Source organism: Dendrobium catenatum, unplaced genomic scaffold, assembly GCF_001605985.2.
Source record: "Dendrobium catenatum unplaced genomic scaffold, ASM160598v2 fragScaff_scaffold_370, whole genome shotgun sequence".
Classification (NCBI taxonomy): domain Eukaryota; kingdom Viridiplantae; phylum Streptophyta; class Magnoliopsida; order Asparagales; family Orchidaceae; genus Dendrobium; species Dendrobium catenatum.
Genome location: NW_021318832.1, coordinates 1,684,797 through 1,751,832, shown reverse-complemented (window position 1 = coordinate 1,751,832; position 67,036 = coordinate 1,684,797). Strand labels below are relative to the sequence as shown.

Genomic DNA, 67,036 nt, shown 5'->3' with positions numbered 1-67,036 from the left:
AAATCGATTAGGTGGTTAGCTGGCTCCCCAATCAAGGCCGGGGTAAGTCCAGGCATTGCACTACATTAGTTAGGATTGGACGACTGTGGTCCAGTGTCCAAATTAGACTTAGAATTCGGGGCAGATTTTTGATTATAAGACCCCCAATTTTGGGAATATAATCCTAATTTTTTAATAAAATGCTCAACTCTAATTAAAGCTTCATTTTAATCCTAAAACATAAAGCCCAAAACTTCCAACACTTAGATTAAGTTGGGACACTTCCGGATGGTTCTGGAATCTCAAAATGTCCCCTACCTTTCTTCCCTTGATTCTGTTAATAAATGTTCAATTTTGATCCATTCCCTCTTGATTTTCCAAAAATCCCATTCATTTTTGATATCACTCCTACAAAATTTAACAAAATTTCATCACTATTTTAATCGAGAGTTTTCGTAGGGGACTCTATCTCCCTACGATGTAATTAACTACGAGGGCTTGCGCTCGTAGGATATTTGGAACTACACGCACCTGATTTCAAAATTAATCTTTTTAAAATCTTCTTAGATTTCTTTGGGGAAAGATTAAAGAATGACCGTCGTTATTACATTAGAAGAATTATCATTGAAAAGTGTTATCTCCCTTTGGGGAGATACATCTTTCTTTGATAAGGCTTTGGATGTGAATTCGACGATCATACTTCTTGAATATCGTAACTGGATATTTAGTTGAACTTTACCTTGTTCCCTCGGGGCCATGCAAAGTTCTCCTTAGAATCTGGTCATGATATTCAAGATGAGTTTCATAATTTTAAGTATGAACACTGTTATGAAATTTTATTTTCGTCCTTCGGGATGATATACTATTTCTACCGAGTTGATTCGACCTCAAAATTAGAATTCAATCTAAATTTTAAAATTCCCAAAGACAACTAATATTTTTCAAAACCTGTTTTCAAAATTCCACCAATACCTTCATAAGTATTATCAGTAGGTATTGATAGTACTATTTATCTTGTGTTATATTCCCATAAGTTATTAAGTTATCATTATGTGTATCCTTCAAAGTATTATTATGCTAACCTTTCATACATCCCTTGTGTGTTGATTTTGGTCAACTCTTTTAGCCCCCGTATCCCTAAGTTATACTAGGGAATTATTATACTGTCTTATATGATACATTAATGTGATATTCAATTTGTTATGATATTATCTTGTCTTATAAAAGATAAACCCCCCAGATAATTTAATCTCTTTATCCATGATTCAAGAAATATACAATATATATTATATCTCAATTATCGGATGATTAATCCTAGGGTAATTTGATATGACCTCTTATATACATGTTAAAAATCATTAAGCAAATGCTTTGATTAACAATATTGGATAGGTCAAGATATCCAAAAAGAATGTCTCTCATATTCACTCATCAAAAGAGACCACCAAAATATTTCTCATTGAACTAAAACTAAGTAAATTTCATATACATATGAGAAAATAAAAAAAAGAAGAACACCAATAATTTCTTAATATATCATCGAACATAGTGTACATTATATAAAAACATCAACACCAAACACATATACTAATCACTAGAAAGAAAATAAAATGGTATAACCAACAACAAAGCAATCCTATGGGACTCAATATCATCATCCTCCTCCTCAAGGGAAAAGGCCTTCTATAACTCACTCTCTATCTCTTCACCACCAAAATCGAAGAAGGGTTACTAGAAGCCTAACTAAGTGTCAACCCCTCGATCTCTTCTCCAATCTTATGCTGCATTAGATGCACGCCCTTCAAAAAACCTCTGATGAAGCCATCCTCCATACACTCCGCTTCCAAAGCCTTCACCTTCACATCATAGATATGGTTACATGCTTGCTGAATATGATCATCAATAATTATCTTGAAGGCAACATATTTTTTAAATTCTTCTATGACTATAGACAACAATTGCTAGGCTTTCTTCTATGACAATATACTATGGAGCCTCCTGTTCTTAGTTTCAGGGACCTGCTGATCTTTCATCTGCAGATTGATTGTCATCAGTGCATCCACCAACTTAATATGTAGACAATCCATTTATTAATTCTGTGAGGAGGCTAAAGTTATCATATTAGCTAACTTTGCTCTACACTCTACTAGATGCTCCTCCACCGTCTTAATCTCCTTAATTTTATCATCATATTTTTTCTTGTATTCTCCCTGAAGATATTTGACATTTACAAATTTATTATTTAAATCATTCAATGTCTTGGTCATGTCAAGATTGAAATTCATGTGTTACACTAACTGAAGTAAAAAAAACAAATTTTGTAAGGGACATATCCTTTGAAAAGTACAAAAAGAAGAAAATGTGAACTCATTAACTCCTCAGCTTATCGACAACCAACGCATTGATGTTTCAAAACATCTTCTGGAATATGTGACATGGATGGAGAGATACGTGGACCTTTACTAGTAACTGCCAAAAGTTCCTTCACCTTTTTTCTTCTTTGATGCCTACAGATCACCCTCACTCCCTGGTCGTTTATGAGGAACTTTCTAAGGTTGGATAATTGCTTCTGGAACTTTGACCGTCTTCTTTAGTATTTGTGCATGTGATCTTCCTACTAGTGTAAATAGTCTCATCTTGAACAAATATTGTTTGTCTATATATATGCTCAAATAGAAACCTCATAATGATGGGTGTGATATCAAAAAATTTGAGTATCTTTAATAAATCATCTTCTTTAATATGAAAGGGAATGGGCAATGCCTTCAACTTTCCCCACTTTTTAGGAGATTCCAGTCATTTTTCACAAAAATAGAAGTCACTAATTCAACTTTTTGATGGATCTCGAGTACAAATATCTAGCCATTTGGATCTAAAAGAGATACGACCCTGCGTATCACTAATAATATGACCCATTTGAGAAAGGAATTTTGGAGATAACACCGCTCCATGATCTCTAAAAAATATAATCAGTCCCATTATGATTGACATAGCTTTATAAAAAAGTTGGGATAAACTCACTCCATAGATCATCAAAATATAAATCAACTCCAAAGATGGTGGAAACTGTAGCCCTACTTGTAAACTGAATTCATACACTGTCATAAATCCTAGAGGAGGAGAATGAGCACGATCAGACATTATCGGCACCTTCATCAAAATATCATTAAGAAAATAGAATTTTTTTCCTAAAATCAATCAAGGAATTGCTAGTTATGGTGTAGATAACATCATCAGCCTTAGCCGCCTTATGAGTCTTTTTTAAACCCTTGGATCGGGCAATAGGGTGATCTTCTTTGGTTGGGGGAAATTTTATGGATGTTTGATCACACTTTTAAATTTTTATACTGAAGAGGAGCATTGAGTTTCAATGGAAAAAGTCACCTACAAAAAATAGCGGAAGGCCTCTAAAGCAAGAAGAAAAGAGAGGGAGAAGGAAGAGGAAAATATAAAGAAAATTCAAACTTTTGTATAAGAGGAGGGGCGCTGAGTTAAAAAGGGAAAGTCACCTAGATAAAATAATGGAATGCCTTGATTGTGAGAAAGTCAGAGGGAGAAGAGAAGAATGAGCAAGTTCTCTCTTGGCTCCAAGGGGTATTTATAGTGCTTTTTTTTGAAAGGATAAGCTTATGAAATATTCTAGATTTTTCTAAAAAATTTTTAAATTTTTTGGATTTTTCTGGAATTTTTTTTAATTTTTTAAGAATTTTTTTAATTAAAAAATATAATATAAAATAGGTTGGCGGTTCCCTTAATTGCCAGCTGTGGCCCTAACTGGTGCCCGGCCGCCAACTGGCACGTAGAACTACATGACCTAGGTGGGCCAAGGGCAGGCTGATAGTAAGGCCAGGCAGGCCGAGTGCGAGCCGCGGGCGAGGCCAGCAGTGTGGGCCAGGCGGGCGAGCCAGGTTGGCGGGCCAGGTGGGCGAGCCGCGACGGCTAGTCGGTTCGGTTGCCTATGAAACTTCGGTCCCAATTTTTTGCTCAAACAGGCCAAATCAAACTTTCTTGGAATCCCCGAGATCATTTTTTCAACGTTTCGAACTCAATTTCAGCACGTTTAAAGTCATTTGTGACCTTTACACACAAGATCAGATTATTTTCGAGTTTAAAATCACATATAAAATTCTTCAAAAATTGTGATGTGTATTTTTGAACTTCTAGGGCTTCGACGTCTAAAAATAGGGGGGAAATTGATATATCCTCAATCCAATCCTGTGTGAAATCAAACGGACGGCTCAGATCGAGCCGGACCGTGGCCTGAACGACGAATCCACCTGCGCGGTTAACCCATGACCGCGGGATGGCGTGATCCAGACCGCCGATCTCAAGATCAACGGCCCAGAAATCAGGCCGTTCATGCACACGCCGATCCTGAGCCTTGATGGGGTTTTTGGTTTCGTTCTCTCAAACAGATCGACGAAACGCCATGAAATTTTAGACACATCTCCTACTAGTGAAGAGCATCCTTGGGGAAGTTCTTTTACAGAATATAATGCATTGTATAAAAAGCTATTTAATCCTAAGTGACCTAGCCTAGGGTTTAGGTTTTACCTCAATCCACACGGTGGATTCGGTAGATCTTGGGCTCGTTGGACTCGTGGGATCCACAGGCATGATATTCCTCTTGGACTCGAGCTCCGAAAAGGCCTCAATCGGACGGAAGAAGCTCTGGACGTCTCTTGGCCTCGGTTCGCCGGAATCTCACCGCCGGCGAGCTTTGACCGTCGGGATTCAATGGGGGAAGGTGGAGGAAGGACGTGGGAGCTCTCACAGAAAACCTCAAGGCCTCAGGAGGTTTGGAGCAAGAGAAATTGCGAAAAGATCCCTAATCCAACCCTAAAAATTCTTATTTATACTCATATACGTTTGATCGACGGCTAAGATTGGATGGGGAGTTAAAATAGGAGGGAAATAGGATGAAACCCACGGGATTTTGAATTCCAAAACGTTTAGGAGGAGTTAAAGGCATTAATTAGGCCTTAAATGGGCCTTAATAGGTCATAATTGACCTATTATGACTTGGGTTGACCAAGTCAATGATTGGCTTGGTCAACCTAGTCCATTAGGTCCAATGGGACGTGGATTTGAGCCTTGGATACCATAAGATGGGTTTAGAATTGGTTTTAGGTTTAAAGGGTCCAAATGGGTCAACCCTGGTTGACTTGGTCAACTGGGTTGACCCAGGGTCCAAGTCAGGGTTCAACAGACTCGATACGACTCACTGAACCCATCGGAGAGGGTCATGGGGTCTGGCTTCTTTATAATTTTCATATATTTATTTTTTTATAAGAGAATCAATCTTCATAGCATCTAATTAACAATCTATAATATTATGTGACCATGTTTTTATAATTAAGTTTAAGATATTTTATAAATTTAAATATTCTTCCTACTTATTTAGCAAATGAAAGAAATTTATTATTACATAAGTTCATTTCATATCTATTTAATTTGTAACATTAATTATTAAAAAAACTTTTTTAAATAAATAGTATTATAATGTTATTTTCATTATAAGCACTACTGTTGTCATATTCTAAGCCCTGTATGAGAAAAGTGGATGGATGATAGGTATCTAACAACCAGCGTAAAATTTATCAAACAATCATATAGCATCAATCATTTAAAATATTATGTTAATGCTACAATGTTTCCTACAATTGACATACTATTGTCACTGCATGTCCAGAATACTACGAAAAGTGTGTAATTGCCACTACATTAGCTCCTGGGTGCAATGTTAAATTAGACAAGGTTTCCACATCATGGATGGATGTGGGAATAGAAGCTAGTCCATGAATATAAAATTATAATAAAAACTTGTAATATTTCTACTCTTACAAGTAAATTAATGGAATTAATATATATTATGATTCATATAAAGATAAATATTCTATGTACCATAAAATTCGATGGTTGTGGAAAAGGATAAAGTGATTAATAATTTAGTATTTAAACTTTGGTATGCAGGTAGGAGTCGTTTGATATATGTGTCATTATAAATAAAATTATGAATGATAATGTTAGAGTAATAATTAAAATTGAAGATAAAATTATAGCTTTAAAAATTATTGTTGATTCTAAGATTATTAATATTATAAGAGCCTAAACTTCACAATTTGATTTGGATATATGTATTCAAAAATAAAATTTTAGAATGACTTAAAAGAATTAATACAAATGATATCTCCTAAATTATAATTCCACGATATAGAAATTTAAAATAAAAATAATAATACACATATCTTAAGTTATCATTAAACTTTTCATTTATGACAATTTAAATATTTTTACTTGATTGATAAATGCAATATCATTTTACATAATATAATATTTTATATTATATTTGTCAATAGATATCATTTAATATAACACTCATCTCAAAAACTTCGTCTAAATTTTGCATCAATTAAGGCACAATTGTTTACATTTCTATTTTCTTTTCCAACTTTTTTCATTTAACAAGCACACGTATATTGAGAATGTGAACTCTTTGTTTAACATGCAAATATATTTCCTTTCATATTCCTTTCATTTGTACTTTATATTTACATTTTAATTGCACATGTATAATTTTCAATTGAAAATTTTCAAATTAATTTTTATTTCAAATAGTATAATTATGTAAATGAAAGAAAAAAAATCACTTGCTTGTTCTTTAGCATTACTATCATTATCAAATATGTACATAAAAGGTCATATTAGTCAATGTTTTAAATCATAGAAAGAAATATAATTATTATAAGATAGCCATGCAATCACCAACCTCAATATCAAACAACTATTTTACTTCCTTAATCCCTAAACTTCTCCACCTAGATACTTATAATCATAAATATACATAAAATAAAATTTTATTAATTTGATTTGTTAAAAAAATTAAACTTCAAAATTACTTGCTCTATTCCTCTCCAATTTGCATAAACACTATACCTTACTTTACAAATTTCATATAGTCCAAAGTTTTGACATAATTGCTTCCTGATTAGCACATCAATTTGGAGCTTATTCATGTTGAAAGATTTTTAATTAAAATTTTGATGTAATAAATTAAAATAAAATTACATTAATATATTATTAGTTGTTTAATAAATGTTTATGAAATTGTTACCTAGGCCTTCACTTAAATTTTGTGTCAGCTCAAACATCTAGGACTTATAGCATCTGTTTCAAAATTGATATCGAAGACATTGAATGCATTGTCGAATGGTGTTAAAGACAATGTCAGAAATGTCTAACATCATCAAAAACATGGTCAGAGGTGAACCATGCACTTCTTCACTTCTCTCATTCACACTCTCTTCTCTTTTTTGTTTCTGCTCTCTCCTTATGTGATACATGCAGCTACAAGATATGATAAAACCCCATTTTCGCACCTCTATGCATTTTAAATTATAATTAGAGAGTTTCAAATATAGTAGAAAAAGATTGAAAGATTATAAATAGAACTTTTCTAGAACCAGCATTGAGCCCTATAACGCTATGACACTTCCCTATTTTTTGTGGGAGGAAGTGTGCTGGAGAGAGTGTTATGGTGCTAAGCTCCCTATTTGGAGAGAGAAAAATGGGAAGTTTGGTAGTGCGATGATGTTGAGCAATGTCAAGAAATATATGGGAAGATCTATATGTTGCAACATGACCTCCCGAGTTTATAATTTTGATGATAATAAATATTATTGATTACCTTTTTATTTTTCGTAGTATTTGTAGTGCATATTTGTTTGTATGTTAACTAATATTTTAGGTACAACATGCACCATTATTTGAAGATTCAAAGCTCAAGATGAGGTAGAATAAGTTATGCTAAAAAAGTTTATAATTTTTATTTATTTATTTCAAATTTCTTGGGTCAAGTCTTATAAGGGTGTATGCTATCCTGATGATAATGCACACACACACAATGGGAGAAAAAATAATTTTAAGTATTTTAATTTTTTTATACATCATATTGTACGATATTAATCGTACTATATGATCTAGTGTTATAGAAATTAATTAAAATATTTTATTTTTATTCATATAATACGAATACAACATTATATTGGATGATATGTTATAATTAGAAACTCCATCACTCATTAAAATAGGCAAAATTTTAAATTTAAAATATTGTTCTATTCATACTATACAAAACTAATCGTACTGCACAATGTTTAAAATATTGTATAATTTAATCATGTGATTAATCAATCAAATCTGCTTAATTGTGATATTTTAATTATACTGTATAAACTGGATTATACTGTACTAACTGGATTGTACTGTACAATCAATAAAGACGATATTTAGTTATCCCATCATTCATCCTAGACAAACAACATTTTGGTTGAATTAATCGTTCTATATGAATGATCATTCGTACTGGTGATCATACAGCACTAACAGGCAAAATTAAATTGATTATACTATGTGACTAATCATTCATACTAATGATTATACAACACCAATAAGTAAAATTCTGCACATCGTACTTGATAACCTTGCGATCATATTGTTTGATCTTTAACAACTTAATTAATTTTTTTTTAAGATTTTTTAAGCCATCTATTTAAGCTTTCTCATAAGACTTTATAAGGATCTTTTTAGCAATTATTGAGTTGATTTCTTCTGAAGAAAGCTTGAAGAGAGAGCCTTAAGTTAGAGAGAGAAAGGGTAAGGTTTGTGAGAAAGGGAGAAGATCCTTGTGGATTTCAAGGGAGTGTGAGAGAGAGTTTCACATAGTTTTACCAGTGAACTTGCACCTGAGTTCCTCTATGTATCAAGATTTGTCGTAAGGGAAGTTTTGGGAAAAAGATCTATTTGATGTCAAAGGACCTGACTACTCCATTGTACTAGGAAAGGTGAAAGGGATTCGAGGTTCTCTACCTAAGAAAGGATTCCAGTTCTTTGCCATCTCCAGTAGGGAGAAAAAGGATCAAAGGTTCTCTGCATGTGAAAGGTTTATGGTCCTCTCTCGCACCGGGTTGGTGGAAGAGATTTTGTTAGGACTTCTCCGTCTAGCTGTGGGGGCTAAAGGAGAGATACTATAATAATAGTGCAATACCCGGCGAGGAGGACTCCAAGGAGTATATGTAGGTCATTGTTTGACCAAATTACTATAAATTTGGTGTGCTCATTCTAATTTTTACTTTCTACACTATATTTTTAAGTATTTTATTTTTTATTATAACTGTTTGGTTGAAAATTTGTAATTGATATTATGTTATATTGATTTGACTATCATCACTATCTTTGTAACTTTTGATAAGTGTACTAACTTCCACATCAAGTGATAGTATTGCTTTCATCTTAGTGTGCCTTTGGGACAGTTCATTGAGGCTTATAATCTCCTTGAACTTTCACTATAATATTCTATTGTAGCACTACATGTTCAACCGTTGTGGTGTGGCCTATAAACTATATTTTTAATATCTAAATTTATTTCCATCACCCTCAACCCTTAGACTTAACAAAGAAGAAAGAAGAGCATAATAGGAGAAGAAATGGAATGAGAAAGAAGAGTTGAATTCATCTATCGGACCTTTTAAGAAATGTGTTTTACTCGAGCTAGGATTCCAATACCCTATTTCTAATTTCAATTATGATATTTTTTTTTTTAAGTTGTAGGGTAAAATACATTTTTAATGAGTATAACAAACTTTCCACTACATAATTTATAGTATATTAAAGAATGTTCTAATTTGGTCTTTTTAGCTGTTAAAAGTCAAATTTTCATCGGAGTAGTAAACATTCCTGCATGAATAATTGAATATAATTTTTTTTATTCTATTATGGTTCAATTTACTTTTAAAACTATGTTTCAATGTCCCTTCTGAATAATTTTTTGAAAAGTGTATGTTAATTATGGATGTGATTTGGACATGTGTCAATTCCTAAAAATGTTGTACATGTGTCAGTGTATCAATGCTCATATTAATTTTCAATACTTTGTATACATGTTAATTCTAGTCTTTTCTTCATGTGCATATCATGTCCACTCGAAGAAAGTTTTGAGAATGTGAGTCATGTCCAGTCGAAGAAAGTTTTGAGAATGGGAGATATGTAAGTACAACATAAATTCTGTTGTATGGGCTTGGATCTCTATTATGTTATGTTTGTGGCCCCATTTGTTATGAACAAATGTTGGAGGGTGGTATTCTTTTTTGCCCCATTTGCTGAGTGCAAATATGGGAGGTTATTTCTATTTGTGGCCTCATTTATTGTATACACGTGTGGGAAGTTCAAGGGAGGCATAGGTGGAAGTGGTAAGCATATATCGGGACTTGTACATTTTATATTGCATGCACTGTATAAACAAGTAATGTATACTATATTTTATATTTAAAACCTCTATTTTGATAATGATAAACAAGTTCAAGTAACATCTGCATTTACGTAAAAAGTTTATGTTTCTAACCTTGTTATTAGTTTTGAATTTGTAAATGCCCATCCTTCTAATATAGTATATATAATGTTAATGCCCTCAAATGTTTAAATTAATTTAAATTATAATTATAACTGTTATATGAGCATTATATTATTTTTTATTTAAATATTACAATTATTTATTTGATTTTTTGAAATAGGATTTGGGAATATATGAAATGCTTATTCCTTTGTTTTATGAATATTTTTAAGAAAAGAAAAATGTCTAGTTGAGCAAAGGTCAATCAAGATAGGACCGTTAGAGTTCTTTTCAATTGAGGTATTTTATTGTTCGGTGGTTATATTTTGATGTATAGAACCAAATTTCACATAATTATTTGTATGTGATTCATTTTGGGAGTAAAATTTTATATTATTTTATTTTACATTGTAATTCTGTGCAACAATGCTCCTATTTAGAAATTATATTTATTTCAAATAAATTTATTTTAAGAAATTTGAGTTATTATATTTTCTTTGTTTGTACAAAAGTCATACTTCCTCATAAAACAATCCTCAATTACCATTTTTTTTAATCATAAAAATTTACATCTTAAATTAAAAGAGATATGACTATGAAGTTGAAACCCATCTCTCTTATTATAACCTTGAAGCTTGCTTTGTTGATAATTCTCCTTTTGTTAAGATATGATGCCGGTCCTTTTATTAAATTGTAAAAGTGTATAGGTAAATATTTTTTTTTTCCTGAAGGTATAAAGATAGACTTGCATTATCATATTTTTATTTAGTATTAAAAAATTGTTTCATATATTTATATAATTTAAAAATTAGTAAATTTCTTTTCATAGTAATATTCCATATACAAATTTTATATTACGTAAATGTCAAAAAGATCCATAATTTTTTAGTTTATTAGATGATGTTCATACTTTTATTTCCATTTATCATTCCTTTTTAAAATGAATCACATAATTATGCGGGGCTCTCGCACGAACGAGTGCACGCAGCCACGCACGCACGGCAAAGAGCACATAAAAACGATTCAAAACCCCCGAAGTGTCTCCTTTCTGCCTGTAATTCTTCGGACAGCCCTACCCTACGCTCCTGCACTGATCTCCGTCGGCTTCCCTCTCTGCGCGAAGATGAGCGCCGTTTCTAGGGTTTCAATCCCCAGCAGCGTGCGGAAGACGATCCAAAACATTAAGGAGATCGCAGGCAACCACAGTGATGAAGAAATATACTCAATGCTCAAGGAGTGCTCCATGGATCCCAATGAAACCGCTCAGAAGCTACTCTTTCAAGGTCGCAGCAACCTCTTCTCTCGAGGGTTCTCTCTGGATACTTTTCTTCTGTATCAAAGTATTCTGCTTTTGTCGGCGCTTCGTCCTTTTAATCTCGCTAGGAATTGTTGGCTTGTTTGCTATGTTTTGGATATGGGTTTTTGTTGTGTCAACGAGATTTCTTGATTTGATTGCAAAGTTAGTTTTTTGTAACAAGCTTTGGATCTACGTTTTTTTAATTCTCCCTACTGGACTTTATTTCTTCCTGTTTTTCGTGGAACATGTGGATCTGGGGTTTAAATACGCGCTCGCAATTATTGGGCTATGTTTTTACTACCCTGTTTTTAAATTTTGTTAACGAATAAGATATTTTGGATTTCTTGCTCTGCTTTATTAAAGTTAAGCCTATGAGATTTGTCCATGGCTCTTGTTGATGCTATTTTTGTGCTCCACTTTACTGCAATCATTATTTCTGGTTAGCCTCAATGTTTTGTGGATGAATCTGACGATTCCACCCATTGTGTTAGTAAAGATTATGTGGCTTTGCGGGTTTTCATCGGTTGGAATATGCTAACCGGTTGAGGAAGTCGGGTTGTGGACTGGTCGGAAACAAATAAAAAGTCAATTATCTCACCACATGATAACCTAATTTTCATTTACTTGAATAGTTCTAGTTTATGTTAATGATGATAAATTGAACTTGAATTTTGATATGTAATTGTTTTATCTCATGATGCATAATCCTCTTTGATTGAGGCTTTTTCATTATTATAGGACTTTCGTCATGAATATTTATGCTGTGTTCATTACTGACACCATTTATTTGTCTATTTTTTGTTTTTATGAGTTGAGTTTGATAATTACTTTCAACATTTTTTTCTTTTGATTCAGTTATCCTAAAACTAGAAGCACCTTTGCTTATTTTTATTCAAATTTTTTAATTGTTTTTTAATGTGCAAATTGTGTATGACAAAACACATTGTAAGTTGGGTGGCTATTGCAGGTAAATATTTTGGAAGAATGAACATAGTTATTCTATTAACTTAGTTATTGATTTTGATGATGAGAGCTACTTTTTGATATTTCAGATACCTTTCATGAGGTCAGGAGAAAGTGTGATAAGCGAAAAGAGGTAACACTTACCCCTCATTATTGTCTTCCATTCAATTCTATACATGCTTGTTAGGTTCTTCCTTACTGATTGACATGCTAAGGTTCCATTACTTATTATTATCCACCACTTCTTCCATTTTCCTACTTTTTTGTATCTTGGAATTCAATTGCAATAGTAAAACATTTGGCATGACATTTTGCGTAAGCATCATCCTTTGCACTGTTATTTTTTTCCCATAAATACTAAGTATTTGGGATTAAATTATGTTTTTCCTTATGCCCATGCTCTAACCTGCAAGCTTATCTGACTCTTTATTCCTTCACTTGAAATTCCTGAAAAAGTTCTCGTTGGATTCTCATACACATGTATTATTAGATGTTATTGGTTGGTTACTTAGAATATATCCTTTATTTTGTTAGATTTAGTTTTTATTAGCACTTATCTTTCTTAGAGTAGGATGATTGGGAAGTTGATATTTACTATATATATGAATTTCACATTTCAAGTTGAGGGCTATGCAAGAAGTTACACCTTCATTTATTTTTCTTGTTCTGACTTTTGATCCTTCCATGGATTTTGGATTGCAAAGAGAGATATGAATGTTCATCTGAGTTAGCATGGTTTAGAAGCAATGAATGTGAATTTAAATTCTGCTTCTTCATTCCTTTGTTTGTTTTTCCAATTTCAATTATTTATAAATTTAATTCATGTTATAACTTTCCCCTTTGTTCTATTCAAAGAAACATTTTCCTGTGCCAGCTAATCTCCTGAATTGTCAACTAGTGTTGCCCCAAAACGAGTAATATTATGTGATGCATCAACTCATAATTTTCTTTTTGTAATTGTAGGACCATTTTAAATCATTTGAACCTCTATTAAAGCCTGGAAATCAGTGAAGATTTATGGATTCTAAATTTTTATAACTAAAACTGAAAAGAAGAGGAAGTTGATATGAAGAATAAGTATTAATTTTACTCATATGTTTCATGAAGTATTTACTAATAGACATTGGGTTATCTGATTATCATTCCACATAGCTGGGATTAGGCTAATGATGATGATGTTGATGACACTAGGGGTGTACATGAGTTGAGTCGATTATCTGCCTAATCGAGCAAGCTTGTTTAGCTGTTACTAAGCTCGGCTCGAGCTCGTTTACTAAGCTCGAGCCCGACTCGTTAAAAAAATTCATAGGCTTGAGCTCGACTCGATTACTCGAGCTCGTTTAGAAAGCTCGAGCTCGACTCGATTGTTAAGCTCGGTTTTTTAATTTTAAATAAAAAAATCATTTTTTTGAATTTTTATATTTTAATATAGTATTAATTTAAAATTATTGAATATATATTATATAATGCTAATTTAAATTAATTATTAAATACATTTTAATTTAATCGAGTGGCTCAACGGGCTTTCGAGCCAAACCAAGCTTATGCTGGAGCTTGAGCTCGAGCTCGAGCTTGTTTAATATACGAGCTCGAATATAAGCTCGAGCATAAACTTGTTGCTTGATAAGCTAGACTCATGAGCTCATTAACTAGCCGGCTCGGCTCACTTATGCCCCTAGATGACACTCTATATAAAGCTAAACTCTTTTGTTCACATTGATTTCATAAGTTAATTATATTGAATGGATCATATCTTTATCAGATAGAGTAATTGTTTTTGGTCACCATACGCAAAGTTAGCTAATGCCTTACTAAACATAATTATTGACATTATGAATATAATTTTGAAAAATTAATCAATTTATTTTTATTAAAGAGGATTAACTAAATAAAAATTATACATTACATACTTTCCTTCAGGCTTTGTTTTTTAGCAGGCCTATTCATAATGTCCAGGAAATTATTGAAGACCCCCTCTAGGCATGGAGGATATAAACTTAAGTTCGATTTTTCATCCTGTATTGTGCTCTTATTCTTTTGGATATTTTTATGGATGAATAAGCCCCATGAAAATCTTGAAAAGTGGCTGTGGCTGGTGCGTGCTTGCTATTTTGATAACTATATAGTGTCAAATGTAGTTTAATTGAGTTGGCCCACAATTCACAGGTGATGTAAGTGTTGTCATCATATATGCTCAAGGTAGAACTAGCTATTAACTCCTAAAATCACGGATCTGATCCCACTGAATCAGCCCAACCTTCTCGTGGACCCAACCCTCTTGAACTTACAATCTCCTTTTATTTGATCACTTCCTAGAAGTTCAATACCACTTTCCCCAAAGAGTTTATATGATGTTTGCACACAAGAAAGTTATTGAAATTGACCTAAATTTCAATCCTCTAAAACATTGTGACCTCCCATGGGTGTTCTAATATCAGGATAACCTATTACCATATTGTGAAAACCTGAAGGACATGCATGTAATTTACCTATTAGCAAGTTTTATCTACAAAAATGTGACCTTGTTATTCAAACTGGTGGAGAAAAGAGGTTAGCTATTTTGCTATATGATAGGAAAGAAAGTGATGCGAATCGCCGCCGACCGGCAGAGGAAGAGCCGGTGACCCATCGACATCCAGAAGAGAAGGCAGCACGCGACATCGGCCGGGAAGGAGACCGCGCGGGCCGATCCGCCGAAGGCGACGCGGGCGCGGGGCTTGACGCGAAGCGGAGCGGGGTCGGCTTGAGCGGAACCGGTCCATTTATGGACTGGTTTGGCTCGAGTCAGGCCTGAGCTGAGCGGTTCAGCTTGGGCAGCCCACTAGTGGGTTTGGTTTGGTCTTTTGCTTGCTATAAGTGGGGATTAAGGGGGGATTTATAGGGTTATGCAAGAATTGAGTTTTCTCTTAGCCACCTTAGTTCCTTTCTCTAAGTTTTTTAGGGTTTGTAGTGGGAGACCTTGTCCTTCTCGAAGTGGACAAATTGTGTCTTGTTTCTTTTGGATTTATAATGCAAAAGGTTCTTGTTCTTCCTCTCATCCCTCTTGTGTTTATTTTTCTTGGATTTGGTGGAGAAATCTTTTCTTTGAAGGAGCATTAGGGCAAACCCAAACTTGGGAACCCTAGGGCGTATCAGAAAGTTGCCAGCTTTCATTGGCTTTGTCACCCTTTAATACTTGAGCTTATTCATAAGTATTTTCCACCTTGAAGTGCTTTGAAATCATCTGCAAGATTGTTTAAACTGTTGCAGCTGCGATATGTTGTTTTGTCACCATTCAGAAGATTTGGTTTAAGTCATGGATTGATCACGAACCAAAGTCTTAATCAGTCTTTTCTGAATTTCTTCCTTCAAATGGATGACCAATGACTGCAACAGTGACTGTTAGAGGGCATCTTCACGTGTCTTATGCCATATGAATCAACCTTTTGTTTGTTAATTGTGCTCTATTTAGAGATAGGCACTTCAAGTGCTATCCTTAACCTTCTGCCTTTTTGTAGCCTGCTTTTCTTTTTTGATTAGTGTTTGAGAATTGGTGATTTTGTTCCTTGTCACTCGTTCTTGAAAATTATTCTGCAAAGATGCAGCAGACTAAGAGGAGACTGTGGCTTTGTTTGGGATGGCTTTCTTTCTGCTTCTTAAAGTAGCTTTCTAGTACAAAATTTTTTATTTTTGTACTAAAAAACTGCTTTAAGAAGCTGAAAGAAATCCGTCCCAAACGAAGCTTGAGTGTGGGTTTTCCAATAATACACTTGTCACTTGCCATTTTTGGATGATAGAATTGTTATACGGAACCTTAGATAGAATTGTTACGCTGCTTATGCCAGATTTTGTGTTATGTTATCATTGGAAATATTTTGGCTGATTGCTTGGTTAAAATTGTGCCTTGCTACTCCATGCATATATGCATACACACTCTTTGCCACCCGTGCAAATTGGTTTATGAAAAATATGTTGATTATGCCAATTTTTTTTTTAATACATTCTTTTGATTGTAGGATATTGATGTAATTGTTACATTTAGAAGTTATTGAAGGCATGTTTGCCAAAGTGGCATGAATTATTGACCCAAGCATTATACTGTTATGCAAGAGTTCTTTCCACTTATTACCAAGTTTTTGTTGAGTTTTATAACTACTTGGGTGGCTTGCAAGAGTCATTTTTTGTGTGAAGAATTCTTATCACTGGAATTTCATCTATTATTGAATTGCTTTGTTAATTGCTAATTATGTCTGCTCAGTTGTTACTCATTTTTATGGCTGTGGGTAATAGCTGTGTGGTTGAAACATTCGTGAAAGCAATATTTTTATGTTATATTTATATCATATAAATTTGAACACTTTTGAATTTTTTTAATATTTTCTTATAGTTATCTATAAATTTTGACAAAGTTTAATTCTAAATGAATTTATTTTTTTAAGCCTGATTTTGTATTTACGACGTTCTTAAAGTACCTTATGCTATATATTTGTTATTGTTTCTTATGATCATAGTCATAGGAGATTGCTAATAGTTATTTTTCCACAGAGCAATAAAGAGGTTGCTGATACTAACGGGAGGCCAGGACAACAAGGGCGGGTGGGCAGGACTGTTCGAGGAAGCTACAGTTCACGTTATACTTTTCATGGTATATTTTTTTAAAAAATTATTCCCATTCCATTAATTTTAGTCGTTTGTTTTCTTTAGATATGATTAATTAATTTTTATGCGTGGGTTTTTTCTGTTTTTCTGCTTGTTAAAAATATCATTTGCATCACCCTTGCAGATAACAAATATTGCATTTTCTCTTGTGATCTTACGCAATGATTATTGATATATTTGCTGCGTTTTTTGGGTTAAGTGTAGAAAGATGATTTCCACTGTATTAGTTTATGTACAATGTTTTTTTATTTTTGGAAGGACTTGGTTAATTTAGATTATATATGAGTTTATTTTCAACTTTAGAGAGGAGGGACTACCTTTTTTGGCTATAGAAGGCATGAAGTTCTATGTTCTCGTTATCCCTTAGCAGATTCTGGTGCTGGAAGGAACTTGAATGCTGTAAAGGGGAATGGAATCGCCCAATTCAGGGACAAAGATATTACATCTTTGCACCATCCAGTGAACACAAATTATAAGGCTGTGAGTCCAGAAAGAAGGTCAACTGCATATAAGTCAAGGTATAACTGTTTTTCTGTTTGTTGATGGTTCTGTAATGTTGTTTTTTCAAGTTTAATTATTGTTTTTTTTAACCTTGAACACTAACTTTTACCTGGTTTAACATAAAAACTTGGTAAAAGCTCAATATTTTGAATAAATATAGGATTTTATTTTTGAGAATGGATTGTTTGGGGTTTCAAGTCAGTTTCAAGGTTTTCTGCATTTCTTGTTTTAACCAAAGGAAGACTATTTTTAAGCTTCTCCGTTAAACTATTAGTCTTAACTGTGATAAATATCTCTGCTCCGTCATAGCATGGTCTGCTAGTCATCTCCTTGTATTTTCTGCAAAAAAAGCCCCTTAACTGACATTTGCTATGTATAGTGTGTAGATTTGAGTTTTGGTAAAATTTATTTCTCATTTGTTTAAGATTATCTTAGATGTTTACGGCCTTGCATCCAGTTTATTGACTTAATGATTGTTCAAGCTCGTTTCCTTGCATTATATGCCATTTCCGGGAATGCAGTTTTTTTACTCTTTTGTGAGGCTAGTGTGTACCTTGTTTATTTTGTTTGTTTCAGAAATACTATTTATGCTTGGAATTTTTTTGACCGTTCATTTTGTTCAACTTTATGTTGATAATATTTGTTTATAATTCTCATCATTAGCCGTTGCAGTAGCAATATTCATGCCCTATCGTTTAATTTAGTATATTCTGAATTCTTGCTTTCGTTAAACCTCGCTATTGCTGTAATAATTATACTTCCTAGGTGCTATTCTGAATTATTTTCCTTTCAAAATCAATAATAAGGGTTTACTTGCAAATTATGCATCTTCCTCAACTAAGTCAGCATATCTTGATGTTTTTAAGTAACATTCTGATGTATCACATTACATCTTTTGTGTGATATTGGTAGACGTGACTATTTTAATTTACTCATATACTACTGTGAAATCGTGAGGACATGCATCTTATATGCAAGGTTGTGAAAATTGGACTGAACAAAGAACCGGAAGGAGAGGTTCATGGTTCGATGGTTCGATCGGTATTGAACCGGATGGTGTAATAAATACTAAGTTTATTTAAACATAATAGAATCTATTTATATTAATGCAATCATATAAACAATTTGACTAAAATTGAACAAAATAAATGATCATGAAACATTAAAACACGAAAATTCTAGATAAAATCAAAAGTACTAATTAAACCTCGTCTTTGATTGGCTAGTGAGGATTAGAAAAATTTTCTTGTTGATTGGATGCCTACAGTGTAACAACAAAAACATCAAATGACACACCTTGTTGCTCTAGGTTGACGCACAAGGTGATCCGACCATCCTGTGGCTCCCGGTTCCCGCACAGGATGGCCAAATCAGATAAATATAATAAAAAGTTTAACAAATCATAATATGAAGATTCAAACATATGAATCAATAAATGCAGTATTTTTAAAAGTAAATACATTCATTTTGTAACTAGCTCTCCTCTTTATCTCGAGCATTCATAACTTTTTTTAATGCTTCTCTATCCAGAAGATCAACTTGCATAAAGGAAAAAAATTACCATGAAATTTATATCGAAGCAATAAGAAGCACCTGTCCAAATTATATAAATTAGTGCCAAGATGATAATGGAGGATATTCACAAAAAATAAAATTAGTATAATAAAAAAAATACTCAACACCAAAGCAACACATATGCATTAAAGCAGCTTAACCAAACAAATTTGAAATTGGATGAATCTGTCTAATCCATACAATAATAATATAAATAATAAAAAGATAATTGTATCATCAAAACTAGTTTAATAGTTCAAATAATTTTACAAGAGGTTAATCAAATATTAGGTAAAATTGCTTACTTAGTTTAATAGTTCAAATAATAACCCGACCCGACCCGCGTTGGTTTGATTTTCTTGAGTTCTAGCACGTGAGACATTTTCGGTTCGGGTCGGATTTTCGGGTCGGGTCCAATATTGACAGGTCTACCCCAAACCTTAGTCTTCCAGCTGATGTGAAGTAAGCAAAACATCCCAACAAACAAATTCAATACATCATTATAAAACAAACACAAGAACTCATAAGCCTTATCAAATAATCCTAAGTAACAATGATACAACAACAACAATATCAATCCTTTGTCCCACTACGTGGGGTCGGCTACATGAATCCTTTTTCTCCATTGTATCATGTTAAAAGTCAAGTTTTCTTTGATATCTAATAAAGAAAGATCATTTCTAATATTTTCTAACCAAGTTTTTTTAGGTCTATCTCTACCTTTTTTAACATAAGTCAAATCTAATACCTCTACTTTCCTAACCGGGTCATCGGGGATTGTCGTTTTATGTGACCAAACCATCTAAGGTGACTCTCTTAATATTATCTTCCACTGGAGCTACTCCAACCTTCTCACTTATATGCTCATTTCGTATTCTATCTCTAAGGGTAAAGCCACTCATCCACCTCAGTATCCTCATCTCTGCAATACTTAACTTAGTATTATGCTTTTCTTTTAATGGCCAACATTTGGCACCATAAATCATTGCAGGTCTCACCACCATCTTATAGAATTTTCCCTTAAGTTTGAGGGGGACTTTTCTATCACACAACAAGCCCCATGCATTCATCCATTTCAACCATCAAACTTGAATTCTATTGATAATATCCCCATTTAAATCATTATCGCTCTGAACAATAGATCCAAGATATCTAAAATGTGTACTCTTAACAATGATATTTAAAAAAAACCACTCATTCAAAAATAGCAAGATCACAACGATAGCAAAACCCAAAAATAGCAGGGGAAATAATTCTTGTGCGACCAACAACATAATGATCATCAGATGGAAGGGGGGAGCGTGGAGAAAATAGTTTTTTGTTAAGCAACAGTGCATAACTAAAGTCTTTTGATAAGTATAGGTTTGGTAAAAATTGGGAGATATATGAAGGTTGCTTAGTAAGAGAAAGTAAGTTACAACCTTTGGTAAAATAGATTCATTTAATTGACCATCGTATGCTTCGCTTTGACATGTCGGGGTCCAAGAGGGCAACACCCATAGCAACCCTCACAAATGGAAGCTTGTGAAGCAAAATGCTTAACTTAAACAATGATCAATTGGTAATAATATGCAAAGATAAATAAAATAACATCAATGAATCAAAATATGAAAATAATTTGAAAAAACTTACATTCGATGGCCAATAGAAGAAAGAAGAAGCGCGGATGATGCTCGAGAAGAATGCTATACTTTGTCGTCTTCGAGTTTGCGAATCATGACAACAGGGAAAGCGGGAGATGGGAGACGAATGCGACTTCACAGTGATGCTCGGGAGACGAATGTGACTTGACAACTTCATAGTGATAAATGTAGGTTATTTTCCAGTTTCCTCACTTAAATCCGCCCATTCATTCTACATTTGATGGCTCAAATCTTCCTATTTTGACCGCGTGGTTCTTATGAACCGGCGCCTAGTGGTTTGCTGACAGTATGATGCGAAACTGGTTCTAAGGGTTAATAGAATTGGGTGGCTGGCCGGTTCATGGTTCAACTGGTTGAACCGGCCGGTTTGGTCCGGTTTTTAAATCCTTGCTTATATGTTTGCTGAAATTATGTAAATTTTCCTCATGTTACTTGAACTATTTTCAAGTAGAAAGCATTTTTTTTTCTAAAAATATAATTTCTATGCGAAGTAGAATGTACGATTCTTTCTGAATATATCTTGTTTCTCCTGTCTATATTTTTTGTAAAGATATTAAGCAATATTGTTATGGTAGAGAACTTTGAAAATCTTTTCCCTGCTATTTTTTATCATATCTTAGAATCTTATTAGTTCCTTTTCCTAGATAATTTTCTATCATCATATCATTTTTAGCTAAAGTTAAAATAAGTTTTAATGTATTATTTGCTTATCTATTTATGTGACCATGACTTGAGCTTGCTCTTCATTTTCAGATCGATGGTTGATCTGCCCAATGGACTAAGCAAAGCTGAGCGTTTATCAGCTGATGATACAAGTTGCAGTGACGGCCATTCAGTTGAACGAACAGCTGTTGAAAGCAAGACGAGCAGAATTTCTTTTCAGAAAAAGATCTCGGCACCAAGCACCAATCAGGTTTTATCATCTATTACCATAACATCTTCTGCAGGAGTTAATACCTCAGAATTAGAACCCGTTCTAGCTCCATCTCCCGATGCGAGCATCCCAGCATCAGTGGGTGCTGTCAAACAGGAAGCAAATGCTGACTCAGTTATTTCTCAGAATGGTGGTGGTTCTGTGTTGTCATTTGTAAATGAAAGAGGTTCTTTAGAAAAAAAACATTCTTTTGTCAATGGCAGAGTTTCTGGGAACTCGCTGGAAGTCGAGGGAACGCAAGTTCTTGATGCATTTCAGTCCGCACCTTCAAATGCTACTGTGGGTGCCTCTAGTAGTAGGCCATCTAGTAACTATGGCAACCGCTCGCAACATGCAAGTACATCTTTGAAGGGTATTATTCTCTGCTGAATCAACTCATACACATTAGAATTATTAATGTTTATTTTTTGGATAACTTATTGCTATAGGGCCATTATGCTGTTTATTTGTTTACGCCTAGCACATACGAACATATCATCTATATGCTCAACATATCAGGCAGACATCCTCTTCCTCCAATTAAAGCCAGACACACCTGACACCTACAATAGGCTAAGGTTGTAACTTGGTTGAGGTTGTTTGAGCTGGGCTCATGGGCTGCAAGGTATTTAGATGGTAAACTGTGCTCGAGTTTCCAAGTATTCTTATGGAGCTCTAGATAGATCTGGGCCTGACTTGGTTCAGCGGTTTGATAGGCTGGCTAATTTATGTAAAATAAATAAATTTAAGTATATTTTTAAATTTATTCATTTCTTGGGTCAACAAACAAGGTTTGAAACAAAATAAATGAAAACTTAACTTAGATCTTTATTGTCATTGTGATTTTACTTTCTCCATTTTGGTCACAACCCTCTGTTACCATCTCTCCTTGTCACTCTTTTTCCCCATGACCATGATAGTAAATGGCTCTCCCCCTCCACATTAGAAAATATAAATGACGAGGGTCTCAGGGGCTTGAGCTCTATATGTAGGGCTGAGCTTGGCTCAACTTGTTCACTTCAGTACGTATGGGCATATAAATTCACCTTTTTACCATATTCTATCGAGTTCTATAAAATAAACTGTTAGATGGTGCATTTCTGCTGTTTATTTTTTTCACCTTTTTCTGGCATCAAGGAAGAGTATATTGGCTAGAATCACTAACATGCACTTGTTTGTCACATTTCCATTGTTCATAATAATTTATAATAAGGTTAACATTTTTTCTTTGCCTTTGACATGCCTTATGTTCAAAGGTCATGTGCAAGCAACGAGACCCAAATTACCAATATGGTTGGTGGAAGGTGGGGAAATTGGGGGATTATTCATGTTTTAATAAATTAAAAGCTTTGGTTATAGGAGTGAGCATCATAACTCATCCGTTTGATCATTTTGAGACATCAGATGTGAATAGATCTATTGTTTTGCTGAAAATTGCCCTTCCAGGATCAGTAAAGTGAGCTTAAATAATTAAATACTTAATTGTCTAAAACTTAGTGATAAATTAGCTTCTAGCGACTTCAATAAAGCTGAAAAGTGCTTTATTTGCTCAAGTAGTTATCTTAGGAGATTTCACTAAGTATCTACTTTAGGATTTTCTTTTGGTTGCTGAAGGCAGAGATAAGCCAGTCATTTTAAGACTTCAAACATATCTGGCCCTATGGCTAAACCTAAACTCTTCCTATTGTGGTTGGAATTGAATTGTAAACTCAGAAAAATATAATAATAATAATAATAAATTAAAATAGAATCGTAAACTCATAAAACCCTTTCAACTTCCATGATAGGTTGAAGTAGAGAGAAATTACTAATTAATGTAACACACATTTGAGGCGTCCATTTAACATTAAGACTTTTCTTGCTTTGGATTTCAGATATTATTGCCGTCCAAACTCTAGGAGTTTGATTTTTAATTTTTTTGTTGCTAGAGTGCATCTTTTCGATGCCTTTAGATTTTGCTTGTTATATGGAGAGATGCGGTTTACAGAGATTCAATACTCTTTCTTGGAATTGCTATTTCTTGCATACAAGTATTACCTTTTTTATTTCTTATTTTGTGAATCTTAAGCATTTGGTTTGACTGCCGTTATATCTTTAAACAGCTGGTCCTATGATGGAATGGAAACCTAAATCCACAAATGTAAACCCATCACCAAGCTCTCAAGTCCGTAGCATCTCTGGTGTGGACCTCAGCAAAGGGAAAGAAAGCGAGGAGGCTGTTTCTTGCTTTTTGCATGCAGCAGATTCGATGCCTTCTGATATATCTAAAGAAGTACTGAATTTGGAGGACCTGTGTTTGTCAGACGCCCAACATGTTATCATTCCAGATCATTTACAAGTCCCAGAATCTGAAAGAACCGGCTTGAGCTTTGGAAGTTTTGGTTCGAACTTTGGATTGGATATGGGATTAAAAATTGAACCTGAAAAAATTAAATGCCCTGAAGAACCATCTGAGTTATCTGGAGAGGTTGATGAAAATGTTGAACAGCTTCCATCATGGTAAGATGCTTCAAAGTTTTGTTGCTTGCAATCTAATTTTGACATCATTTATTATTCAGTGCTCTCGCTAGTATAAGCCTAACGCTGTTGCATGTGTGCTGCAAATACAGGGACGAGCATTAGCATTTGAGTGTTGCATATATTTGGTAGGGTAAGAGAGTGCACGATGCTTACTTTTATAACTATTGGACATTAAATATTGATATCTTTAAATCCTTAATTAGGTTTTCTTTGAGATTTTGATTACGAATGGGAATATCTTCAGCAATGTTCCTGGTTATTGTGAGTAGCTGTGTATTTCACCCAGAAAGACAGGATATTTGAATTATATCTGAATGGAGCCTTGGCTTAGCTGGGGACTCTGCTGATTCTTCAAATTATCATACAGGAGTGAGATGGGAGTGAATGTATCTCCAAAATTTATCGTGGATATGAACAAAGTTGCTTTTTAAAATTTTAGCCGACATTTGCTTAGCTACTTTGTATTGTTAAACTGTGCTGATTTAAACTCTATTTCCTGAATTAAAAAAAAAGAAAAAAAAATTTCTTATTACCGTATTATTAATTTAATTTTCCGAAATGCCATAAAACCACGGTCTTCGTTTTAGTTTCATCCACTACGTTAGTGCATGTTTTTGTTGACTTATAAGATGTATGACTTTTAAGAAAGAATAGACGCTTCTTTAGTTTTAGACTTGTGGGAATTGAAATACTGCGGGCTTTGCTTTGTTTCTTGTGATTATTAATAATATTTTTATGCTGTTTATTGTTCTTTCTCTCTTCCCCTTCATCCCCATGCCTACCACATTTTTTCTCAGTTGGAGTTATTTATTTTTCTGCTTCTATTGTCATAATATCATGTTAATAGACAGGAAATTCATAATTTTTAAATGTCTCTTTTCATTCCATATCATAAAATGTTGATTGTTTCTCATATTGTTAAATGGTGTTTCAATGAAATGATTAAATTGCATGAATTGTCTAAAATCATTGTGTTTTACAGGAATGCAATATTCATGAGTTATTTTTTAAAAAACTTATTGAAAAAAGAAGGGTATCCAATTAAAAAATTCACTTGTTTTTAACCTAAAAACTGATGAATAAACTAATATAATAACTTGGAGTTGGGCGATTATTACATTGATTGATTAAGAAGCATGCATCTAGTTTGGTTTTTTTATTATTTATTTTTGAGTTTGCATGCAATTCATTTGTCACTAGATCTATAAGAATGAAACTATTTGAAATATTTATAAGTTTTCAACCTATAAAGCCTATAGATCTTCTTGAGCTTTCTATTTAGTTTGTGCGAAATGAATTTGAGCTATAATTTACATGATATATGCATTACTTGCATTAACCTATTAGTAGGAAATTGACTATTAATTATGCCAATTATAAGTTATTGATGACGTGGGTAGGAGTTGTGTGTATTTTAAACCTTGTGATAAGGTAATGTTATATTTGAATCTTGAAAGGTTTACTGTAGAAGTCTTTAAAAAATTAAATGTAATAAAGACGCCCAATTAAAATCATTTAGCATATGAAGCATTGACACTTCAAGAAGCCTTTCGTGTCCATGCTAAAATTTATTAGACATGGACATGCCTTCGACATGGCTCACCATGTGTACAACACATTGGATTTTATATTTGATGTGTTTCATTTTAGAATTACGGTTGAACAAGATTGAGACATACCTAAGCATTATTGACACATCCTGACAAGTTTGAAACATCAAACATGTAATGATGGTGATTGGTTTTTATTCTCAAGAAGCTAGTTTTCTAAATTGTGTTTTTTATGATGGTTAAGGTGCTATTGTTTTGACTACACATTTATATTTTATTTTTCAAAAGAAAACATAGTGTGCATGGTTTTTTATGTCCTATTTTTTATGGTTTTCTTGTGCCCATGTCCGGCTGGTTTGTTTCCATGTTTTGTTGGGTTGTTTCTATGTCTAGTGTTGGGGTTCGTGCTTCAAATCACAGATAAATTATTATAAATTACAAAATCTTGGAACTTCTGACATTAACCATTGCAATGGATTCTTCTCTCCTTGAATCTCCTCGCGTCACATTCAACACTATACCGGATAATTTTATGAATCTTGTTTCTTTGCAATTTTAGGTGATCAAATTTATTCCACTACTAATGTTGAATTTCAGATATATCTTGTGCATTGGTTTGACATACTTTCTTTGTGATGATTCTGGATTGCATTGTAAGAAATACAACATTATGTCTTGATTTCTTGATGAATATCAAGTACTAATTTTTCGTAGCCAAAATTTTCAAGCTGAATTAATTAAATGGTGATATGATAGTTTATATTTGTTGAGAACACAAATCTTATATGATTGAACAAGCAAATTGGTCATTTTTAAAAAAAATCTATTTCTAATTTAAATTTTTTTGTTTCCTAATGTTTTATTTTATCTTAGGTTTTATTTATTTAACATGCTTGTAATGATGTGATCAATGAGAATATGATGTGTTCTCTACTCTTTTGATTCATTAGCTTGGTTCATATTCTGCTTTTGTTCGGTTTAGTCTTTGTATTGTTTTGATTTGCGGCTTAGATGTTCTGGCTATTTGCGGTTGGAGCACTGTTATTCAACTTTTTAATGTTGCAGAGGTGGGTGGCCTTTAGGTATGATACCAGGAAGCGTGGTTTTCAAAACTTGTGCATTGTCATGCTAGTGCTTCATATTTTTATTTCTGTGTATCTTCTGTATGCTTATATACCGGATTATTATGACAGTTGTTTTAACTAGGCTTTAATGCTTCTACTATGAATTTTCTGTTCAAATTGTTTTCATGAAAATTAGAGATTGATAACCTTTACATATTAGGAATGCAATTGATGCTTTTGGTTATCTGACATGTTCAAATTTATGTGCTTGGTTAGATGTTAATTCCTTCAAGTGTGATCACTGTTTTTTCCATAAGTCATTTTCCTGTACTAGGACGACTTTTGACTTTTCATGTTTAGCAATCTCTTGCCTTATTTTTTTTCTATACCAAGCGTGATTGATTTCACATTCTTTTTGTGAGATGATTCTTGATTAGGTTTTTTTAAATGGTTTCAAAATTTTTGTAGAGTTTTTTTTCTATTTAAATGATTATTGAATTATTTTTAACTTAATTTTCTCTTATTTCCTTATTTAGCTCAATTAATAGGAGTGGTTATTTTAATAAACGGTCTTTGAAAGAATTCGAATTCTGATTCATGTGATTTTCAGGCATTAGGAACCTTACAATCTAAGTTGTCTTTCATCAAGTACTTTGCATTATTTTGTTGAGGGTCTTAGATTTGCAAGTGCGGGTGGTTTACTTGAGCCCTGCTTTGTAGGCTTGAGCATTGAATGAGGATGGCGCATATCTGAGTCCAATGACTTGGTTAAACTAAGTTTAGCAATTTATTAACGTAATCGATTGGTGTGCTCTTGTACCTTTTCTTCCTACCTCTCCTTCTATAAGTGCTTCAATTCAACTGCAAACAATGGCTTGAGTTTTTGAAGAGAATTGGTTGCGTGCTAATTAAAAAAAATGCACAAAAGGTTGTCTGATCCTGAGCGCTATGAAAGACTGTATGGTGACATGGTTGTCTCTCTATTGGTATTTTTTTGGTTGACATTTAAGGATTGGCTTTCTTACTACCTTATGGTAATATCCATTGTGGATGGTACCATACTAAAGTGAACATTTTGGCATTGATGTTTTGCGACAATTTGCTGTTTCTATGAATAAATGCTTCTTCTGTTGATGCACGAACATGCCAGTGAATAAAGTTATCTCTCTACCTGTTCCCATCCAATAAAAGAAAATAAGATCCGCAATGAATGAAAATGTTGCATATTTTGAAGTACTTTCTCTTGCTTGCATGATGTTATTTTATCCCACTATATGGGGAGGTTATTTTAGCTGATTTTCATAAATTATTTGCTGTATGCCAGTTCTAGAGATGAATCTCCAGTTGCTGAAGGAAACACTTATTCAGATGACCGACAACTAGAAAGGCCTGAAAATCATGAATCAAGCGCTGTCGACATTCTTTCAATTATATCTCCGGTTGCAGATTTTGATCAATCAAAAGCAGAGGTGCCTATGGTGACAGAACCATCTCAACGCTCCATTATTCATGCTGCACCAGTATACTCAAACTTTGGGTCAGCGCCACAAAAGATTGGCAGCCCTTTTTCGACATTTGATGCTGCAGACATACATGCACGGGACACTGCCCGCCTTCCAGGCTTTGTTGTGAGTCTTGAATCTCTGGTTTTCATATTTCTGTTTCTGAAATTTAGTGTTTTTGTCTTTGATGTTAGTGTGATTCCTGCATTGATTACATAACATATAAATGATACTTCAAATCAGGTATAACCAGCTGTGGAAAACATTGAAAAATAATTTTCTTTCACTTGTTTTGTAACTTAATTTTCAGCTTTTAGTGTTAGCTTTTACATGCCTAATCATTGTTATTTTATTGTAATATTCAGAATTAGTTGATTGTATGGATTTGATTTTGATGAAAAGTTGCTACTAGCAATGTCCATATTTCCTTGTTTAACAGATTATGGTTATTTCTCTCAACATTTGTTGATTTATGTCAACGTTAAAGTTTTTTTTTTTTGGCGTTTGGTAATGTTCTTGTTGAAACTTAGAATATTGTCACTCAAGTTTTTAAAGGTTTCAGCTACTGGTAATGTTATCGTTCTGGCTAAGTATTTTATAATTTGGTTATAACAAGGTTAGTCTTGATAGTATCAAGTCTTTTTATGCTAGATATATTGGAAAACTTTCTTTAGGCACTTCTTTTTGTTTTTCTGCATTCTTCTTCGCTTGCCATGCAATCAGGCTAGCTTTGAAAAATTTGATCTTCTTGTTTATGAATATGATCTGAAAATTCCATTACATGGCTTAGTTTTAGGACATAGTTCAATTTGTTGGTAACTGTCAAGAAAAATCAACATGGATTTCTACAATTTATTGGTAAATAGAAATATTTTCTTGTAAAAGATTCTTTCCTTTTTTTAATTGATAGAGATATATTGTGTTTTTTCCTTCAAACAACTAGTTATTTATGTAGAGGTTTTCCCATTTTTGAGTTTGGGATGTTTTCTTAGTTAACTTAAAAATGTTTTCAAACTCTCTACCTTGGCATTGAAAATTGGATTTTCTTCTTGAGTGTGCTAACCTGTTTATTCCTTGCATTGCACTTGATAAGAAAGTGAAATCTTAATAATAAATTAATAAAAAAACATACAAGAGTTTCTTAATTTTTTAATTCATTTATTATATGAATAAATTGTATGGATTAATAGTATCATTATTGTAACTAAATGGTTAACTATAGCATGCTTAGTTGGGGAAGCCATATTACCCATTAGCTCTAAAAGATTTGTTGTGTTATTGATACGTTTTTTTATGGTGAACTCATGCTAAGAGTACTCATCTATTAACTATCCATGTGAATTTTAATGAGACATCTCATTTCTTTATTGACCATTAATGACAGGTAAAATTCATTATATCAAAATTAACAAATTAAAAAAACTTTAAAATATTGTTACCTAAATTTATTTAATGCCTTTAAACTAATTTCTTTAACATGAAATATCATTTTATTGGTCTTTTTAAGAGCTTTTTAGTAGAATTTAGTTAATATTAGTGTTAACTTAATTGATTTATTTTATTAACGCACCTTATTTTTTGTACTTATGTTATTCCAACAACCCAAGACATTATGTTTATATAAATCAATACATATTTAATCATATCAAAGCAGATGTTTATATATATTTAAACTACTAAATAAATAAAATACAATCCACAAAATATAAAGAAAGATGATTGTTATTTGTAGATTAAGTCTTCATTTGAGATAGCTTTCGGCCATTGTGTTTTGTTGCTTTCAAGAAATTTTTGTATCGGAAAGCTGTTTTAGAAAGCAGTAAGAAAATAATTCCAAACGAAGCCTAAATTTTGAGCTTGAGCGGATGGTGGGGGAATGGATAAATAAAATACAAACGAAGCAGTAAAATAATGTTTTGCATTTTTTTTTCTTTGTATTGGCCTTCAGGCAACTATTAAGATAAGAGTAGGATAATCTAAGTTGCTTTAACAAGCTTAGAGGGTATCTTATGATTTTATTATAATGTTATATCAAGGACTATTACTATCAGCTATCAAATAAAATTTAAACTACATTTATTTCTTGTGGGCTCCGAAAATTCGGCCCCGGCCTCCCCGTTTTTTTTTTTATTCGGCGAGGGAGTTTTAACTGATAAGTTCCGAGGTAAATTTTGGAAGGCAGATGATTTTGTAGATAAGACACTACCCAGAGATTTCGCCCTCATTTTGCGAGGATTTTATGATCTGAGTTCTGGTTTCCTATAGGTGCAAGCCCCTATAGTTAATTACCCCTCCCGATTACGAGAGAGAACTTTCGATTAAGGCTAGTCATTGATCAGATACATAGTAAATACATGTTATCTGGCATATAGTAGCAGCATTGGGTATGGATTTGGAATTTGAGTTGGAAGATTTGATATCTGGGAATTGGAAGGTTTGATATTTAAAATTAGAAATTTCCACCATCTTTCACTTAAAGCGGATGGTGGGGGAATGGATGATAGACCCGATCAAGATCTCATGGTTCCGTCGCGCCGGTTAGAGGACACGTACCACGTCCTTATTGGCAGGAGATTGTTTGATTATGGATCCTAGTGATATTTTCAACTAGGCATTTGGCTCTTTGTGAGTAGAAGTAGATTTTAATTTGTCCACCCCGGCAATCTGTTGCGAAGGGTGGATGGATTTTGCTTTGAGTGATTGATGGATTGATTTCAAATTTTAAATATCTTGACTTTGGGACGGAATTTGGAAATTTTGGATTTTTTGGGTGGACTTGTGGGAAGCATTTTGGAAAATATATGTGAACCCTCCGGTTGAGATTAACATTCAACACGGCCATCATCGGGATGTTTGGGGTCATTTCCATTTGTTTGATTGAACCTTGTCGACTCCTACTTGCTTAGAAGGATATTGTTCATATTTAATAACCCGCACAGCATCCCTAGACGTCACGTGTGTACCAATAACACGCTCGCTGGGTCCCATGCGGGTTCTTAATTGTATACCTCTTTTAGTGTACCTATGTGTATACAAGCTACTGTGCATTTGCAGGGGTACTTTGAAATATTTGTAGTTGTGTAGATAACTATTGTTTGAATGCACATAACTTTTCATTTGAGAGCTTATACACGCATTCTGTCCGCTAGTACGAGTATTGCGGATCCGGTGGTGATGAGTTGTAGATTGTAGACGCCTTCTGTCTGCTTGTGTGAGTGTTGCAGATCCGATGGCGTTTGGTATTGTAGTTTGTGGACGCCTTCTGTCTGCTTTCATAAGTGTTGCAGATCTGGTGGCGTGGCGTTGTAACTTGTAGACGCCTTTTGTCTACTTCTACAAAGGTTGCAGATCCGGTGGCGTGATCTGATGACATGAGGCATCTTCTCATTTTGTTGTTGACTCCCCCTTTCTCATTCACCGGGGAGGGGGGACTTTCTGGAGTCAATGACTGCTGATTTGGAATGAATTCCTTTTAGGCTCTTCGGTGTAGTGGACTTGCTATTTCAGGTGTTTATGGGCACAAGAATTATTTTATTCTCAAGTATAAAACTAAGAAGAAACTTTGGAACACCAAGAAGTTTGATTCTAATTTGTTCAAACATTTCTTCCATTCTGCCAGGGGTGTACTTTTTGTACATCGAGTCGTTCTTGTACCCGAAATACTTGAAGATCTTGACCACCAATGTCGTAGGTGATATCAATACTTATGCCCACAGTGGTTCGTTGTACCTAAGATATGCCCACTGTTGTTATCCACAAGTATCCATTTGCAGGGGATCGTCGTATCCACTACGACCTCCTGAAGGTATTTGTAGAAGACCCATTGACATCAGTACCATATCCACCTTTCACCAATCTCAGGTGGGTTTGATGTCTTATGTCTATACTTGTGCCTACAGTGGTTCGTTGTACCTACGATATATCCACTGTTGTTATCCACAAGCGACTTGTATATATTTGCCGGGACCCGTTGCATCTGCTGCGACCTCCTATAAGTATTCGTAGGAGAGTCCTTTACATAAGTATCATATCCACCTTTCACCAATCTCAGGTGGTTTGGTGATTGTATTTTCTTGTAAGGGCGGTCCTTTGATTGTTGGTCTCCAGTATTGCCATCTCAATCAACAGGCATTTGTAGGGATTCATGCATCAAGGTCTTATAGTTTGAGTTTCCCGAATAACTCAAAAGAGCTAGTATTTATTGTAGCACTTCGGCATTTGTCTTATGGATAGTGGTTTCGGGTGCATGTAGGAGGGGCAACGATGCATTTCATTCTTGCAGGTACGGTGCACCCTGTTTCGTAGAGACTGTTGTGAGAGTCCACTACGTTATTTCTTTATATGGATCAAGTACTTATTAAATCAAACTTTCATTCCGTATAGTTTATGCTCAAGCCCAACTTGATGTCAAATTTGAGTCTCTTACTATTCGAGTATTGTTCAAGTTCCACTTGATGTCATACAGTTCAAGTTCAATGTCCGCCAGTTTGATTTAAATCCTTTGCACTCGAGGTCAACTTGTTTGAATTTAGCTTGAATCCTCATCTTAGTTTAAGTTCAAGTCATATGGCATATGATTCAGTCAAATTTAGACTCAACTCTAAGTTTCACCAGTTTGAGTCCGAGTTCAAGTACGAGTTCCCTGTGGTCCAATTAAGTTTAAAAGTCCACAAGTCCACAGTTCATGTTCATTTGAGTCCCAATGCTTATTCTTTTGAGTTCAAACAGGTCCGAGTGTGATCGTACATTCACCTGAAATTTCGGCAGCCTCCCGGCGTCTCCTCTGTTTAGGGGAAAACTACGGAAAACTGGGTCTTTCCCACCACGCGCAATAAAGGCGTGTATGGGTAGGTGTCCTCGGACGAGGACATCGCGGCCGTGCTCTTTTCTCCCACCACGCGCAATAAAGGCGTGTATGGGGTCTTCGGTACCTGTTTAAAAATGCATAGTTTGCTTTCCCCCCGCTCGGGGGTGCTTATAAGTGACCCTGCCTCGTCGTAGATGCCGCACCGGGGTCCCATCCCATCACGTGCAATAAAGGCGTGTATAGGCGATTTTCCGGTCCGCTGCAAACAACGAAATTGATAATCTTAGTTTAGGGGATTCGCACCTTCGCGGGCTTGATAGTGGAGGCTCATGGACCGAGGCAAGGGGAGCATTTCTTTGCAAAACCCCCCCTTTTTATTAATCTTAATTAATTATAATTAATAATAATTAAATTTAATTAATTATAATTAATTAAAAATAACATAATTAATTATGATTAAATTTACTTAATCATAATTAATTAGAAGTTATTTTTGATTAATTATAATTAAAATAATTAAATTATAATTAACTTAATTAATTAAGATTAATTTCAATTAATCAAAATTAACATAAATATTTTTATTATTTCCTTTTTTTTTACTGGACTTGGCCGAAGAAGCCTACTAAAGGGAGAAAATTACCTGTACAGCAAGAGGGCTCCCTTCCCCACTTCCGATCAAACTGTCGGACCTTCTAAGCCGGCGGGAATGAAGGGAGCAGGAAGAGCAAAGTCGAGCAGCCCGAGGGAGGCCGGAGAACGGACGTGAAAGGTAGGAGGAGCTCTTACTCTCTCTCTATCCCTCTCTCTCTCTCTCTCTCTCTCTATCTCTCTCACGGGAATCGGTCGAAGAAGCGCGTGAAAGGAAGAAAGCTAGCTTCACAGCCGGCGAGCTCCCGTTCGTTGTTTCCGAACCAATGAGGAGGGAAAGTCGTCGATCGAGCAAAGCCAGACAGCACGAAGGAGTGGGAGGAGTGGAGCTTGCGATCTCTACGCCTTATGCGAAGCTACAAAGCCGAACAACAACGGAAGAGATGGGGTGAGAGAGATCGGAGGAGTGGAAGCTTGGCAAGAGCTGGAACCGAACGAGCCGAAGGCCTCATTTCCCTTTGCTATTTAACGACTCGAATGCGTCGTGTAAACGACATGGGAGAAATGACGTCGATCATGGCTTCGACGTGCGACGAACGGCTCGACGTGGGGAGCGACATGACGTGAGTTCGGCGCCGCTGCAGAGGGATGGGTGACGGGATTTGAGCAGGATTTGCGGCAGGATCTCAGTATGGCTTTGACAGGTAATGATTTTGAGCTTTCTTTATTTTTTTTGACTATAGAGCATAGGTCAACATTTCTATGTTTTTAAATATAATTTCTTTTGTTGGACTCTTATGGGAAGCAAAATTTACTCAGAAAATTATAAAAATCTATGAAATATTAATCTTGCATAATTGTTTCAGTGTTGTTTAAGGCAGCCAGGTGAGCGCGAAGATGGACCGAAATTTCCCATCTTACTGATAGGTTAATAAATTGTCTAATTAATATTTGTTAGATACAAATTAAAAAATTGTTAGACTAAATGAGGAATAGCTTTTCTAGATGAATTGTTATTTTTAAGGATGAATCTGAACATTTTGGTCTATTATTTTTAATAAGAAAATATTATTGTGGTTTCCTCATACTGTTAAAAGCACTAGATTGTTAGGTGTAAGAACATGCTATTTTGTAGCCACTTAATTATCTTTCTTCGTGAGTGGTGAGCCCTTAGCTGGTTTTCTTCTTCTTCTTTTTTTGTGTATAGCTTTTTTTCACTATTTAAACCTTGAATTTCAACTCCAATGTGGTTGCATTCACTCCTATAGCTAATACAATCTGAATGTAATACAAAAACTAGGCCAAGGACATATTTTTGAATAAAAAGTTGAACACTAACAAACATCTGGCCTTTTATATATTTAACTGATTGGCAGACATGAACAAGTAACTTCATTTTCTATACTATGTATACATGCATGCTGATCACTTTTTTTGGTAACAAGCAACTAATTTTGCTTATCAAAATTTCAGTTGTGAGGTTTTACTTAGCAATGGTTTAAACTTTTAGTTTTTGAAGTTTTATATGTGAGTTAGAAGTAGAGGCCATGCTCTTCAGCAAAGTTTAGGTGCTTCCATTATGACCTTCGAGGTCATAGTTTCAAATGCAGAGGGGTAAGTCTTCATTAGTGAACCCCTGCCCATATATTGTATTGGCAAGATCCTCATGATTAGATAAGCCCTTTTTTATTGAGTTGAAAGTGCACAACCTGACTGCTAGGAATTCCAGGAATTGAGTCGATTTCAAGGCCTCTAGACTTTCTGCCAACCCAGTGAAAGTATTATGGACATAATAGAGCACTAGTAAAGAAGCATGATTATAATGAGAAAATTATCTTCTTGTGTAAGTGGAAAGCCATTAGTAAAGAACGATTATTATTAGTTGGATTGAAAACTTGTCTTATATATCTGCATGAGAGAAATTCTATCTATTGCTATTATTTTTATAATTCAGATGACACTCTTTTAAAATAATTAGTGTGATATTGTGCATCTAGATTTCAAAAACATTTGATCTGACAGTAGTTTTCAATCTTTTTATATTTATTATGAGTCAATTATATTTCCTGTTAGTTTTTCTTTCTAGTATTAAAATGTTTTTCGTTAATAACTATTTATTGCAGGTCCCACAACCTTTTGATCCTTCTACGAACTATTATGCTTCAATCTATCGGCCCACTGCTGCTAGTGATGGTCGTTTCTCTCCTTTTCTATTAGCGGGTGCTGTTCCTAAATACAACGGAAACATTGCAATCTTACCTTCCCAGACTAGCCAAGCTCCACAAGAGGTCTCTTTATTTTTCATCTACTGACTAGTTTTTTAATTGTCACAACTTCCATGAGAGTTTAATCTACTTTGATAATGTTTTCACTTGATATATCTTGTTTGTGTTTTATATGATTTCATATAAGTTTGAGAGGTCATCAAAAGCCAGTTCTTTTTTTTTGTTTTTTAAATTTGATTTGTCCAGCATGAAGTTTTATGTCATCTTTTAATGTTATCATTACTTGGGATTTGTTATGTAAACGTTTGTCAAGTATTTTCATTGACTTAATTCTTTAGTTCTTTACCATTTAGGATATGGAAATGCTTGTTGTCGAATTATGGTACTTGGTTTCACTGGTGGACCTTCAGTTATTGTGGAATGCTTTTATTGAACACATATCTCACTTTTTTGATTTATTGGATTAGATTTGGTTGGTTCATTCTTTTCCTTTGACTTCATTTGTTGTTTCTGAGTTGTCGATATTTACATATACTTTTTTGTACAGAGTGGTAATTCTATGGTTTTATCTTCAACTGGACCAACTCCTATTGTGGCTCAAACCCCTGGAGTATTGCAGACTTCTGTTGCTGCTGGCCAGCAGCCAGTTCCTGTCTTTCGGCAGCCTGCTGGTGTACATATATCCCATTATCAGCCTAACTACAATCTATATAATCAATACTTTTCTCCATTTTACGCTCCTCCTACAACCATTCACCATTTTTTAGGAAATGCTGCCATATTCCCCCAACAGCTTCCAATTGGAAGCCAATATCCACCTCCGACCGCTACGGCTGGCACCGCACCTGTCAAATATACCGTTTCTCAGTACAAGACTGCAACAAACTCTGGTTCTACTGGTCAAGGGACATATGGTATGAATCCTGCAGGTTACAGTTCGGTTGTTAGTGGCGGAAATTCAACTACTAGTGAAGATCTATCTTCTTCTCAGTTCAAGGAAAACTATGTGTTCATTGCTGGACAACAGGTACCTTCCTTTAGATACATTCATTGTGCTGTTATTTCTCTAACGCAGAGGAGATTTTCTACATACGTTTTTTTCTTGTTGATTATTCTTAAAAATTAGACTGAGAAGATACAACAACAACATCATCAAGCCTTTATCACAAAGGCATTTCTTCAGCTAATCTGTTATTGTTTTTAAACGATTGGCTCCAGCAAGATAGCTTGGTCTATTAAATGACTATTTCTCTAGGATATCTTTACTAATTATTTTTGATGTTTTAAGACTTGATTGCCAGTTCCAAGTCCAGACGTGAAAGACTTACAGTTGATTTTAAATCGACAATCAATCTAAAAACTTTTGATATTGGTGTTTTGAGCTGATTTTGTATTGTTCAGATTAAAATTCTTCTTTGCACTATTAATTCTCAGTTAGCTTTCAACTTGCAGACTGAAGGTTCAACTGTCTGGATTTCTCCTCCTGGCAGAGACATTTCTACTTTACAGCCTGGTTCTTTCTATAACGTCCCTTCCCATGGCCAGCCTGTTGCTTTTGCTCCCACCCAAGCAGGGCATGCAGCAGCATTCACTGGTCTCTATCACCCATCACAATCTCTTGCCGCGGGTTCCGTACATCCCTTATTACATCAGTCTCAGGCCATTAATGGAGCTTCAGAAATTGCCGGTCCTCCTGGTGTCTATCATCAGCCTCAACGCTCATCACAGATTAATTGGGTTAACAATTTTTGAGAGATGCTTAAATCATTTCAATTGGTAGCCAACTGCTCAGAGAAGATCAGTCGGATTATAAATCATGGAAGCTAGCTACCCTTGAACCAATCGTTGGGAGCAGATGCGGCGAAGAAGAATGTATATACAGAGATATCAAAGGATTGGCAGACCAGTTTAGACTCGTCGAAAGGTTAATAAGTTTCACCTTGGACCAATGACTTGATAATTTATATTACTTTATTTTGATGTCATGCGCAGATCCTCTGCAATTGGTTGCTGCTGCCTTCTCTGATTGACTCGCTTGCTTTTTAGGTGATGAGAAATTCTATTGTTCTTACCTGCGTTTTTTCTCTTCACCAAAGCTTTCTACCCCTTGAACCTTTGTTCTGAGGTTGTAAAGACTATCTGTAATGATTTTCAGTGGATTTTCCATTCTTTTCAGTGCCTGTAAAGTAAATTTTGATGTTAGAATATGTTGTATTCGGCATAATAGAAGCAGCAGCATAAGCACATTTCACCATTACTCGTTTGTTTCTGTTCTTTATAATTGTAATTTTGTTATTAAAGCCTAGTCATTTTTGCCTTTATATATGTTTGAACTGCTTCTTCTGTTCTTATTATTTTATTCTGTTTTTTCCAAGTAGCAAATGGCAACTGCCAATACGTTATATTTTATTCAATTAACTTCAAATTGGACTTGAAAAATATTTGATTTTGAGTTTAGGTTGCTTGCTCCACCTCAACTAGATTTGATCTTCATTTGAGCTATGGTTAAGCCATTCATTTTGATTGTGTTCTATCCAATCTAAATTTTTCTTAGTTCGATTTATTTTTTATCTTTCGAATGAATTACATGCACATATATGGTCCTCTCTCTCTTCTATCTTTCTTTGCAAGTGAGAGAGAGAGAGAGAGAGAGAGAGAGAGAGAGAGAGAGAGAGAGAGTTGATCCATTATGCGAATTTTGATGATCAAATGATGTTAAAAATTATGAAAGTTGTGTATTCCATTGATCATGATAATGATTAATAGAAAGATCCTGAAATGTCATGAGGAGAAAAGATGATGACAAATTTAGTACTGTCATTAATCTTAATATTTCTTTTGGATTAAATATCATTATTTTTGTATTAATTTTATCATTAACCAATCATCCAGAAAAGCGTGTCCCGAAAAGCGTTGCCAAACAAATAATTTTTTTTTGGGGGTAAAATTCTAGTTTTATTATGTATTTAAGCATCACGACCATCAATTAGATGCATCAAATAAATTATTCTATTTATAATCATACACTACATTCGTTTTGAATGTTGCAGTGAATAAAAATTTTCATCTTGTGTTTGAATGCCATGAAATTGGTTGGAGGATGTTAATTCTATTCTTAGGAGGTGTTGCCATCCAAATCTAAGGATAATATAGATGTTTGATTTGAAGTAAATCAAATGCAATGTAAAATTTTGGTTTATTTGAAACTCACTATCAAATTCAATTTTTGATGTATTTGGAACTCATCCGATTTTGATGATTTTCAAATATATTATAACATTATTGCATACCTCCGCTGCCACATGCCTCCAACCGCCACCACTATTGGTTGCAATCGTCATTACTAGTTGTCGTTGCCACTTGCCGGCTGCCGCCGTCGATCGTCGCCCAAGCCAATAGCCTCCACTGTGGGCCGCCCCTCCACCGACGATAGCCACCATCATCACCACCACTACAAACACCTCCACAGCTGGCAACCACCGCCAACGTTTGTCGTCATCGCAACCCTCCCACAATCGGCCATCGCCACGTCGGCCGCCAATGGTCATGCTTTATATTGCTTTCATTTTACTTTATGAAAAAAAGAGTAGTTCCCTACATTATTTTAACACCTCCAAAGTAGTTTCATACATGCATTACATTCCTTTTTTCAAGCAACCAAACAACCCCTTAGTTATGAATTAGTGTAAGATCTATTTAATATTACTAAGAAACATTCTTGGAATTGAGATATCCCTTCCCTTGTTTACATACACCCAACATAGTCTAAGGCTTCGATTGAGATAACTTTCTTAGTTTTTTACTCTTTGGATGGCAACTACAATTTTTATTTTGCCACTATTTCTCCTCTACTTTCTAATTTTTTTTTGCTAGGTAACTTGATGTGAAACGTACATGCGACGGAGGAATTACTTTAAGAAATTAAAGGGATCCATTGAAACTTAAAACTAAATTATTACAAGAGAATGGCCATATAAATAGGCCTCACAATGACAAAGAAAAACAAGAGACTAAAATGCCCCTTGGGCTACATTAACGACTAAATGCCCATAAGGGTAAAAACGGAAAAACATCAAAATAAAATACGGTACTACATAAAATGACAAAATACAAGTCATGCTCATGGCCGTCGATCTCCGGCGTCGAAGATGCTGACGATGTCCTCATCATAACTACTTTCTATAATAGCTTTAAAAAAATTATTTTATATAGCAATTTTATAAAGCATTAAAAAATTGTCCCAAATGAAGCCTAAATGAGCACATTAGAAAAGATATTGCATCCATTTTTTTTTAAAAGAAAAGATATTGCATCCAAATCTTAGATGACAAGAAGTAACAATATAGATATGAAAGAGAGGGGAGAAAACTAGTAGGAATGCCCAATTCAAATAAGGATGAATTATCATGATGATAATTGTGCATGAGAGAGATGAATTTGTTTTGATTACCTTTACAATTTTTTTCATTTAGCTAATTCTATGAGGTCTAACTGAAATCTCCCTCCTTTGATTTACATTTTATTTGTACAATGTTTTTTAGAAAGGTCCTTCCTTTTCAAGGAAGAGATATCTCAAGTGATCCTTTGAGAAATCTTATCATGTATATGATATCTCTTCAAAAGATATAAGATTAAAGGTTTCGTTTGGGATGAATTTCTTACTGCTTCTTAAAGTAATTTTTTAGTACACAAATTTTAATTTTTTTATATGAAAAAGCTGCTTTAAAAAGCAGTAAGAAAGCTGTCTCAATCAAAACCTAAGATTATTCTAGTTTAGAGATAAATTTCACACAAAATTTCAATTTTTATAAGTAAGAAAGCAATGATCTCATCCCATTCAATCGCTCTAAAGAAAAATCGGAGTATTTCATATATTTAACAGTATGGTAGCATTATAATTGATAAGAAACAAAGAAAAGCTTCCAACAAATTAGAGAAAGAAAAAACATCTTTTAGGTTTGAAAGATCACATTGTTTGTATCCCCAAATTGTCTTAAACTTAACAAAAAGCAAGCATTGAAGGATCAAAGTAATAAAGGTTTATAATTGTATGGAGAGGGTTTGATGACATATGAGATGGAATGAGAGTGGATGTAAGGAGAGAGAACATTTAGACATAATCATCTACATTAATAAAGACTATTAAAATAATAAATTAAACATAGTCTTAATTTGATACAACTTTTCTTTTGCTTTTTAATACAAAAATTTCTAGTTAATGAAATTTTTGTACTAGAAAACTGTTTTAGAAAAACAATAGGAAAGCTGTCCCAAATGAACACATAATTTAAGAAAGTATTTAGCTTTAATAAATTTTCAAATTAGTAATATTAAAATAAATCATGTAGGTCGTAAATCTCATCACAAATAAACAATATTCTCATAATGTACTATGCGCATTGGCAACACTGGGATGTGCCTGCCAGCACTAAAGGTGTGTCTAGTAATACATATGTATTGCATGCCTTTATTTGAGCACTACAAATGGCTTTGATTGATCATCATGAAGGTGGTATGAGGATATTTGGGTCACCTTCATGATGATCAATGAACTTGTCATTTTACATCTCCATATAGATAAGATTTTATTCTCATTTTTTTAAGTTTAGTGGTTTCTAAGCTACGGTTCACTCATGTGTCACCCTACACATCAATTCATCTGCAAAAAGGGGCAAAACTGGCGAATCAAGCAATGGGAGCATCGACGTCCTCCAATTACCAAACTGATCACATCATTGCAATCAGGACGTCGAGTTCACCTAAGCGGAGACCACCGCAGTTGAGTCGGATAAGATCGATCTAAAGGAACGATCGACGCACAAAATTGACGCACGACATCGCCGAAATGATGTCCGATCGTGAAACAGATTAAGTCGTTGTGTATGGAGCATCGTCAAAACCCAAAAATTATTTTCTCTTTCCCATCTTCACATGTGCAAGCCTCCTCAAATCAAATGGTCCCCTATCCGATTCCCCTATTCAAACCTTCGGCTATTAAATCGCCCTCTTCCAATCCACACACAACCATTTGATCAAGATATAGTCGAATAAGCCCATCAGGCTCTACACCAACATCAAATAAAGCTGTATTTCATCACTTTGCTCTTGATCTTTTTTCTGCCAAAAGCTGCACTCCCTTAACACTACCTACAAAAACTGTTGTCCACTTTTTCTCAAACTCCCTCCACCAATTTAGCATACCAAACTCATCTTATAAAGCCCATTATAAACCCATGGCCCATCTCCAACAAAAACCCACGTTCCTCCTACAAAAAAAAACTCTTTAGGCCCATTTTAAACTACCAAAAAAGAAAGAGGAGAAAGAGCTTTAAAAAATAGGAAAAAAAAAGAAAGAAATTAAAAAAAAAAAAGATTAGAAGAGGGATTCTTCTTGTGTGGATCTGTAATCGTTACGAGTCCACGCAGTTATAAAATTCTTAACTTAAAAAAAATATCCCGCATTCAGCGTTTGCGCGAGCCAGAGGACCCCCTATACGAGCTATCATAACATGATGGGAGGGAGCCCGCTGCGATGCAAACGACGAGGTTGGTAGGCCCTGTACCTACTTTCGTAGTATGGTAGGGACACTTTTAAGTATGTGTACATGCTCTCGTATCATAGCAGGAAAAATATTTGCACATTTTTAAACATGTATCTTGAAGACCCGTACATGCTCTCGTAGTATGGTGGGGTTGAAGAAATACGGTTGCAATGTCACCCGACATCTACCATACACACTCTCGTAGTGTGGAAGGATGGCCCAGACTCCTGTAGTTTCCCCTAAATAGGGGAGACCTAAACAAGGGAGATGCATGAAGACTGCTGAAATTCAAAGTGAAAGCACACAAGACTTGAGCTAATTACAAGAAACTTGAATGAATACAAAAGCCTTGATTTGAACTTGATTAAGCATGAGAAACTTTCACATTTAACGATGACAAGATGAACTCAAATAATTTGAACTTAAACTTGAACAAAATAACAGGGAATTGACACTTGAATGTATAGTAGGGAACTCGAATTGAGCATGAGCTTGACTTGCACAAATTCATAGAACTTGAATCAAGTAATAGGGCCCAAACTTGAATTTGAACATAAAGAATAGTCAATAAGAACTTGATGTGAATGATGACACAATGAAATAAAATGCATCATAAAGAACTTAAGCTTGAATGAAATCAACATAACTAAACTTTGAATTGATGAATAAACAATCAAAATCTAAATGAATCCTGATCATTCAAGTGTACATAAGTGAACAAGCCACTCAATACAGAGCAATGAAATTGAAATGACTTGGAGCATTAAAATTAATAAACAAGCAATGAGTTTGACGGCTTACCAATGGCTATATACAAGATATGCATTGTATATGTAATCAATAGCCACAAGTTGTTAAGAAACTGCATTAATCTACTAGCAGATGCATATAATAGCCTCCTATAAATGTGAAGCTGTTATACAATGAATATAATAACTTGTCAGTCAATACACATAAACAGGTTAACAATGTTATAACAACACCTTGCAACCAACATCAGAATACAAGCGATCATGTTCAATCTTGCAAGCAATAATCATCAATGATTAATGAAGATGTGTGATCTAATTAGAAATAGATGCATATGAATGGCATGATGAGTATTACAAATCATATACAAATGATAATATCATTCGTATCAATCTCGCAAGAAGATATAAAAATAGCAAAGAAGATTTAATGCATATAATGAATTACTCACTAATTGTAATGATATATATGCGGTAAAATTTGCAGCACCCTCACAACCAACTACCTTTCAATGACTAGCAAATACATCGATTCATTGCAAGCATGATATTAATTGATTTGAGACAAATACAAACTCCTACAAGTTTCTATAGGAGGCTTGACTTGCACACAACTAACTTGCTAACGCGTAATAGTGAAAAGGCCCACAGTACATACAACGAGCCTACCTACAAGAGATTATAGTGAGTGTATCGCTAATGTGGTGGATCTTCTAAGAGCATGTGATAGAGGATCACAACAAACCCAAATACTTGCTAGTGGGGATGGAAGACCCACTGTATACATAATAGTATACATATGAGTAGTGAACGACAACAGATGGTGGATGTTACAACATCCCTATAGGCAATAATCGCACGACGGGAACACATATGTTGATATGTTACAACAAAATTTGACGATGCGCATGTAATTAATGCATATAGAGATGACGACTAACATGCAAGTTACATTAGTAGATATGATGTAGATGTGATGAGTCCCCTATGGACACAAACATGTATTTAGCACATCATCCATGAGAAAATATATAAGGACTATGACAAACATAAGTTTATACAAGCTGCTGTAGAAGAGATATCATACATCTAAAAATGCCCCCACACTTACATTACAATATGTATATATAGATGATTACAAAATGCCCCCAAATATCCTCATAGGCCTTGGTGAGCATGTTATATTTACACATGTGACGTCTGAGGATGCTGTGTAGGTCAAGAAACAAATTTAAGTTCAAGTCCAATCCTTCTCCTTGATACAAGAGTCGACACGATTTGAACCAAGGAATGAACATACGATCGCAACATCGATGAGGATATTTGATTTTATACATTCATATTAGGAATTCAAGGCTTATAAATAAAGAAAATTCACCAACAATAGCATACAACTGGTAATGAGCCCGATCCTCTATCAACAAGTAGATAGAGTAGACAATATTCAACATATAAATGAAATTCCCCATAAAATCTCAAATGATGGCCGTGTTGAACATAGATCTCAACCGGAGGGGTTGTTTAAATTCTAAAAAATTCCACTCAAATGCCATAAAGATCCAAAATCTCCAAAATTCTAAAACCCAAATATTTAAATTAATCATCAAACACTTAAAGAAAGACTTATCCATTCTTTGTAACAGTTTATCGAGGTGGACAAATGCAAATATCACTTCAGCTCACAAAGAACTAATATTTGATAAAGAATATCACTAGGATTCATTCTCAAATAATCTCTTACTAGTAAGGATGTGACACATATCCTCTAACTGACAGTTTTTCCGCCAATTGCAACCGCAGATAAATGGTTATGATCCAGGCCCTCTAAATTGTGTGGTTTACTGCCAAATGACACCACTAAATTACGGTCATGGCTAGAGCCGTATGCTCCCCAATGATGTTAAATCCTTGATATATGAATCAATAGGATATAATTGATATGACACAAATCCCACCATTACAATTAGGACGTCGAGTTCGCCTAAGCGGAGACCATTGCAGTTGAATCATACAAGATCGATCTAAAGGGATGACCGACGCAAAAAATTGACGTGCGACGTCGCCCAAACTATGTCCGATCGTGAAACAGATTTCAACGTTGTGTTCAAAATATCATTGAAACCCAAACATCACTGTCAACCTGTTCAATTGGGGACATCTGAGGAACCGACAAGAATCTCAAGGCCATGACACGAATCTTGAGAAAATTAACGGGCGGCATCGCCCAAATGACGTCCAATTGCAAAACAAATTTTTTCGTTGTGTCTGAAACATTGTTAACGCCAAAAAGTGATAGTCCATTTGATTAATTATAGTCTCACAAGAAGATCGACATGCATCTTGAGGAAACACACATAAATCAAAGAAATTGACATCCAACGTTGCCTAAACAATACACAATCATATAACGAACTTCGCCGTAAAATTTGAAACATCGTCAATACTTAAAAAACACTATCAATTTGGTCAATGAAAGTCACATGATGAAATCGGTGAGTGTGAGGCAACAAGGAATAAATCGAGGAAATTAACGCGCGACATTACCCAAACTACGTCCGATCGCAAAATGAATTGTTGCATTCAGAACATCATCAATAACCAAAATACGCTATAAATTTTCTAAACAAAAATTGCGCATGTAAATTGGTGTGAGTTATGAGATGATCGTGCATAGATTGAGGAAATGCATACGAATCGAGGCAATTATAGCTTATTGATGCTTTTCCATTTTTTCAAATGGATGAATAATAATGACAAATCATTAACATTACTATTAAGTGAATAAGAAAAGAAGGAAAATCAAAGTCAATTGAGGAATCAAATCAAAACATTAAATTCTTTCCTCGGCACCGTCGAAACCTTTGCTAAAATCCATTGATCAAGATATAGTCGAATAAGCCCATCAGGCTGTAAACAAACATCAAATAAAGATGTATTTCATCACTTTGCTCGTGATCTTTTTTCTGCCAAAAGCTGCACTCCCTTAAGGCTACCTACAAAAACTTTTGTCCACTTTTTCTCAAACTCCCTCCACTAATTTAGCATACCAACTCAGCTTACAAAGCCCACTATAAACCCATGGAGATCTCCAACAAAAACCCACGTTCCTCCTACAAAAAAACTCTTTAGGCCCATTTTAAACTACCAAAATAACCCATTCAGGGTAATTCACCAATAGCCTACTCACTTCAAGCATGAATAAACCTTTTCATAACTCATTAATAGCCCATCAGCCCATCTCATCCGGCTCAAACAAACAATAAAGTTTTTTTTTTATTTTTTTATTAACATTTATTAGTGTTGCTATTATTCCATCCATGTTATGTTATTAGTATCAACCACTGTTATTGATTAATATGACTGATATGATTGTTATTGTTAGCTAGTATTAATGATTACTCATTGATATTATTAGTTTCATATATATATATATAGATATATGAATTTGAATATATATGTGAACACACAAATTCTCATCCAAAAAAAAAAGAAAGGAGAAGAAATAAAAAAGAAAGAGGAGAAAGAGCTTCAAAAAATAGAAAAAAAAAAGAAAAAAAAAGAAATTAAAAAAAAGAGTAGAAGAGGGATTCTTCTTGTGTGGATCTGCAATCGTTACGGGACCACGCAGTTATAATATTCTTAACTTAAAAAAAAAAAAAACCCGCATTCAGCGTTTGCGCGAGCCAGAGGACCCCCTATACGAGCTATCATAACATGATGGGAGGGAGCCCGCTGCGATGCGAACGATGAGGTTGGTAGGCCCTGTACCCACTCTTGTAGTATGGTAGGGACACTTTTAAGTACGTCTACACGCTCTCGTATCATAGCAGGAAAAATATTTGCACATTTTTAAACATGTTTCTTGAATACCCATACATGCTCTCGTAGCATGGTGGGGTTGAAGAAATACTGTCACAATGTCCCCCGACACCTATCATAGACACTCTCGTAATGTGGACGGATGACCAAGACTCCTATAGTTTCCCCTAAACATGGGAGACCTAAACAAGGGAGACACATGGAGACTGCTGAAATTCAGGGTGAAAGCACACTAAACATGAGCTAATTACATAGACTTGAATGAATACAAAAGACTTGATTTGAACTTGATTAAACATGAGAAACTTGCACATTTAACGATGACAAGATGAACTCAAATAATTTGAACTTAAACTTGAACAAAATAACAGGGAATTGACACTTGAATGTATAGTAGGGAACTCGAATTGAGCATGAGCTTAACTTGCACAAATTCATAGAACTTGAATCGAGTGATAGGGCCCAAACTTGAATTTGAACATAAAGAATAGTCAATAAGAACTTGATGTGAATGATGACACAACGAACTCAAATGATTCATAAAGAACTTAAGCTTGAATGAAATCCACATAACTAAACTTTGAATTGACTAATAAACAATCAAAATCTAAACGAATCCTGATCATTCAAGTGTACATAAGTGAACAAGCAACTCAATGCAGAACAATGAAATTGAAATGCCTTGGAGCATTAAAATTAATAAACAAGAAATGAGTTTGATGGCTTACCAATGGCCATATACAAGATATGCAGTGTATTTGTAATCAATAGCCACAAGTTGTTAAGCAAATGCATTAATCTACTCGCAGATGGATATAATAGCCTCCTATAAATGTGAAGCTGTTATACAATGAATATAATAACCTGTCAATCAATACACATAAAGAGGTTAACAATGTTTATAACAACACCTTGCAACCAACATCAGAATACAAGCGATCATGTTCAATCTTGCAAGCAATAATCATCAATGATTAATGAAGATGTGTGATCTAATTAGAAATAGATGCATATGAATGTCATGATGAGTATTACAAATCATATACAAATGATAATAACATTCATATCAATCTCACAAGAAGATATACAAAATAGCAAGGGAGATTTAATGCATATAATGAATTACTCACTAATGGTAATGAGAGATATGCGATGAAATTTGCAGAACCCTCACAACCAACTACCCTTCAATGACTAGCAAATACATCGATCCATTATAAGCATGATATTAATTGATCTGAGACAAATACAAACTACTACAAGTATCTATAAGAGGCTTGACTTGCACACAACTAACTTGCTCACGTATAATAGTGAAAAAGGCCCACAGTACATACAACGAGCTTACTTACAAAATAGTGAATGTATCACTAATGTGGTGGATCTTCTACAGGCATGAGATAGAGAATCGTAGCAAACCCAAATACTTGCTAGCTGGGATGGAAGACCCACTGTATACATAATAGTATACATATGAGTGGTGAATGACAACATATGGTGGATGTTACAACATCCCTATAGGCAATAACTGAACGATGGGAACACATACGTTGATATGTTACAACAAAATTTGATGACGTGCTTGTAATTAAAGCATACATAGATGACGACTAACATGCAAGCTACATTAGTAGATATGATGTAGATGTGATGAGTACCCTATGGACACAAGCATGTATTTATCACATCATCTATGGGAAAATATATAAGGACTACGATAAACATAACTTTCTATGAGCTGCTGTAGAAGACATCTCAGACATCCAAAAATGCCCCCACACTTATATTACAATATGTATATATAGATGATTTCAAAATGCCCCCAAATATCCTCATGGGCTTTGGTGAATGTGTTGTATTTATACACGTGACGTCTGAGGATGCTGTGTAGGTTAATAAACAAATTTAAGTTCAAGTCCAATCCTTCTCCTTGATATAAGAGTTGACACGATTTGAACCAAAGAATGAACATACGGTCGCAGCATCGATGAGGATATTTGATTTTATACGTTCATATTAGGCATTCAAGGCCTATAAATAAAGAAAATTCACCAACAATGGCATACAACTAACAATGAGCTCGATCCTCTATCAACAAGTAGATATAGCAGACAATATTCAACATATAAATGAAATTCTCCATAAAACCCCAAATGATGGCCGTGTTGAACGTAGATCTCAACTAGAGGGGTTGTTTAAATACTAAAAAATTCCACCCAAATGCCATAAAGATCCAAAATCTCCAAAATTCTAAAATCCAAATATTTAAAATCGAAATTCAATCATCAAATACTTAAAGAAAGACCTATCCATTCTCTGTAACAGTTTGTCGAGGTGGATAAATGCAAATATCACTCCAGCTCACAAAGAACTAATATTTGATAAAGAATATCACTTGGATTCATTCTCAAATAATCTCTTACTAGTAAAGACGTGACACATGTCCTCTAACTGATAGTTTTGCCGCCAATTGGAACCACAGATAAATGGTTATGATCCGGGCCCTCTGAACTGTGTGGTTTACCACCAAATGACACCACTAAATTATGGTCATGACTAGACCACGTATGCTCCCCAATGATGCTAAATCCTTGAGATATGAATCAATAGAATATAATCGATAGGGCACAAATCCTTCTGTGGGCTAAGATGGATTCACATTTGTCCACTTAGACAAATATTCACCTCAAGTTTACAAGATACCCTTGGACGAAGCAACCCATGGCTATTGACAAGGATCCTTCTATTAGGTTAGGTCAACTATCTACTTTGACTAAATAAACCATGAACCCCGATGGCACGGGATGAAAAAACCATGGGATATTGATCGGGCTCATCATCATTCCCCCACCATCCACTTTAAGTGCAATATGATGAAATTCTAATTTTAATAATAAATCTTCAAATACCCTAACTCATGTTGTTATTATATGCCAGATACACTTATCTCTATGCATCTGATTGACGACTAGCCTTAATTGAAAGTTCTCTCCGTTATTGATAGGGAGGGGAAATTAGCTATAAGGGCTTGTGCCTATAGGAAACCAGAACTCAGATCATAAAGTCCTTGTAAAATGAGGGAGAAATCCTTGGGTAGTGTCTTATCTACCCAATACAACTCGAACCCGACCCGAAAATTTACCTTGGAAAACTAGGGGTGTTAATATTTGACACGACCCGAAAATACAACTCGAACCCGACCCGAAAATTTCGGGTTAGGGTCAACCCGAACCCGAAACGGGGTTGGGTTCGGGTTCAACGTTTCGACCAGTTTCAAAAATTGGGTCGGGTTCGGGTTAACCCTTTGACCTGAAATTGACCCGTTTTTGACCCGAAAACTCGATTTTGACCCGACAACCCGAGATTGACCCGATTTTAACCCAAAAAAGCTGAGATAGACCCATTTTTTTACCCAAAAAAGAGGAGATAGACCCATTTTGACCCAAAACTAGCAATTTTTTGTTGGAAATGGGCCTTTCGGGTCGTATCGGGTTGACCCAGACTCAAAACGGGTCGGGTTAGGGTCAGAAAAATGGACTTGTTTTAAAAAATGGGTAGGGTTCGGGTTGACCCGAATAGTGCTGGGTTAGTTTCGGGTTTGACCCGAACCCGACCCATGACCCGAAATTGACACCCCTATTGGAAACTAAATATTTTAAATCTCCCCCGAGAAAGATGGGATGCTGGAGCACAAATTTTTGGAGCCCACAACTCATATTTAATTTTTAAAGATGTTAACTATGTAACTTACATTTGATTTTTTAAGATGGTGGTTATCAAATTTAAGTGCATGAAATTCAATCTTTCTACTTACCATATTTAAGTATTATATAAAAAGATTATTGTAATGCATGGAAGGATCCATGAAAAGTTGTAGCAAAGAGAGCAGAGGAAGAGAAAGAAAGAAGTGATAGGAACTATCCAAGAAAGAAAGAAAGAGGTTTTTTTAGGTGTTTGCAAGAGGAACTCTTTAGCTTTTGCAAAGAGGAACAAGTGCTACTATTTTCAGTTAAAGTAAGAGAAGAAGCTCTTGATCATAGCAATGAGTAATAAAAATGAGTAACTAGAGTACTAAAATCACCCCCTTCTCTACATCTAGTCCTTATCTTTACCATAATGGCTACATTTTCTCTTTTCTTGACGAAATCATACTTTTGTCCATATGTGATTTTGAATGAAGTGTGATTCTTCATGTAGGCTTACATAAGCCAAACCATGTAAAGTTCGACGTTCTATTTTGTGATTCTCAATCTCTTTTGCTTTTATTGTATGATTCATAATACTTTCTATTAGCGTAAGAGCACTCACTTTCCTAACAATTGTCATTAGATGAATATTAATTAAAAAATTTTATACTTGGAATGTCATTGTGGATTTTTTTTTTGGTGAAAATATTCATTAGGTTTCAGCTGAAGATAGTTCTTTAGCTATCTATTTAGATAATGTCAGATTTAAAGATACAAAGCATTCTAACTATCAAAGTACATTGGGTAGATGAATCTTTTAAGAGGTGAAATATTATTCGCTTCCAAATTATAATTAAATATCATAAACTTCAATAATAAAATCAAAATTATTCATTCACTTTAACATTTTTAAAATTAGTGGGCATACATTATTTCTAAAATATTTATGACCATTTAATTATATTCATTATTATGCATCAATATTTTTACATGATAAGGAAATCATATCCTAAAAGTGTATAGACATTCAAATTAAAAGTCAAATATATATTTATGATAACATCTAATAAAAACTTGAATAAATATAGATTTTCAAAAAGTCCCCTTTGTAATGACCTTTGTATTATTTTATATGCTTGATGAAAGATTAATTCATCAAATATTAATTTAATGTTCATTGGGGACAATTTTCTCACTACTTTTAAAAGCAACTTTTCAGTAAAAAATTTTTCAAAAAGATTTTTTTTATTAATAAGCTACTTTAGAAAGCAATAAAAAAAAGTATCTTAAATGAAGCCTTAATCTTTGAGCAATATTAGTTCTTTGAGTTAATATTACACTCCTCTTTTTAATTATCTTAAAAAGGGCTTTAATTTAAGTTGATAATACAAAATTAAACAAGCACAAATTTAATTAAACACAATTAAATTCCAAAGCTGCTTTTGCTTGCAAATAGGAATGGCTAACTCAGATGCCTTCACACACCATTGGATACCATCAGTAGGAGAATGAGAGCTTCAAAAAATAATATTGACATTGCCTCAAATTTTTTTTATGAACAGAAAAAAAGGAAGAAATTCCATAGGGTATCAAAATGAGGTATCACAGTTAAATCAGAGTACAAAAACAAGGAAAAAACTTCAAATCCTCTGTAATTGTGATGGTCCTTATCACTAATTTCTACCTATAAAAAAATATAAAAATAAGCAATGAATGAATTTGAAGAAGCAAGAGGGAAAAGATCGAGTGCATCAGGAAGAAGGTTAGTGTGTTTAGGAGAGAGAATTTGTTTATGCAATCTCCTTTAGGTCTCTATCCAAGAAAGAATCCAAAGTAACCTTTGCATCAGATTTTTCATCATCTGCTGTAGTTTTAGTTTTCTGGGGGAATGATGCCTGCTTTAAGAGTTGTTTTGTTGCTGCTGCTGAGTCCTGAGAAGCTCTCAAATTAAGATATGTGTAGAAAGACATTCCAGAGAGAGCAACAATGGCGCCGCACAGGCTTACAATTCCTGGATCAGAATTGAAGAAGAGGTATCCACCAAGCATAATCACACAAGTCTTGAACTGGCCTAACACAACATGAGAGGTCGCAGATGTTGCACTGCAATAGCACAATAATGACTTAAAGAAAACTTGTAGAATATATTAAGCGAATAATTGTTGAATTCAAAATATGATGAATATATTTGCTTTTACGAAACTTAAATTAACAAAAAGTTAGATAACTAGTTTTGATAATCTTAAAGGGAATTATAGAAGATAACAGAAGGGAAAGAAAGAAGTGCCTTCTTAATGGATTGTTGATTCTATAGACCTTCTGATCACATATCTAGTAATTTCTCTCTTTTTAATACCTTTAAAAGGCAAAAAAATACTTATTTGTGAAAATTACCAATGAACTATGACCAAAGTTGTTGGAATAGGATCTGCAATAATCTCCAATCGCTTAAAACTCCACCAAGTCGTATTTGTCAATAAGCTAGATTGTAATTTATGATACAAATAACTCATCAGTGATCATCACTGCTTTCTTAAATTTTCACCTAACATGATTCAAGGAAGATAATTGATAGTGCTGAAGTATGCTCATGACTCCACCCACTCAAGCTCTGTACTCCTTATGTTCAAGCTCTACCACATCTACCGACCTAAATATCAATAAATATGGTAAATTTGTGCTACATTAAACATCTAAATTATAAAAATTCACAACCATTTCACTTATTCTCTCTGATATTCAGGTATAATTAGAGCAAAATTTAACAAGATCAAGATGGTTAATCTTCTTCATAGATGAGCACAGCAGAGTTACATGAATATTTGCTATGAAATAAAATCTTATGTTGAAAGAATTTTTGTTAGCTTTAATACCTTTGATCCAATCCCAATTTCAAAAAAAAAGAAAGTATTGAAGAATAACAATGCTTAAGGATATTTTGCATCAATCATAAGGAATTATTTATGCAACCAAGGAATCATTCATCAAACTCTTGAGTTGACATTCTCCAACAAAATTGAGTTGCTGAAAGAAAAAATAGCATCCTTTGGAAGTAGCCAGATCTCTAGTATTCACCACCCATATCCCTAAACATTTTTTAGGTGAAGTTGGGCTAGGTGCCACCTATTTCATAAATAGAATGCCTTTTCATGCTCTTAACTTCAAAGCACTCATCTTCGACCTCTAGAAAGCCCATCTTAACACTAAAATAGTTACACATAATGACAAGCTAACAAAACCTTATTCATAAAGAATCCACTGAAGGGAAATCAACTATTGTAATTGTAGGTGTGGTTGATATTTTACTTATAGGACATTTTAATTATGAGATAGCAACCACCAAATAACTTTTGGCTAAGTTAAAGATTTGGGAATTTTTAGGCATTTCTTAGGAATATAGATTGTTAGATCCCACAATGATATAATAGTCACTCTACACAACTTTGCTCTTGATGTTTTAAAAGAAAAGGCTTTCATGCAAACCAACCGATACTCCTATAGCTCTCAATGTTAAACCATAGACAAAAGATGAAATGCTTTTACTTAAAAAGGGGGCGCTGCCACCTTACACCCCCAACAATTACTTATAAGTTTAGGGTTTAGGGTGACGTGCTTGTTGGCACGGCGCATCACTTGAAGGGTCAAACGTCCGTTGCGATCAGAGAACCGAATTCACCTAATTGGGAACCTCTAACGAACAAATCGAGTGAAAACAATCGAAGTTGACGACCGATACCCAAAATTAATCCGTGATGTCGCCCAAACGACATCTAATCTCAAAACGGACCTCATCGTTGAAAATGACTGTAAATTCAAACAATTGAAGTTGCACGAGGAGATCAACACGAATCCTGAGGCAACGACCTACAAATCGAGGAGATTTACGCATGGCATCTCCCAAACAACGTCCAATTGCAAAATGGACTTTGTCATTGCATTCAGAACATTGACAACACCTAAAATCAACTATAACATCACCTAAAGAAATTCACCTAGAGAAATCAACGCGGATCCCGAGGTGACGATGCACAAATTTTGAGAAATGAGGGGATCAATTAACCATTTCATTTCTACCATCCTTAAATAATAATTACTATTACTATCATTATTATCATTAATGATAATAATTAAGAAAAAAATCATCAAAATCAATCAAAAATCAAAGATCATCTCAATCAAGATTATTTCAAATGTTTTGTGCCTGCGCTTTGTTCGAATCCCAGAAATCCTGCCCAAATTCCACAAAGTTCGCATTGAGTGACGCTACTTTCATTGATGAAATGAGAGAAAAATAGCTCTTTACGTTTCTTGGATTTTATGAGTTCTCAGCCAACCAATCTATCTCTTACCATGCTTACAACAGCTCGTCACTCAAAACCCTCAACCTCCAATCTTCCCTATTTGAGCAGCGCAAGTCAATCGGACCTGATGCCAGTTAACTTTCAACATTAAGCTTCTTGTAAATAATGATAATGGCATGTAACGATCGTAAGGACGCCCTCACCAATCAAGAATTTATTAAATGCACGAGTTCCTTGTAGACTAAGGATGTTGACTTGCAGATGAAAACAATAAACCTGCCTAAAGTTGATGATGTTCCCTGTAGACATATGCCTAAGCATGCAACGCCTATGCCATATGCAAGCAAAATGCCAAAGGGCCATGATGAATATAGGGTTACAATAAATGCAAGCACCTACGACCTATTGTAGGAGGCTCGTTGTGTGTACTACATGCTACCCACAAGCAAATACAAAAGGGTCATGATAAATGCAATTATCTACAGGCAGCTGCAAGAGATTTATCAGCGCACAACAGTCTACCTGCATAAAGCAACAAATGATCTGTAGCATAATACTACGATTCTCCTATAAGCAAAAGTAGAAAATCAATAGTAAAAAAAATGCAGGCCACTGAAGCGTAGCGCCACGACATCGAATCTGCAATACCCGTACAAGCAGACATAAGACATCTACAGGCTTCTAAATAGAATGTTATGGAAACCCAAATGATAATCATTCGCACAACTGATTAGTGCCAAATATTTTAAAAAGCACCTATATATTGCAACATGCATAATAATCTATTCAAACAAGTCATTCGATATCGCAAAAAAAAAATGCATTATGCCATAAAAGTATATCGCATTTACATGCCGACATGTTATACATGCATATCGTAAGCTGCTGCATTAAATTTGTGTGCAAAATGCAAAAATGTTGATATATAAGCACACATACAAATATGTTGCATATGTCTATTATATTGCATACATGCTAGCATCATACAATGCATACCCGCATGAGCCCCAACGAGCGCGTTGTATGTATACACGTTACGTCTAAAAATGCTGCGCAGGTCAAACATGAATCCATGTTCGAACCTGATCCTTCTACATGAATGGATAGGAGTAGACACGGCTCAAACAATCAAACAAATATACGGTTGTGGCGTCAACCAGTAAATTTATTTTATACATTTATATTAGGCCATCAAGGTCTATTACAAAGAAAAATTAACTAATAAAGGCGTAAAGCCAAAAATGAACCCAATCCTCCATTAATAAGTAGAAAGAGTTGACAAGGTTCGACCAACATAACGAAAATGCCCATAAGTACCCCTATGATGGTCGTGTTGATAAAAAATGTCAACTGGAGGGGTCTACAAATATTTAAAATGCATCCAAAACTCCCGAATGCCCATGTTTGAAATATTCAAAATTAAAATAAACCATAAAATACTTAAAGTAAATCCATCCACCCACCGCAACAATTTGCTGAGGTGGACAAATATAAAAATTATTTTAGCTCACAAAGAGCAATTATTTGGTCAAGAATATCACTAGGATTCATTCTTAAACAGTCTTTTGTTAGTAAGGACATGACATGTGTTATATAACCGGTGATTTTGTCGTCAAATGGCACAACTAAATTACAGTCATGGTCAATGCCCGTATGTTATCCAATGGCTTCAAATCCTTGATATATGAATCAATAACATATAATCGATAGGGCACAAAGCTCTCTTTTAGCTAAGATGGATTCAAATTTGTCACCATCAGCACATATTCACCCCAGGTCTCCAAGATACCCTTGGATGAAGCAACCCATGGCGGTCGATGGCTGCCGACAAGGATCCTTCGATCAAGTTGAGTTGACTACCTCCTTTGTTTAAGTAGACCAATGACTACTATGGTCTGGGACGACAGAACCATGGGATCTTGATTGGGCTCATCATCATCCCCCTCCCCCCCAACCATCCGCTTTAAGTACAAAGTGGTAAAATTCCAATTTTAAATATTAAATAGCCAAATACCAAATCACGTTGCAATTATACACCAAATACTACGTACCTCTACATATTTGTTTGACGACTAGCCTTAATCGAAAGTTCTCTCCATTACCGGGAGGAGTAATTAATTATAAGGACTTGCACTTATAAGAAAGATGAACTCAGATTATAAATTTCTCGTGCTGGCAAAATCCCTGGTAGTGACTTATTCAAAATCCAATATGCCTACTGAAAATTTGTCTTGGAACTTACTCGTTAAAACTCTCCACGACGACCCGAAAAAAAAAAAGAAAGAAAGGAGTCTGCGGAGAGGCTAGGGTGCGAATTTTCGGAGGCCACACGGTGATCTGGAAAATTGAAATGAAACTCATTGTTGTGAGCTGCAATGTTGAAGTAGAATTTGGAGCCATGGTCCATTGAGTTTATGAATGAAATTAAAATGATTACTCAATGTGTTGTTTATATAAAAAGAAAAACCCATGGCATTACTTTGTAACAAGCAAGTTGTAATAAGTATTGCAAAGAATCTTGTTCACCATGATAGAGCTAAAAAGGTAGAAGTTAAACGTCACTTCATAAAGGAAAATATTGACCTTGGGATTATTTCACTTCTTTAGACACTAGACCATCTAAAAATTGGTAACATCCAAACTAAAGATCTCTCAAGAAGTAATAACATGATTATGGTGCGAAGAATGCTTTTGCTATCCAACTTGAGGAGAGGGTGTGGAAAAGTCAGATTATCTGGGTTAGGTACAAACAAGAACCCAACTTATTTAGAAACAAGTAATTGTCAAAATAAAGATCCTTAATTTTTTGCTCCGACTGGCTGCTGTATTTGCTCCAAAATAATTCTAGATTTACTAGCATTAATGGGCTAGATTTTAGCACATGCTGCGGATGGCTTGCTACACCTAATTACTAGATATAGTCTCAATAATTAGGTGGATTTCAACACATAGATTGAGTGACCAACTAGTAGTTGTAATTATTTTGTCCAATTTTTATCCTCTAATTGCTTTGTTTATATTCCTATTATTCCATATTTGTTGCACGGTTATGGAATTCAAAATTTGAAACTTCGTATAAATGTGGGCTATATTTTAGGTTGGATTATGTCTTTTTTTTACTTACTATTTTTGATAACTCTATTTATGTGTGTGTAGTGTGTTTTTTTTTTTTTTTTTTTTAAGGGACTGAAGAATTATTTTCTCCTACATCCAATTCTCATTTTTCTTTAATTACGAGTTCATATAAACACAAATAGCAGTATAATCCTCATTATAATGGAGCTGACAATCCAAAATGGAATGGATTGTCTCTACACATGAAAATTCTCATTGAGTTCTTAGAAGGTAAAAGTCTTCAATTGATGCTTCTGCAAACTGCGGTTTATGCAAATGAACTAAGATAAATAGTCAAAAATAAAATTTTTTCACCCATAAGAAGCATTCTAACTTCTTTGACAAATCTAACACAAAGCAGTCAAAGTAGACAAATTTTTGGAAGTAATGAGTTTTTTTTATTGGCATCTGCGAGTAATGATGAACTGAGAATTTTTTGCAGCTTCAAATGTTAAAGGTTATTCAGTTCTTACCCTAGAGCAAGAGCCCCAGACCATTGAAGGAGAAACCCAAAAACAGCAGATATTAAGATAGCCGTTAAGTTGTTGGAATCCCAATTGAAAGAAAGCAACCCAGGCGGGTCTAGCAATGGCATCAACGCCAAGAAGAAGAAGATAGTTATTGGAGTAGTTTTCCACATCAACCTAATCATTATCTTGGTTGAGATACATAGTAAAAGTAATATTTGAATTTTGAAAAAAAATCACCAAAGCAACTTACGAAAGAGCCGTCCAGTTGCCAGTTTGCTGCATGTTAGACCATAGAATTTTATTAACAGCACTTGGGACAATCCAGGCCAATGATATGCTAGCACCAAACAAATTGAACTCTAGATCAGTGACAGTTGCAACAGCCACACCTATAGAAACCACACCAAGTGCAAGAACCTGCCTCACCAAAAGTTATATAAAAAAAAAGAAATAAGAAAATCAAGGCTTTTCTAAAAAAAGAAACGGGATACACTGCAAAAACTTCTAGTGCGGTATATTTAAGCACTATAAGCGCAAAAACAAGAAAAAGGGTTTGAAGTGGGAGCTGCGCTATTCAATGCTAAACATAACATAGTAGAAAATAAAATAAAAGAAAAATCCTCACCAACCTTGTAGAGAGTAACCTTTTTACTGAAAAAAAGGAATTCAGCAAGTGCAATTGTTGGTGTAACGGATATCTTGGCCATCTGATAGAACCCAACACTACAAACAGGTAACTGATTAAACAATTTGAAAAAGTGAATTTTATGATCAAGTAGTAGTGAATTAGTTAACATTGAAAAGAGCATTAAAACACTAATCAGGGGGTAATTGCTCTAGCCCTCTAAATAAGAGGCCCATAGTTTGAAACATAGGGAAAAAAGCATTGAAAGACATCAAAATTATGCAAATATATCTTGAGTCGATATATCACGCGGTCATGCTCACCTGTTGTGCTTCAAACTTATATTAGAAAGTCCTGTTGAAAACGACATAACAGCACCCAAGAGAAATAAAGAGGAGAATGGTGTGGATTTTGAAGGAGGGGATACAGGAAGCAATGAGAATAATCTAAAGACTGCCATCAGAAACCATGCAGTCACATAGTGTATCAAAGATAGTGCGACCGGGAAATTGAAACCAATTTTGCCCATCACCTGTAAAACCAAAAACAACATAAGACTATGAGGGTCATGTTCAGTTACAGATGTGACGGGATTGAATGAACTATAGTTCACAGAAAATTGTTCTAGCTTATTCAGATGTAAGGAAGAAACTTTATTTTAGTTGATGTCAAATGTAGCTATAGGAACACGGTGGTTTTCAAGTTGGTATTGTATAATCAAGCAAATTAACAATAAAATTTATTCCCTTTGTTGGATTGAATGACCTACCAATTTATTTGCCATGATTATTCCAACAGAGATCATGAAATTAAAAGACATTGCCACAAAAGGACCACAATATGTCTGTTGTTTCCGTCTTGCTCCCTCTGAAGTATTGAAATCATTATACAAAGAGCTGCGAAATTCTTCAAGCGAAAGACCTGCACACAATAAGAGTGACAATTGAATACAGGGAAAATATTTGATATCCACACACAAGAAACCAACTCCCTAAGATCTTATAATTATTTTTTATGTGCATTCATATATTTGATCGCAGCAAAGCAATATTGCTCAGCAGGTAAGATTTGCACATCCGAAAAATGAAAACCAGTGAAGAAATAAAAAATCAGGGGAATACACACATTAAATAAATAATACATTTGTCAAATTATTGCTTTTTTGCAAGTCACTCGAATGGTGGGAGTAGATTTGCTAGACCTATTAAAGCAGCAAAAAAAACAACAACCATAGAAGCCCTTTATCACGATAGATCAAAACCCTAGACTCACCACAAAAGAATGCATCACAGAAAAATCAGAGAAGAATATTCTGCACAATAAATTAACGCAGAACTACAATCAAAGTTCACCAAGAATATCATAAATAACCTAGTAATACTTATTCCGCATTACATAAAGATAATTAAGACATTCACGAAGATGAACCAAACAAGATTAATGCCCTCAAACAACTAAACAAAAACAAAAATTTAATTGAAGTCTGGTTGGAAGGAAAAACAAAAGGCCACATAAAAAATTTAAAGCCCGAAAGAGAAACCAAATGCCTGAAATCCATTTCCACCATCGCGCATTGCAAGAAAAACTATTTTAAAAAAAAAACATCCTTTCCATTCAAAATCAAGCAATCCAAGTAAAAGGAAAAAAGAAAACAACGTCGAGGCGAAACCTAGTTCCCCTGCATCGCTATCCTTCCTTTTGATGAACCTCCTGGCGTTCTTCCCCAAAACAGAATCAAGCAAACTCATTTTGCCGAAATCCAGGATATATCAGAGCATAGCTTTGAGCCTTTGAATCAAAGGAATCAAGACCAACCTTTCCTTAATCGTCCAATCACTTTATACGTTTTTTAAGCTACGATTTCCAAGGAAGAAAGAGAGATGGAGATATGCGAATAGAGAGCGACAGAGAGAAATCAGGGGCAGTCCTGCAGAATGAACGAAGACGGGGAGGAGCTGCGTTGTTTTCGCAATCACCAAAGAAAAAAAATAAATAAAAAAAAGAGGATTATCAGATTATGTATATTTTGAACCATGAGGTAAGGGACCGTGTTTTGAATTAAGGAAAACCACCTGAATATTTGTCTTTTATTAATTATTTTTATTTGCTTATTTGTGCCAAATTACAACCATTAAATCGAGTTTTTATTGATAGTAGTAATGATCTCATTTTTCTGTATATTTTTTGTCTCTCTGTAAAATAAATAATTATTTTTGATATTTTGAGTAATTTATAATGTGTAAGTATTGAGGCTTTTTTATGAGCATATTTGTTTTATATTTATTTCTTTGTTACATTATATTTACACATATGCTTATGATTGTATGCAATCAAAGAAATGCATGCTATGATATGTATATAGTGAAGACTTATTCTAAAGTCTTGAGTGAGAACTTAGGCATTGGGTGTAATAACTGCCATTCGGAAGTCAATAAATAATCTCTTAAAATGTAAATTTTAAGTTTAATCAGTAGTTATAAGTGTTATTAAATTGTTTGAACATTTGGGTCAAGGAAGTGAAAATATGAAATATGGATTTTCTTCTATCAGTTCTGTGGCGTTGGATTCGAGCGCTTCGGTGCTCTAGTCTCGGTGAAAAAATATTTTTGAGGTTTTGGAGGATCGTTTTGGCTAGGTAACATCTTTATCATATAAGAAATAAACCCTATGGTAGCACTGCAGCGTTGAAAATGGTAGCGCTGTGGTGTTTCGACAAGTTAATGCTTTCTAAAATAATAAATATCTAAAGTCACTAACCCAAATCTTGAAATTTAGTGATGGTTGTTAAACCTCAAATAACTTGCCCAAGGTTAACCAAGAGTGAGGTGAATTGATATTTTAAAATTTCTATAAGCAAAAAGAAAATCCCATTTTTAAAGATTTTTTAAAATATATGAAAATCTCAATTTTATCCCTTGATGCAGAAACAAAGTTATTTCACAATAAAAGAGATTCAGAGTTTTCAACCACACAAAAACAAAATCATAGAAAAATAAAGTATGAAAAATAATATGAACAAACATAATAGAATTTATAGTGCTTCAGTCCAACCTGACCAACGTTCACTCCCCAGAAACGTCCATTCTAGGTATTGCACTAAATATTTAGTGACTCCCCTTTAGCCCCCACTGCTAGGTGGAGAAACTCTTACAAAATCTCTTCCACCAACCTGGTGCAGTAGATGACCGTAATCCTTTTTCTCCCTCTAGGAGATGGCAGAGAACCTCAAATCCTTTTTCACCCTCTAGGTGATGGCAGAGAACCACAAATCCTTTCAAAGGAACATAACCTTGAATCCCTTTCATCTTCCCTGGTGCGGTGGAGTAGTTGTGTCATTTGACAGCAAAGAGATCTTACTCCCAAAACCTCCATCAAGGAAAGCCTTGACTATGATGGTAGGTTCAAGTTTGTTGGAGCAACCATGTGAAACTCCTTCTCTCACTCTCTTAAACCCCACAAGGATCTTCTCTCTCTCTCTCTCTCTCTCTCTCTCTCTCTCTCTCTCTCTCTCTCTCTCTCTCAAACCCCATCCTTTCCTCTCTCAAGCTCAAGGCTTTCTCTTCAAGATTTCTCAAGAAGAAAAATGACTCAATGAATGCCAAAGACCGATCATGTGTTTGAAAAAGCTTAAATAGAGAGCTTTTTAAAAAACCTTAAAAACTCAATTATGGCGTACTGATCGTTTAGTATGATCTTAGGATCATCCTGTATGATTCGTTCAAAATGGCCATTTTAGCCAATACAAATAGCATTTCCTTGTACGATTAGTTTAAGTGATTATATTGACCGCCCTATACGACCGAGAACATCGTCCAGTATGATTATTATAAATACATAGCTAATCATCTCGAATGATAGGTGGCGATTAAATATCATACCATATAGGAATCAAATCATCAAGTACGATCATTTCTGATCATCCTGTATGATCTGATTGAATAATTTTACCATAATTCAGCTCATAATCATGAGATCAATTTAGGCATGATTGTCATCGATCATTTAATATAATAAAGATCATATGATATGATTATAATAAAATTTGAATTATAAAATAATACCTAATTTGTGATTGGTGGCTATTTTAATGATTTCTACGGATCATTCAGTACAATGAATCATACAGTATGATCAGTTTAAATTGTGTTAATATCAAAATTAGTCATTTTAATAAGCAAATCGTATAGTAGGATGTAAATCATATTGTATGATTAGTTCGGAAATTTAAATAACTAATTTCGATCCAATCTTATAAGGTCACTAAGTTAGCAGGCACCTTTTCAAGTCTTGACACAAAAAATAAAAAATTTATCAATAAAATATTACAAATTCTTTACAATATAATCTATTATATCTAATCTTGAGCCATGAATTATCATTTAATGGTGCATGAATGTTCCTGAAATGTCAGTACACACACAAATAAATATATAATGCAAATACTAGACACAAAGATGTGAGCTATAATATTTGTTATCATTAAAATACAAACTCGTGAGCTCGAGTTGTAATAATCTTCCCTTTTTTATGATGTCAAATATTACTGGTTAAATTTATAAACTAAAAATATTTTCCTAATCTCCTCCTAACTAAGATAATTATTTTAAAAATAGAGGAATCCAATTTTATGTTATTTAATTTTTAAATAAAAATAAAAAAAAAACTTTTACAAACTAAATAACTGATAAACTAAGACATAAATAAAATTAGACAAATATGTTCTCCCCCTTTAACATTATAAAAAAGAAGAGAAACACATGATAAAAGAATAAGAACAGAACAATTATAACAAACTAAAGATTATACGGACCATGATTAGATAGAGATTGTTCTTAAGAAGAATCAAATGATATCAACAAATTTTCTTGGAATGAGAAAGTTACCACTTGATTTTATTCAAAACATTTTATAAGAAATGTCCAAAAAGGTTATGTTATTCTAGCTCAAGCTCCCTATATTCCAAACTCTCTTTAAACAAGAATCTAAGTAAAAAAAAAAAAAAAAAAAATTTAATATTTTTAATCTTCTTACATGAAGTATTTCTAATAGAATATCAATGCAAATAATGGTGAATAATGAATCATGATTTTCAAAATAAAGTATAAAAAATATTAGTAGACATATGAATTTTCTAAGATTTAAAGATATACAAGAAAGATAGGCAAATTTGCTTTTGGCTTATTTTATTCCTCTTTATTAATTTTGACGTACATTGCATATTTTTTTTTTATTTTGGGCTCATTTTATGCCTCGTTTTATTTTGGTGTATATTACACATCATTTCATTTTGGGCTCATTTTGTTCCTCTTTCCATTTTAGTAATTTACTTCATTTCTTAATCTTTAAACGCTTAATTATAAGATTATCTTCCACATATAAGAGAAAAAAATTCATTCTCTTATAAAAGAATGAATAAATTAAAAAACAAACCCGATCTTATGATAAAAATGAATAGCTTGAATAAAAATTTTTTTATGTGGATTTAACAAATTGCAAAAGATTCCTAAGAGATAAATAAATACAGGAAGATGAAAAATAGTTAATTTCTATGTCTGGTTTTTAATTTGATACAAATTTTGATTTAAAAGAGAAATAGTCCCAATAAACAAGTGAGATGGAGAGACATAATCATGAATTTTCTTTCTTTAACTATTTAGAAAATTCAATCATCACATACAAAAAATTTTAAGTAAAAAGTATGTAAATTTATCATTTTAATAAAAATTGTGACCAGAACAAAGTTATTTCTCTTATACATATATGAAAACTAATGTGATTTGTGTGTGTTGATCAGAGAGACTAGATAAAAAAAATATGGAAAATAAAATAAAAGATCACAAACATAAATAACTTTCTACAAAACAATAATAAAAAAAATAAATACATTCACAATGAACTAAAAACATACACTTATACATTAACTATAAAATAAATAAACACATAAACAAAACTTTATACCTCATTATCTTACTCCTGGTTTGATGATTCAGAAGCTAGGTCTACCTAGAATTTTTAAATTAGGACACTTATTTTTTATATCTCCAGATTTTCTACACCTAAAGCAAATAATGTTAGAGAAAATATTAACATTCTTATCATTTTTACCTTTGTTCCATTTTTATTTGATATTTGAGCTTGTGCTTCAGTAGATTTTCAAATTTACTTATTATTGATGATATCTCCTTACTCTCATCATCTACTAAGTCATTTTTATGTCTTCAACTTTTAGCATTATAATTTCATTAGCATTTAAAAGTTTTTGACTCACTTTGCTTGAGTTAGCCAATTAGATTATCAATAGAATAATCATTCAAGTCTTTTGATTCAAATATAGTAGTGACTTTAGTATTAAATTTATCAGGTAAACAATATAGAATGTTATTGATATTTTTAAAGTTTGAAAGTTCTTTACCTAAAAAATATAATGATGTCACTAATTGAGTAATCCTAGTATACATGTCTAAGATAGTCACATAACATTTCATGCAAAACAGTTCATAGTAGTGCATTAAAATATTCAATATATATTACTTGACTTTAGTAGTACCTTCATATGTAGTGCATAATCTATCCCAAATTATCATATCAGTAGTGCATTTAGAGACTCTCATATAATCTTTAGAATTTAAAGTGCAAAAGAAATAATTCAAACATTTAGCATTCAATTGAGCATAACTTGGTTATACTCTACTCCATTCAATAAATATAATATCAATTTTGACTCCATCTACAATATATGATGGTACAGAATAACTAATTTGAATCATATGCCATATTCGATAATCTATTGATTGTAAAAAAGTATACATGCAAAATTTTTAAAAATAATATATATATATATATATTTATAATCAAATAAAGGTGATCATGTGATTGAATATCCTTCCATGATATTATGATTTCTAAAGTTAGCCATTGATAATTTTTTAAAAGTTATTTAAAACTTTTTTTTTGAATCTCACTCGGATACCATTTAAAATGTTAGAATTTAAATAACTAGCCCAATGCTAACCAAGAAAGGTGTGAATTAGTAATTTAAAATTTTCTTAAGCAAAAAGAAAATCCCCTTTTTAAAGCTTTTTAAAATTTTTGAAAATATCAATTTTATCCCTTGATGCAAAAGCAAAGTTCAAAATAAAAGAAAATTAGAGTTTTCAACCACATGGAAAAATCATAAAAAAAAAAATAAAGTGCAAAAAATAATAAAAACAAACACACCATAATTTATAGTGGTTTGATCCAACCTAACCTATGTCTACTCACTGAAAACCTTCATTCTAGATATTGCACTAACCTTTTAATGACTCTCATTTAGCCCCCACAGCTAGACAGAGAACCTCTTATAAAATCTCTTCCACAAACCTGATGTGGTAGAGGACTATAATCCTTTTTCTCCCTCCAGGAGATGACAGAGAACTTCAAATCCTTTGTCACCCTCTAGGTGATAGCGAAGAACCATAAATCCTTTCACATGCAAAGAACCTTGAATCCTTTTTACCTTCCATGATGCGACAGAGTAGCCAAGTCTTTTGACACCAAAGAGTTCTTCTTCTTCCTAAAACCTCCCTCATGACAAACCTTTACTATGATGGTACT

At 34.0% G+C, this 67,036-nt stretch overlaps 2 protein-coding genes across 5 annotated transcripts; one reads left to right on the top strand and one right to left on the bottom strand.

Annotated features, from left to right (window-relative positions):
* The first annotated feature begins 11,400 nt into the window (after positions 1-11,400).
* LOC110116488 (GBF-interacting protein 1-like) lies at positions 11,401-38,455 on the top strand. 3 transcript variants are annotated; one of them, XM_020850059.2, is made up of 10 exons: positions 11,401-11,649; positions 12,716-12,759; positions 17,151-17,250; positions 17,635-17,782; positions 21,716-22,248; positions 23,978-24,374; positions 28,334-28,637; positions 36,033-36,197; positions 36,682-37,161; positions 37,587-38,455. In XM_020850059.2, the coding sequence occupies exons 1-10, from the start codon at positions 11,490-11,492 to the stop codon at positions 37,884-37,886; spliced, it is 2,631 nt and encodes an 876-aa protein (XP_020705718.1). In that variant the 5' UTR covers positions 11,401-11,489; the 3' UTR covers positions 37,887-38,455. The 3 variants fall into 3 exon arrangements, with proteins under 3 accessions (XP_020705718.1, XP_020705717.1, XP_020705719.1); XM_020850058.2 differs by having other exon boundaries at positions 17,632-17,782; XM_020850060.2 differs by having other exon boundaries at positions 11,401-11,674; positions 17,632-17,782.
* Positions 38,456-52,485: 14,030 nt separating this feature from the next.
* LOC110116486 (nucleotide-sugar uncharacterized transporter 2) lies at positions 52,486-61,428 on the bottom strand. 2 transcript variants are annotated; one of them, XM_020850055.2, is made up of 7 exons: positions 61,110-61,428; positions 60,210-60,361; positions 59,764-59,972; positions 59,445-59,538; positions 59,066-59,232; positions 58,819-58,989; positions 52,486-53,033 (listed from the first exon to the last, which is right to left on the bottom strand). In XM_020850055.2, exons 1-7 carry the CDS (start codon positions 61,186-61,188, stop codon positions 52,721-52,723), a joined length of 1,185 nt encoding a protein of 394 aa, XP_020705714.1. In that variant the 5' UTR covers positions 61,189-61,428; the 3' UTR covers positions 52,486-52,720. The 2 variants fall into 2 exon arrangements, with proteins under 2 accessions (XP_020705714.1, XP_020705715.1); XM_020850056.2 differs by having other exon boundaries at positions 61,256-61,428.
* Between the last annotated feature and the right edge of the window lie 5,608 nt (positions 61,429-67,036).

Coding starts and splice junctions, on each gene's coding strand:
- LOC110116486 (XM_020850055.2), bottom strand. CDS start 61,188: ATGAGTTTGCTTGATTCTGTTTTGGGGAAGAACGCCAGGAGGTTCATC. Junction 60,362..61,109: donor TAGCGATGCAGGGGAACTAG/GTTTCGCCTCGA, acceptor TATTGTGTGCAG/GTCTTTCGCTTGAAGAATTT. Junction 59,539..59,763: donor ATAAGTTTGAAGCACAACAG/GTGAGCATGACC, acceptor ACCTGTTTGTAG/TGTTGGGTTCTATCAGATGG.
- LOC110116488 (XM_020850058.2), top strand. CDS start 11,490: ATGAGCGCCGTTTCTAGGGTTTCAATCCCCAGCAGCGTGCGGAAGACG. Junction 17,783..21,715: donor TCAACTGCATATAAGTCAAG/GTATAACTGTTT, acceptor CTTCATTTTCAG/ATCGATGGTTGATCTGCCCA. Junction 24,375..28,333: donor GTTGAACAGCTTCCATCATG/GTAAGATGCTTC, acceptor GCTGTATGCCAG/TTCTAGAGATGAATCTCCAG.